Source organism: Phoenix dactylifera, unplaced genomic scaffold (genome assembly GCF_009389715.1).
Source record: "Phoenix dactylifera cultivar Barhee BC4 unplaced genomic scaffold, palm_55x_up_171113_PBpolish2nd_filt_p 000090F, whole genome shotgun sequence".
Taxonomy (NCBI): domain Eukaryota; kingdom Viridiplantae; phylum Streptophyta; class Magnoliopsida; order Arecales; family Arecaceae; genus Phoenix; species Phoenix dactylifera.
The window spans coordinates 1571595-1631163 of record NW_024067679.1 but is presented as its reverse complement, the minus strand read 5'-3'; the positions used below and the strand labels follow the sequence as shown (position 1 = coordinate 1631163).

The 59569-nt window shown below is 42.8% G+C and overlaps 1 protein-coding gene across 1 annotated transcript; it reads left to right on the top strand.

The window, feature by feature from the left end:
- The first annotated feature begins 12090 nt into the window (after positions 1-12090).
- Positions 12091-18901, top strand: LOC120104739 (B3 domain-containing protein Os04g0386900-like). The gene is made up of 4 exons (XM_039116414.1): positions 12091-12434; positions 17458-17557; positions 17805-17986; positions 18474-18901. The coding sequence occupies exons 1-4, from the start codon at positions 12432-12434 to the stop codon at positions 18765-18767; spliced, it is 579 nt and encodes a 192-aa protein (XP_038972342.1). The 5' UTR covers positions 12091-12431; the 3' UTR covers positions 18768-18901.
- The last annotated feature ends 40668 nt before the right edge of the window (positions 18902-59569 follow it).

Below are 59569 nucleotides of genomic sequence, written 5' to 3'. Positions count from 1 at the left end.
CTCGATCTCCATCGACTAATCGAGCTCGGCTCGACTTTCGGCTTGATCGCCAACAGACAAGGCCAAAGAAGGCCGCTGAGTCAACCTGGAGCACTTAACTCCAACTGCATGAGAGGTACACCCTACTTGGCACGTACATTGAGGATGATAGTGTTATTTTGATGATTAACAAGTAATTATCTAGAGTATGTTATAAGTTAAATCGATACTTCATTTATAAGTTTATTACTCTCAGTATATTTTGTATTAATTGATATAGATACATTTCATTGTTCATTTGAATGAATCTAACCTTGAGATGCAGCAAAGTGTGGATTGAGTCGACCCAAAGGATGATTGGGTCGACCCCGGCACATCAAGAAAACATTTGGCACACTTCTGAAAAAATGGCAAAGATGAACAGTGAGTTGGGTCGACCCAAGGAAAGCATGAGTCGACCCAAGGATCAAGATCCTCAAAACAAGACAGAAAAATGGTTCTCTGGATTTACTGAGAGGGTCGACCCAAACAGTAATTGAGTCGACCCAAGCTTGAGTCGACCCAAACCCTGAGAGGGTCGACCCAAAGGCAAGACAGAAAAGAAGACAGAAAAGGTTCTCTGGAAACCCTGTTAGGGTCGACCCAAGAAGAAGTTGAGTCGACCCAAGTGAACTTTGAGTCGACCCAAAGAAAGGTTGGGTCGACCCAAGTGAAGGAAGGCTGAATTATAAAGTTTCTGTGTTTCTGAGAGGGTCGACCCAAGGAATGTTTGAGTCGACCCAAGTGAAAGTTGGGTCGACCCAAGGACAGGTTGAGCCGACCCAAGCACGGGCAGAAGCATAACGGCTAGTTGTGCAGAAGTGCTTTTTGGACTCCCAACGGCTATAAACGGCTAGTTCTTCAATCCAACGGTCAGGAAGGACTATTTGGAGGTTGGAGAAGTATTTAAGAGGGAGTATTCATCAGAGGAAGCAAGCTTGGGAAAATACATCAAGTGCATTCAAGAGAAAACCCTAGCAAGGCAAGCTTCATCCAAGTGCTTCATTCAAGAGTCAAAAGAAAGTGGTTGAGCAGATTCCAAGAGTCATTAAGAGCTCCATCCACCCTTGAAGAGTGAAGCATCCTTGACAAAGAAGAGAGAAGACACATCAAGCGATAACTATTCTCTAAACTCTTCTTTGTAGATTATATTGTTATATTTGCTCATCTAGGAGCTTAAATCTTCTTACTTCTTTTATTAATCACCTTGTTGTAAGGTTTGTTGGTAAGCCCGTAAAACCAACATTGTAGGTTGTTGGTAAGCCCGTAAAACCAACATAGGTTGTTGGTAAGCCCGTAAAACCAACGTAGGTTGTTGGTAACCCGCAAAACCAACATAGGTTGTTGGTAATCCCGTAAAACCAACGTAGGTTGTTGGTCAACCCGTAAGTTGTTGGTGAACCGTAAAACCAATTGTATAGGTTTGTTGGTGAGCCCGTAAAACCAACATAGGTTTTTGGTGAATCCGGAAAACCAAAGTGTAAAGGTTTTTGGATTGTGAGCCCGGAAAACAATCCAACTGTAATCCGCGGGATTATAGTGAATTCCCAAGGGTCGCTTGGGGAGTGGACGTAGGTGCTAAGGAGAGCACCGAACCACTATACTTCTTGTTGTTTGTATTGTGATTTGTTTAATTCCACTAACTCATCATTTAACATAAGTAAGAGTTAAAATTAAGAGAAACCAATTCACCCCCCCCCTCTTGGCTTGTCACCTTGGGCAACAAGTGGTATCAGAGCAAGGTGCTCCAATAGTAATTATTGATCTCACAATCAAGAGTTAAAGATCATGACAACCCAAGTAGGATGTTCTATGAGTGAGGGACAATTAATTGATAGACCTCCACTATTTAATGGTATAAACTGCACACATTGGAAAGCACGCATGCGCATTTTCATTCAAGCACATGACTACGATTTATGGAGTATCATAGTCAATGGGCTACATACAAATGCTAATCATGATAAGAAAATGGCTCAGCAAAATGCAAAAGCCATGAATATTCTATATTGTGCATTGGATGATAGTGAACTTAATAACATATCTTTTTGCATGACTGCTAAGAAAATATGGAGTATGCTTGAAGTTAAATATGAATGCACTAACATTTCTAGTGAATTGACTAGCTCAGAAGAAGAAGAGCAGAAACTGAAATTGAAGATCTATGCTTTGTGGCACATGAAGATGAGGTATGTACTCGAATACAAAGTGATTTCTCATTCAAAAATCAAGTACATACTGAAGCTCAATCTGATTTTACATTTGATGAACTTCATGATGCATTTTCTGATTTATACTTAGAATACAAGAAGCTTAGTTTAAAGAATAAAAAGCTACATTGAAAATGTCAGAAGAAAGAAATTCTACTGCTGAAATGAAAGATAAATTAAATTCTGAGAATGAACACTTAAGATTAAATTCAGAAGAATTGATTCAGAAAAATCAGAATTTAATTGAAGAAAATCAAAACTTAAGTGAAAAGTTAACCAACTAAAATCTTTTATTAACAATTCACTGTAAGTTCAGAAGATTAAAAACGATGTTTGAAAGTCAACATGCTATTTTTGATAAATCAAGACTTGGCTGCACTTCATTACTTAAATCTCTAAATAAAAGGGTTATCAATTCACCAAGCAAACCATCAAATAAGATAACTTATTTCAAAACATGAAAGATTGGGTATAACAATTTGCCTATAGGTCTAATACTATTAAATCAAATGGTAAAGTTATTACTATTAACAAATTTGGGTTCGGCAAAAGAACGCATATGCACTAACCATCAAGGGTCCCAAGCAAGTTTGGTTACCCAAATGAAAATATGAGGGTGTAGATTGTAGGTGTGCCAAGCTACCCATGGAATAAATGAAATTTTCATACAAATGGGGTGCGTTGACACATAATTAAAGATAAGTCTCAATTTTATTCATTAAATCTAGTATAAGGTTTAACATTCTACTTCATGTATTGAAATTATCTTTTTATGAAATTACGTACTCTCTGCATCAAAGTTTTTAAATGCTCATATGTTAAATCTTATCTCAACGATTTTAGCATGAAACTTTCTAGTGCTTGCATCATGATAAGAAAACAATGATGGATATATATATATATATATATATATATAACCTTCTTCTTCAAGTTTACAAAATCTAAATTCCTCTCTCTAGTATAAACACTTGATGCTGATTTCATACCTTCATGTTAAAACTTTATTGAGCAAATACTATGAAATCTTATTTCATTATTTGTGAAGGTATGAGTATAATTTATCATTATATCACTCATTCCTTATGTGATTATTTGAAATATATTATGATTTACTCTATAAGTCGCATGTTATGCATCATATGTTTCAATCATAAATGATTAATGTGTCGTGATCATAATGGGAATTCTACTAAAAAGTTTTATAACAATGGATTGTTTTTCTTTATAAGTAATTCTCAAGACTATTTTAAAAATCTAAGATTAATAAATCCGATCTTTAAAGTGTTTCATTTAGTATAATCATTGTATCCTTGATTGAATGATTAATTCCTTACATAAAATTATCTCAAATTCTACTGATTAATGTTAACACGTCATGTTTAATCTGAGCATAAAAATATTCTAAAAGTATGAATATTAATTCCTTTGAACCATCTCCCATAAGTCAAATGTAAAATCTTAATTAATCTAAAAGAAAATTGCCTATCTCTCTGAAACAAGATTATTTGTATTGAAAGCTGAATCATAACCCGAATTTTGATAGAAACAAACTATTTAAGATAATTTGATTAAAACTAACTGGTATATCTTTATTGATAATTATCTTAAGCAAATAGAATCTAAGCTAAATTGCTTCTGAAAATAAGAAATTGGTTTTGACTTTGATAATCTTCCTATTGCCTCACATGGGTGTCCTTGAACCATATTATTAATAAAATTATCTCTTTAGTTCAAGTGACTTGTGCTTGCTTATTTTAGGCAATCTCTTGAGTAGAGTGACTCAAATTCAATCATTGTCATATCTTATGTCAAGTCATATAGTTATGAAATATGTTGTATGAATATTCTTGTATCTTGGACAACCTAATGACTTGCCTTCAAGAAAGGAAAAAGATTCTACTAATGATGCAGGATCTATAAGCAAGAAATGAGAGATTTCAACTTGAAGGACACCTCCACGTAAGGTACAATAAACATTCATATGCAAACAAAAGAGAGAACTTTCTTCAGCCAAAAGTTTATACATGAGAAGTCTATTAAGTATTTGACTTAAAGAATGCAGAATGAATCGGTAATTTCATATATCTCTCTTATAAATCAGTTGAGCAAAGTCATATTGTGGCATGATTAAAGTCCTTAATTACTAATTTCTTGATATCATGTCTACATATATTTTGACTAACTTATGCTTTTGAAATTTGTTTTCATGGTTTGCCTAAATTGAAATATACTCTTGCGTGTATAATGCATAACCATGAAATACACAAGTGTATGCCTCAAATCTCCAATTCAGAATAACTTGTGATAAGCTATGAATTATTGGGCATAATGAAATACTGTTTATATGATATATATTTATATGCAGCATATTAGATTATTATTTTTTAATTATTCTGCTCTTTCATGTAATTACTTGAAAATAACAAAAAGAGAGAGATATAAAGAAAAAGAAAATGAACATTGTTCGGGAGAAGTAAAAGCTAAGTAAATACTTTAATCTTAAGAAAAAGCAGAGCAAGCATAATATATTCAGCATATTTGTGAGACTTGTGTGAGCATTCTTTTGGAAGGGATAAAATTCGTAATTTATTATATTTAAATAGGGAGAGTTTGGAGTGAATATCTTGTTGTTAAAGAAAACGGTTTAACCTTTCTATTTTGCTCATCATAGGGATGGTGCCAATGGAGAGGCTAGTGGTAGTACCCGGCACTATTTGACCCAACTATTCGGTGTAGGGTATATTAGGGACGGCACAAGAGGGAGGCTAGTGGTAGTACCTCGTGCCCCTTCCAACTCCACCGGATAGGGAGCAAATAGAGTATAAAGCATAGAAAAGTAAAACCAAAAGAAATGAAGATTAGAATATTCACTGAGTGGTCAAAGGAAGAAATTCAAAATGAGGAATGAATGACAAGATAAATGAAAGTATATAAAAAGCTTGTGAAAAGCCAAATGAAGTTTCGATCACTTGAAAACACACCTTAAGGATAAAAGCTTAAACTTAATTTAAAAATGCTTCTATCGTTGCATTTTTTGTAACTTTCATTATATACTTCAATGATTGCATCATTTTGGGGAATAACTCAATATGATTTCTAGATGAAAACTAGGGTTTAAGAAAATAGAATTACTTTGGATACCTTGGTTGTTTGCTCCGATACGCATCTGAAACATATCATTTTTTATCCTATAAGTGCACTGAAATTGGTCTAAATGATGTGTTTTTCAATGATCTTGATTGCAAATAAATGGTTCTAAACACATGATATTATTTTGATATTAAAAAGATTTGTGGTGCTTCATATATACATTGCTGAAAAAAAAAACTATGACTAAGAAATTAATATTTTGAATATACACTCCTACATAATTAAATGCTTCTATCATTAAAAAGAAAAGCTATTTTTAAGAAGAGAGTTAATGATCCTAAAGCTTAGAATATTTCAACTCACTTCAATAATTCTTATAGGAAAGAAAATGTAATTACTTTTGAAAGAAATTTGAGCTTCAAAAGAATTATTTTCTGATTAATATTTCCATACATATTAAAAAAAATAAGAGGAAATATAATTTATTCTTGAAAGATTAAAAAGAGTGATTGCTATAAATTTTGAAAAATTCTAGATCACTCTACATTCTTGATATTATAGAAGAGCAAAAAAAAAAAAGGTTTGAAAGAAAATGCATCTTTGAGGGGGAGCTTTAAATACTCAATCTCTTTATTGAAAATTATCTTCAAACTCTAAACTCTCAAATGGAATGATTAATTAAGGGGGAGAAAGAAAATTTCAGAGTGAGAGATCATATAGAACTTAATCGTATAAATTCGCATTTAAAGATGAGACAAAGAATACTAAATGTAAAGTGGTAGTAAACTTTGTGCTTCATTGAATATCTTTGAAAGTTGGATTTCCATCTGTATTCATCGGTAAATCATTTATTTCTGAAAATTTAATTGAAAAGGATTCCATCTGTCTTAGTTTTGAAAATTTATCTTGGAATCTACTTATGAGTTCTTATTGGCTTGCACTTTGGTGTTTCAATCCTGAGCCAATTCATTTTAATTGATTTTGATGCTATGATCTTTAAAAGAGTAAAAGAAAGTTTTTAAGAGAGCTCTAAAAGAACTTTCAAAGTCTTGAATTTTGTGTATCCTACACTGCATAAATTCATGTTTTGGTATATATGCCCCAATACTTTTATATCATGAAAGAACTTTGAAGTCATTAAGAATTAAGGATTCAACATAATCTTATGTTTTTCGAGTATATAAGTTTTGATCTTTATTTGCTCTTATACTATACTCTGAAAATTAATTAGATTGCTCTCATCTTGCTATATACTTAATATTATATATATATAAAGGTGTTGAATTTTCATTCATGCCTTCTTTGAATATTATTCTTGATACTCCTTGAAATAACTTGAAAAAGATTCCATCTACACTTGATTTGAAAAATATCTTTGGAATCTACATTTAGAGATCTCTTTTGGCTCACATCTTAAATGTCTCATTTCTAAAACCAAACACATAGAAATAAGATATCATTTTATTAGGGATCATGTGCAAAATGGAAACATATGTATTGAGCATATATGTACGGAAAAACAATTAGCTGACATATTCACAAAACCCTTGAGTGAAGGTAGAGTCTGCACGCTAAGGAGGAAATTAGGCATATGTGATCCTTTTTATTGAAGAGATATAAAAGCGAGCAAGCAGTCTCATGATACATTCCTTCCATTTCTAAAATCCATGAAACATGAGTCAAACTTGTCATCTATAGATTTCTTACTCATGTATCATTGTCCCAGAAAGAATTTGTACGGATTGGAAGCAAGAAAAATTTTAGAAGCAAAAAGGAAGAGAAAGAAAAAAATTTCTGAACTTGGGTCGACCCAACCCAGAATAGGGTCGACCCAACGTTGAGTCGACCCAAGAAAATTCTTGAGTCGACCCAACGTCGGGACCCCACTGTTAAAAGGGGGACCCGTGAGCTATCTAGGGCACTGTTTACCCTTTGTCCTCTCAAATCTTCTCCAATCATCTCCAAACAGTAGATTACTTCAATATCTTGGAGAAATGGGACCCAAGAGAGCCGTAGCCAAGCGATCCGGGAGAGTCTCACGATCTTGTTTAGAGCCTAGGATATGTATCTAGTTCTCATATGTATTTTGTGTTGATCATGTATTTTGAACCTTGATTGAGGAACATTGTATTTGCTTTTGTTTTTGGCATGATTGTACTAAAATATTCCTATTTTGATCAATGAAGTTTGAATGGTTGTTATTGTGTCTTTTCCCATGTACCTATTTGATGATAACAAAAAGGGGGAGAAGTAAAGAAAGAGTAATAGGGGAGAAGTAAAGATAGAGTAAATAGAGTAACAAAAAGGGGGAGAAGTAAAGAAAGAGTAATAGGGGAGAAGTAAAGATAGAGTAATAAGAGGAGAAGTAAAGAAAGAAAGAGAAATAATTTGTAAAACAAATTGAAAATCATATAGGAAAGCATATACATCCAAGGGGGAGCAATTTGCAACAATGAAAATGATCAAGTCAAAAATTTATATCAAATTTCAGAATTTGGCACATATAATTTCAGAATTTGGCACGCACCTTTCACACCTCGATACATAATCTGAAACTCATGTTTTATCTCAAATTTTTGGAGTTTCATCTTTAATGAATTATAAATGAAAGGGGGAGTAATTCAAAAAGTCAAATTGGCAACATTTGAATGATATAGGGGGAGACTTCACTCTTATATATGAAAAGCTGAAATTCAGCAAGTTAAGCCCTTTCAAAAACTGATTTTAAAATAAGTATCAAAAGGTTCATACTCTTTATTTTGTAATCATCAAAAAGGGGGAGATTGAGGATGATAGTGTTATTTTGATGATTAACAAGCAATTATCTAGAGTATGTTATAAGTTAAATCAATACTTCATTTATAAGTTTATTACTCTCAGTATATTTTGTATTAATTGATATAGATACATTTCATTGTTCATTTGAATGAATCTAACCTTGAGATGCAGCAAAGTGTGGATTGAGTCGACCCAAAGGATGATTGGGTCGACCCCGGCACATCAAGAAAACATTTGGCACACTTCTGCAAAAATGGCAAAGATGAACAGTGAGTTGGGTCGACCCAAGGAAAGCATGAGTCGACCCAAGGATCAAAATCCTCAAAACAAGACAGAAAAATGGTTCTCTGGATTTACTGAGAGGGTCGACCCAAACAGTAGTTGAGTCGACCCAAGCTTGAGTCGACCCAAACCCTGAGAGGGTCGACCCAAAGGCAAGATAGAAAAGAAGACAGAAAAGGTTCTCTGGAAACCCTGTTAGGGTCGACCCAAGAAGAAGTTGAGTCGACCCAAGTGAACTTTGAGTCGACCCAAAGAAAGTTTGGGTCGACCCAAGTGAAGGAAGGCTGAATTATAAAGTTTCTGTGTTTCTGAGAGGGTCGACCCAAGGAATGTTTGAGTCGACCCAAGTGAAAGTTGGGTCGACCCAAGGACAGGTTGAGCCGACCCAAGCACGGGCAAAAGCATAACGGCTAGTTGTGCAGAAGTGCTTTTTGGACTCCCAACGGCTATAAACGGCTAGTTTCTTCAATCCAACGGTCAGGAAGGACTATTTGGAGGTTGGAGAAGTATTTAAGAGGGAGTATTCATCAGAGGAAGCAAGCTTGGAAAAATACATCAAGTACATTCAAGAGAAAATCCTAGCAAGGCAAGCTTCATCCAAGTGCTTCATTCAAGAGTCAAAAGAAAGTGGTTGAGCAGATTCCAAGAGTCATTAAGAGCTCCATCCACCCTTGAAGAGTGAAGCATCCTTGACAAAGAAGAGAGAAGACACATCAAGCGATAACTATTCTCTAAACTCTTCTTTGTAGATTATATTGTTATATTTGCTCATCTAGGAGCTTAAATCTTCTTACTTCTTTTATTAATCACCTTGTTGTAAGGTTTGTTGGTAAGCCCGTAAAACCAACATTGTAGGTTGTTGGTAAGCCCGTAAAACCAATGTAGGTTGTTGGTAAGCCCGTAAAACCAACGTAGGTTGTTGGTCAACCCGCAAAACCAACATAGGTTGTTGGTAATCCCGTAAAACCAACGTAGGTTGTTGGTCAACCCGTAAAACCAACGTAGGTTGTTGGTGAACTCGTAAAACCAATTGTATAGGTTTGTTGGTGAGCCCGTAAAACCAACATAGGTTTTTGGTGAACCCGAAAAACCAAAGTGTAAAGGTTTTTGGATTGTGAGCCCGGAAAACAATCCAACTGTAATCCGCGGGATTATAGTGAATTCCCAAGGGGTCGCTTGGGGAGTGGACGTAGGTGCTAAGGAGAGCACCGAACCACTATACTTCTTGTTGTTTGTATTGTGATTTGTTTAATTCCACTAACTCATCATTTAACATAAGTAAGAGAGTTAAAATTAAGAGAAACCAATTCACCCCCCCCCTCTTGGCTTGTCACCTTGGGCAACATACATCTCTATACATATTTGGCTATATTACAGGATGATCGACGACTGGACTACTTCCTTCGTCCGAGCCAAAAAGCAGCTCGAACTCGGAAGTCGGGGGGTAGTGTTGGTGGTAAAATGGACCACCCCACAAATGCAATTATAGCACCCAAATTCGTCAGCAAGATCGAGCTCATCCAGGCCGAGCTTATGCAAGCTCATCTAAGTGCTCGGGCTCTTCCGCTCTCGAGCTCATAGGCCGAGCCGAGCACAGCAGGCCGAGACCAGAAGGCCGAGACCAGAGAGTCGAGCACAGAAGGCCGAGACCAGAAGGCCGAGACCAGAAGGCCGAGCACAGCAGGCCGAGACCAGAAAGCGCCGACCAGAGAGGCGCTCGACTAAAAAGCGCCGACCAGAGAGGCAACCCCGCCACAAGACACTCCGCTAAGCAACCAGCTCGGCTCGGCACCCGTGCCGGACCCGTGCCTTAGCCAAATATCCAATCTCCGCCTAACCCTCTAAAGGATCTGACAACTAAATACATGACTCCACTTCAATCTGCCACCATCCCCAAGTCATCAAGGCACAAGATCTCCGCAGGCATTCGTCACACCCTATCATTAATGCATGAGACCCCCTCAGGCCTCCGATGCACTCAGTCATTAAATGAACACGGCTCAAGGTGATCTCCGGATCACTGAACTATCAAAGCACATGGCTCTCCCTGACCACCGGTTCACTCAGCAATCAATGCACTTGCCATCTACGAACCCCAGGCCCACCACAGCCGGCGGTTCAACCACCCCAACGGGTCCGATCAATCGTGACAGCTCCCTGACAGTGACGGTAACCCATTAATTCGCCCAGTCACATCACAGGTAACCCTGCCACTCTCCCTATAAAAGGGGAGCTTCTCCCTCTAAAAAAGGAAGGAGGCTTCTTCCTCCCAAGGGGATTTTTCGGACTTCACATAGAGTCCCTCTCTCTTCTCCAAAATTAAGCCCCCCTCTGACTTAGGCATCGGAGGGCCGGCGCCGGAAAGCCCGGCCACCGGCTTCTTGCAGGTTCCCCCGGAAGGAGCCGCACGCCGACGATCCACCGCCCACAGGCCTCCCCGGAGGACACCGCCAGACGACGAACCGCCGTCCGCCGATTCTCCCACCGTCCCGGCACCGGAGCTCCTCCTCCTCGGTTCGCGGCCGCCCTGGGGTCTAATTTCCAGCAACAGGTTCCATTGACATACCCAATCAAATCACGGACGACAAGGAGCACGTTAAATTGAGCACATCATGATGGATAGTTCATGGCTATGAGTTTTAACGACAGTTGGGATGCAACATTTGTAGAGATAAGAATATTGTTCGGGTTTGAAGAGGGAGGGCTGAACACAATCATAGGATTGGTGACACTTGAAGAGTTTTGTTGAGCTATAGAGAGAAAAAAAGAACTTGGATTGTTGGCTTATTTATGCAAAGGGCTCTGATACTGCATGGAAATTAAAGCGAAAGGAGTTATTGAGTAAAATGTTTGCAGAAAAAGGCTGCACATAATTCATCCATTCATCCATTCCTTGAAACTTTATAGTGCATAGGATTACAAATAAAGAATAGTTCACAAATAAAGTATGCTTTCCTAGATTAAGTAATATTTTTAAATAATTGCACAATATACAAGAATCTTGATTCTCTATGATTCTTGGAAAGTATTACTCTTGCTGATAAGGAATATTTTTAAATTATTACATAATATATAAATACAAAAATCTCTTGGTCATCTTGATTCTCTTTGATTTTTGGGCCGTCTGATTCTTGCCGATAAGAAATATTTTTGAATTGATATTCAAGATTCTTTAGTCATCTTGATTCTTGGACTGCAATTGTAAGAAATAATTCTTGCTAATACTTCCCCATCCTTTTCCTTTCCTTTTAATTTTTGCCATTTGCTTGACTAAAAAATATTTTAAACATCCATCATAAACAACAAGTGATGCAAAATAAAACATAAAACATGGGCTTCCTAGTGAAGCCATCTCAAGTGTTAGGATGGTATAGTCTAGACTCAGTTCGAGGTAGTTCTCAAGATTGAGATCCATGTAATAATAAGTATATTCTAATTTAATAAATATAATAAAATATGTTTTTATATTACTATTAGGCAGATGTCTAATATTTAATAGTAAAAAATATAGAACCCTTCCATAGTTTTTGTTTTGTATTTTTATATATATTAAAAACCTTATGGCATATTTAGCTGGGGATGGTTCGACTCTAGAATAAGAACCCAACGATTTGGTTAGGCAAAGTTTTATTTCCATTCAAATTTTTTGTGGGAATAGAAATATTCTAAATTTTATTCTGATTCTGATTTCGATTATGAACCACTAGGATTTCTATTCTAATCCATTTCAATTTCGATTTCAATTCTCATTCTGGTCGCTTGCCAATGACATTTTACATGCAAACGAGTACGCAAGAATGGATCTAAATGGCTAAATCATATTATTCCAGATTCCCATTTTAGCAAACCAAATATCACCTCGCTATAAAGCAGATGTTCTCGTGGGAATGGTTTTAAGTAAACCCGGTGCGGTCCAAAGCCAGCGGTCAAGAAATTCCTCTCTGCCGAGGGTGCGCTAAAATCTAGCACATTTTTACAGCGCCGAGCTCGGAGGCCCCGGGAGCCACACGCACTCGCAATATTTTGTGGCGCCGTGCTTCTTTCTCGATCCCAATGGTGAGCTCTGCTCCTGATGAATCTCAAACACATTTTCCATCATATTCTCGTTCATTTCTTGCTGTTATTTCATGTTAGGGTTTTTTTTTTTTTTTGAATTGATTTTGTGTTTTAATGGGGAATGGATGATTTGTGGGACAGTGTTTTTTTTTTTTTCTTCTCAAGACATGTTTTCTTAAACCTAATTTTTTGTGGCAATGGCTGGACTGCAAACTTGGATCGGAAAACCTTGAGGATCTTAAGCTAAGATTAATGCCCCAAAGAAGAAGCAAAAGTAGTCAAATTTTTTAAGAATGTATATATGTCTACTTCTTACCCTTGTGCTGCATCTTAGATATGATAGTATCTAGCTTATATCTCACTTCCATGGTATATTTGCTGAGTACTCCAGACATCCTAAGTTGCTATCAAGTTCTTCGCTATGTCCCACTTCTATGGTGTATCTAGCAACATATTCTTGTTTTATCTCTTAAACTGCAGTTATTTCTTGGAGACAAAAGGCTAAACAAAGCAGTTGGTTTTTCTGTCACTATGATTTCCAGCAATATCCATATCAAATTATTCATTCACTTTTAAACTATCAACATCAGGACCAAATTCTCTTTGCTTCATGCCGAAATTGTCATCCGATGGCCCCTTTAGAAGATCAAAGCCGGCTTTGAGCTCAACAGCATAACTTAAGTTGAACATTCGCACATTGTAACTTTTAATTCCAATGGCTTGAGCATGAGGGATGATATTTATGTATTATGTTTCTTTATTATTTGGTAGACACATGGATCTAGTTAATTTTGTTCTTCAGCAATGTTAGCTGAACTTGCTTGGTATTTTTTTTATTTAATATATGTTAAGTATCATCTTCTTTTATTTTATTTTTACCTTGACATAAAAGTATAGTTTTTTCTTTAATTTTCTTTCCTAACAGAAGAATTGAAGCTTCAACGATGTAGTTATGCTCTTCATTTCAATTCGAGTTCGACCAACACTTTGTGTCACATTTTGTCAGCCTCTTGTTATTTCTAGCGAAAAGTGTATTATCAATATGTTAGGAGAGAATGGTAAAGTTGTTCTCACTTTCCCAATTATTCAAATATGTGCCGGACTATGGAACCTAGAAGAAACTCCTGAATGAGTAAGAGTTCAGAAGAACTAACAAATCAGAACATCATACTGTGTGTGGATCTCTCAGTTTGCTCTTGCGGGATTCTGCCTCCTTGAATATATTTCTCTTGATTTCACTTGCACATTAATTTTCTTTCCTTCAGGCTGTGGCTAAAGAATGAGGCTATCATCTTGGAACAGGCCTTGACTTCCTGCCACAGTGACAACTGCATTAGAAAACTGAACATGGATATACATTTTGTACTTGAACTCAAGAGCAATTTAAATTTCTCAACTTCTTATTTCTGTTAAAGAACCATCACTTTTACATTTTTCTGGAACTTTTCAAATATGTGGTACTCAAAAGATACTCTTTCACAAGCCAAACAGAAGTTTTTGAACTCTCTTGTTTGGTACCTTATGTAAATACATGGTATTGAAAACTGTTTCCATTCATGTGGTCAACACAAGTTGTCGACAAAATTGGCATGCTTTAAATTATCTAGCAATGCAACAAAAGATACAACCTCAAAGGGTGCATTCTCAGAATGTTTTGATTGCTTGGAGAGGTCTTGTGAAAATCTTAGCTTCATGTAAATCTGATTAACAGTAAGATGGAACACTTTTTATGTTCAATCATGGTTAATGTGCCAAAGAGTTATTTTATGATGCATAACTTCACCTAAAGGATTAATAGTTGCAAGTCTTGTTACAATAAACAGTATTAATATTGTCACTTGGTTAAAATGGGATCCTCTCTGGCTTTAGTAGGTCTCTTTCTATAAGACCATGCAAAGCCATTGATATTTTCATTGCTACAATACATTTCAATGAATTACTTGTTATGGACATTGTTTATACGATATTCTTGCTGGAAGGTAGCATCTCCCATTATCGGAGCAGTTATTTTCATTCTTATGTGGAATTCTTCAATGACTTATAACCGAGGAAGAAAGAAAAATATGTTCGCTGTTAGAGGTTATTACTTATTCATTGAGCCAATAACTGAAACAAAATTTGCTATTTAGCGCTCAGGTTTGAGACATAATGAGCAAATGTGCAAATGGCGATGGCATGTCGTCTGATTTTGATGTCCTGAATCATAAATCTGGACTCCTGATCGATTTATGGTCCTAAGCCTACAGCTCAATCTCAAACCAAGTCAGGCATGTGTTATGGGATTTATGATTAATTACTAAAGGCCTGATTAAAAATAGTTTAGTTATTTCTGTGCTGGTTGATAAATGTAGACCCAACTCAGTAAAACCACTACAGCTGATTATGTATTATTCAGAAACAAACTTAATTCTGATCAATGCACCGTCAAAGTTGTAGCCCTGGACGTGCATTGATCTGCTGCCTCTATGTTTTACTATTGGGAGAGGGTGAATGTAAAGGGAAATGGGAATAGTTATTTCTTTTAATTGATGTTGGGTGGGAAAAGGGAGGACATGGAGGTTTGTTACAACTTCTAGTTTAATATTTTTATTAGCTTTAAGGTACCTGAATAGTTTTAGAGGCATGCTACATATAAAACTAAAAGCACAAGCTCATGTTTGACATATACAAGTGTAAGGAGAGATTTATTGTGCATAAGGTACACAAAAAAATGTGTACATTCATATGGAAGCATGCATTATGTATCCAGGAATTAGGAATCTAAACCTGACTACTAGGTCGTCTCAATAAAATAAGTGTTTATTGATATTAGAGATATTTATTCATTAAACTTTTGAAAATTTTTATTTCTTAAAGAGCTATTAGATATTAAAGAATATAAATGTATGAATAACCTATTAGTTAATTTAGGGTCTAACTTATATGGAATAATCATTTAAGCTTTATCTTTTTGTTAATATGCAAGGCATTTGGGGACTGTAGCTCACTCTGACTCGTTGGCATGTATGCTGTGCCTCAGAAATCATGCACTTTACAATATCCAACCTTCTATCCTCTTTTCATTTGAACAACTAGAAGTTAAAATTTGGTAAACTTAGGGGATTGGTCCCCTGTTGTAGGTGCTTGAAATGTGTAAATCATATGGTAGGTTACTTATTAGTGAAATGTTCTTTAAATTTCATTGCATCACCTTCTCTTTCCCAGACTTGCCTTCATGCAAACTTGGCACCGGTTAGAGTTGATGTCAAGTTGAGAGCCAGTTATAAGATGCCTCGAACTTTGATGAATCATGCCTTTCTTCACCAAGTAGCTATTTAGATGGATTAAGGCATGTTCAGATTTGGGAGAAGGCTTGTTGGAGTCCTTTCTTTATTTATTTGTAGGGTGAGTGGTTAAGTTTAGGGTTACATGGAAAGCTGCTATTTTCAATGAAAAATAGCTGGTTACAGTTACATGTTTTGACAGAAAATGTATACAATTCATTGATGCAACCATGCATATTGTAACATTCCTCATCTCTGCAGTCTTAGAAACCCCTCTATTTAGGTGGTTCCTCTGTCATACCACTTTCACACTTCAATTTTTAAAGTATATTGAAGGAAAATTGAGAATGCTGCTGTTTCTTATAGGAGCTCTTAGTGACAATTTTATAAATTGCATGAATACCCTGAGGGATAAGTCTCTACATTGCAACTGCAAACTCTTGAGGAAAGATCTTATGGTAGGATACAGACTTGTAACCAGTCAACAGATGCAATTTCCTTGCTGAGAAAGACAATCGATGAAGAATTGCATTGCTTGGATGTTGGAAAAGCATTAATGTTTGTTGTTATGTGCTCTATTCAAAAAAAATATTTAGCAACTCTTCACTGTTCGTATAGATAATTTAAAATTTCTTTGTGACATTTCACCAAATTACCTTAACCTAGCAGTGTGTCTTTTTTTGTTTTGGTTGTTTGGTACCAAGTAGCAAAGTATCTTCTTTTTTTTTTTGCAAATGCATATTCTCCTTGAAATGCAATTAGAACTTGACAGACCATATCCTATCTGGTTCGTACCATGCTAAAGCTGATATGCATTTCTTAAGAGGCCTAAATCATACCATTTCAGAAAATACATACAATACGCTGCCTCACATATATCATGGATTCTACATACAGCAAAAATGTAGGAAATCTGATGGATAGGCATGGAATCAACTTGTTTGAATCATTGACTGAAGACTGCAATTTACATCATATGTCAGAATGTAAGTTTACGGAAATAGATTGTCCAGTAAATCATAACCATGTTGGAAAAATTTGGCAATGACAACGAATATTTGGTTTTTGATTCATCTTGTAATCTTTTACCATCTTTTTGTATCGACATGTGTTTCTTGATTCAAACATTTTGATAAACAATAAGCATTTATTGCAACTAGTGCAAATACTTTGGCAGAAAGCCCCCAGTACAACCCCCCTCCCTCCACAATCCCCCCCAAAAAAGGAAAAAGAACACAATGCTAGCATTTTTTCTTTCTTTTATAACAATGCTAGTATTCTTGATACACCCGGCAAGTAGGATCGAGGGAGATTTAGTTCAAAGAGGAAATAGGCAATTTTTATAATATATGGAGATTGTGTGCATGAAGGGTTTTTTCTGTTTTTTTTTTTTTGGGGGGGGGGGGGTGGGGTTGGGGGAAGGGAGAGAGAGAGAACAGATTTTAAGATCGGTATCTCTGATATTCTACTAGCACAAATATTAAAAAGCTTGAACGTCTGATTTAAATAACAGAAACTTCTGCACATGCTCATGTTACACATATCTATAAATTCATCCCCTTCAAAAAGTTATACTTGAACATAAACATGGACATGGACTTCATATTTACAAATGTACTTTCTAATACTTATTATTAGAGAAACAAAAAGTGATATTAGCGAGTATTTGTTTGAGATTATATGCTGCTACTAATTGTTTTTGCTACAACATTTTCTGAATTTGAATCATTTTAAATTGACCCTTCAACTATTCTTTTCAGACAGACCATTCAGTATGCAGTTCCAATACTCACCGCCGACACTGCAAAACTCCTGTGGCGGCACGCAGTCTCTCCTCCCAAGAATCAACTAATCGTGCCAGTAAACATCCCTATCTTCACTTGATATCTTGTACCAATTTCTGATTTGTTAGTTGTATCTCCAGTGAAACCAACGAAATGATTTTTCGTAAGAAGGAGACCGTTAACTAGAATATAAATATATTTAAGAATTTGAGATGAGCTTATACAATCTTTCTGCTTATTAATTTGGCTGTAGCAGTTTAACTAATCCATTTTTTTAAAGAGTTTTCTTTCCCACATTTATTATATGAAGAATGACAATGCAGATCTATGCCCGCTATCCAAAAGCAGCAAGAATGGAGATAATAAAGTTGGACATTTTGCCCCCTTCTCAAGTCCATCAGATCCTGCTACAATTGATGAAAAGGATGGAACTGTCCCACTTTCAGGAAAGCCCTATTTTGCATGCGTTATGACAAAGTCTCAAGTGCAGGCCCCCTTTCAAATGGTAATTACTTTTGATATTTTACAACCATCATATCAAAATTATTTTAAACCTTTGCCTTTCCAACATTTCTTGTAATATCTTGCTGCAAGTTTTCCAAAACATGATTGAACTTGATATATTTGACACTTGTTTGATATCAGCAATTGGAACCCATACAACGAGTCCCTCCCACCCTCCCCCTTTTATGACTTGAAAAATGGCTATGACAAATGACTTTGAACCAGCTATTAATATCGTCAGGTGCTCTTGTGATTTTTGATTATAAAAATATATCTATAGAACAAATTGAGACAACTTTTATTTCTATATTAATTGATGGGTTTCATATCAAATCAAACCACAAACCAGAAGGACACTGGATCTGACTTGACAGAACCCATATCTTGGAATGGTTCCCAGTTATGTGGCATTCTTTCTAATGGGCTGTTTCTTTAAGGGCCAATTAGACTCAGTACATCTCATCTTATTTCTTGGTTTTCTTGCATAGACGATTCCAAAGAATTTCTGGACGCTACTTCCATCTGCCTGCATTCCTGCAGTCCTCTGTTACCGAAACAAGACCTGGGAGATGAGATACTACGGTGATCGAAACTTGAAAAGATTTGATAGTGGATGGAAACATTTTGCAGTCGACAACAATCTAAAGGTTGGAGATGCTTGCGTTCTTGAACTAATGGACGATAAGAACTTGAAGTTTCAAGTTCGAATTCTCCGAGGAGACATCCCAAGAGAAATTGCTGAAAGTGGCTGCAGTTCTGACACTCCTATCATGATTGAATAGGATCGTTAGCTTGAAAATATGCAAGTCTTGGATATCAGGTGCTACAGTCGTGTGCTTGTAAATAAAACGCATGTGTTTTGGATCTCCTTACTTATAAAAAGATCTTATATTTATGTGCTTCGTTTTATTGCTCATCTTGATCGAAATGTGCGGTAACAATTTGGCCACCTTTCTTTCTATGTGATACCTATACTAGTAAGGGCTCGAGGCATAAATGGATTTCCCATATGGATGAATCATTTTGAGCTCAGCCAATGGAGTTGGTGAACTGTAATACACGCAAGATGCAGCCATAGGTGGATCCTGACTCCTTGTTCTTTTTTTGCCTCTATTATATATAGAGAAGAAACTTTGAAAATTCAGACTTCTGATGATTCAAGACATCGATATCATTGATGGATGGCAGAAGAGGCAGTTTCAGTAATGATTTCAGAGGAGAATTCCATGGCGGATGAAGGGGAGACCTCTGAGACAAAAGGTGGGAGGTTTTCCTGGGTTGATAGAAAAGTCTTCAGAGACAGTAGGACAGAATATTTAGCTGCTGTGAGAGACCTAGACGTGGTTCGAAGTCCAGCGAAAGGAGGCCCAAGGTAGAGTTGGTGCAGTCTTCTGTCTCAGTAGCTGCTGGGATCTTGGGAGAGTCCCCTGTGTCATCCATCCTCATCCCCTGGCACCTTTGGCCTTTCCTTCAGCAGCTCTTTGCCAACCGGCGGTCCATCTGCTGGTAGGACACTTCTGCAACAATTACTCTTCAACAGAGCTTCTAGATGATTGCCCCCATCATTGTGTCCATCTACATTTGATTTGGTTGCTAGCAATTTGCAAGAATGTTGAACCAGTGAGAAGGCTCACAGCAGTTTTGGTCTTGTTGATAGTATTGCCTCCTCCATTGTAGGATTAGATCAAGAATCCTATAACATTGTGATCTTCTGTGAGAATATCTATCCTCTCCTTGAAGGGCGATCCAAAGAAAGCTTGCGGGCGACGCATGTCCGGTTTGCCTACAGCCACATGCCGGTTGCAGTGGAACACGCCTACTCCCTGACAGCATAGATAGCCTGTGGCATGTGACCGTTGGATCGGAATAGTAATAATATCACGCTGGATTGAATAATAATAATAATAATAATAATAATAATGGGTATTCTAAAATAAGGAGGCCGTTGAGATTAGAGCCTATCGAATTTAAGCCCACCCCTGGATGCATCCAAAATGCCTAAGAGGCTAAGAATATATAATAATAATAATAATAATAATAATAATAATAATAATAATAATAAGTGCCGCAAAATGAAAAAGTTATTGATATTAGGGCATACCTGATATTGACTGGCTAACTGGCTGAAGGAAGGTCACAAAAAGGACTGATTAGCTGAAGGAAGGTCAAATAAAGGAAGGAAAAAAATGTACTTAAAGAATGGGAGGGGATAAGTAGAATTTCCTCGCCTCATAAGCCGATATTGCCATTTATTTAAAACATATAGCAATTTTTGTTTGGATGGTTGGGATAAATGGGTTAGAGCCTCTTTGGTAGGCTCCTATCCTTTTTGCTGTGCGGTCTTAATCACCGGATATTCAAAGGAGACAGAAGTCAAAAACAAGATGCTAGGTCCATATGGATAACAAATTAATATACTGTTATATGCAGAAGTACGCTGTATGTGGCAACCCCTTAGGAACCCACGTTGGGAATTGTCGCCGTGCCTTTTTTGGTGGCTCGGATTAGATATACCCCACTTCCTATTTTGTACAGGAGGGTTGCTGCTAGACAAGGGCGGCCCAAGCCTTAGGCAACCTAGACGGTCGCCCAAGGCCCCGGCTCGAGAGAAGGCCCATGCGCAATGGCATCCTAGGCTCCTAGCCTCCAACTCCCGCTCCTAGCTACAGTATCCATAGAGCAGAGGTAAGGCCGTAGGAGCCAACGGCTACCTCGACAAGACATGGGTGCTCCACTCCTCAATCCTGATCCCATATTCCCATCGCCCATCGCCCATCATTCCTCTCTGGCTCTCTTTAAAATCCTCATCGTGCTCCACTCCTCCTCCACTCCTCAATCTCTTCTATTCTGTTCCGTGACTGCGGCTGGGTCATCTCCTCCGCGGCTTCGCGGCCCGTGCCTCCGCCAGTCTGCCTCCCCGCCTCCCCGGGCCCCGGCATCCCGCGACGGTCCCTGCCTCCCCGGCATCCAGGCGGTCCCGCCGCCCGCGACCTCCTCGCCTCCCTCCCAGGCCCTCGGCTCCCATGAGGCCGTGACCCCGTCGGCCCATCCGGCTCAATCCAATGAGCCGGCGAGGTCGTCTCCTCCGCCTGAGCGCCTCCCCGGCCCCCGCCTCCCCGGCATCCCGGCGATCCTGCGAGGCTACGACCTCCTCGCCTCCCTCCCGGGCCCCCAGCCCCCGGCCCCCGGCTCCCGCCTCCCGTGGGCCGTGACCAGTGAAGCAGTGCCGCAGTGACCACCATGGCTCCACCTCCTTGCCAGTCGCCTCCCTCCCCGGCCCGGCTCCCGTGACCCTGTCAGGCCGTCACTCCCGTGACCTCCTCCGCTCCTCGCCCCCGGCCCTGGCTCTCGTGAGGCCGTGACCTCCTCGCCTCCCTCCCCGGCCCTGGCTCTCGTACTCCCGTGACCCCGGCGGGCCCAGCCGTCCCCTCACCGCCTCACGTCTGTCTCACTGTCTGTGAGACTGAGTCTGTCAGTCTGTGATACAGTGACAGTGAGTTAGTGGCACGACATACGGTGTGATTCTTCTAATTTTTCTTTGTTGTTTGATTATATTTTCAACATCCAGCGTTTAATTCCCATTAATTTGGTACAATTTCTATAATTTTGTTACAATTTTTCTCTTCTATTTTTTTCTTTTATAATTTTGTATCTCAAAAAGCTAGACGGATTATTTTTAAATAAATTTTTAAACTATTTTATACTTATTAAAAATTTATTATTATTATTATTATTATTTAAAAAAAGATTTCATTTAGTGAGTTCGTCCTAGGCCTCCAAATGCATTGGGCCGCGCCTCCTACTAGATAACAGCCTTCCACATCCCATGGGCTGCGGGAAGCTCTGCACAAGAAAAGAAAAAGAGTGCAAAAGAAAGCAGTTATGGAGGGGCACTAGGTATGGGAATTTGCTCTCCCCTCAAGTCCCTAGGCAAACCACATCAGCAGGTGGCTTCCACGTAGGAAAAAAATTTCGAGGGTATGAAGAAGAAATTTTGTTAAAAAATAACTTTCTTTTATTTTCTAATACATTATCAGAAAGAACTGACTTTGTTTAGGAAAAAAATATAACTAACACGATCCATAAGCAGAGATTTGCATTATTTTTTTTTGAAGTACTCTATTGCGGAATTAAAATCAAAATCGAAGGTGGATCATGCTTAGCATTTTTTTTTTTGAAAGCTCTTTTTATAGGAAGAAAATGCTTCGGTTAGAAACAGCTTATCCCCCAAAAAAATTGCTATTCTGGATTTGCCGAGAGATTCAAAAAAAGGGAAAGAAAAGTCCCACAAGTCTGCCCCCTCTCTCCCCTCCCCCATCTATTAGCAAGATTGTTTTAAAAAATGGCAAAAAACGGGGATCCAATTGTGGCAGTTGGTTCTGGATGCGGAGATGTAGCAGCCGGCTCTTTACCATTTTTCGCATTTTTTCGGTAACATCCGATGGGTTGCTGCTGGTTGTGGCAGCTGTCCACATCCCGAAAAGCAACAGGTGATGCCCATGGGCCATATTTGGCCCTCACAACAGAGCTCTACAAGCAGTCTGGTTCCAACAAGAACCTCACAACATGCCTAGCTATTAGGGACTCTTGTCTAATCATCAGGGATTGCACTCCCAAACCACCATCACACAGGAGTTTGCAGATAGCTTCCTTGGCAAACAAATGCACATTGCTTGCTCCACCCCGGTCCCCCACAAGAAGTTTCAGAATAGTTGCTCAAGCTTTCCTTTCCATGAGGGCAGCATGAGACATAAGAAAGATTAGGATAGAACTAAGTACAGACTTTACCAGTGTCACCCTGCCAAGCTAGTAAGCACCCAAAGCCTGGTTCATGGTAGCATCGTGGAGGGATCTGGACAAAACATTATCACAGATGATAAACAGATATGGGGGGATAGGATGTAGCCTTGACGCAAGCCCACTACCGAGGCAAAGAAATCCGTTGGTGTGCCTTCAACTAGGGTGGCAAAGGAAGGGGCCCTCACACAGCCTAAGATCCAACTAATCCATATCCTATGAAATTCAGTGCTCTCCAAGGCATGCACCAGAAAGTCCCAACTCATATGGTCGTAGGCTCTTTTCATATCAAGCTTGACCGCCATAAAGCTCCGGTGGCTTCCGACCTTCTGAAGGTTATGCATAAACTCCTAGGCCATAAGGATGTTGTCAGTGATGCTTCGATTCCCCCAACACCCTCTTCTCTAGGCTGATTAGTTGAGATAGAATAGGCTTCATTCTGATCACCATCATCTTTGCAAGGACCTTGGACAGAGTAGTACATAGGCTAATCGGACAGTATTGACTAGGCTCGCATGCATCCTGGCTCTTCGAGACATGGGTGATGAAGGTCTTCCTCCAAGCATCAGGCATCACTCTAGAGGCAAAGAGCTGTTGAATAGCACAACCACCTCATGGTGGATGAATGTCTAGTACCTCAAAAAGAAGAATCTAGACCACAAGGCCTCCTGAATCTCCTTCGCCGATACCTACCCAGTTAGGATGGCATTCTCTGGGTCGATAACCCTCTCATCGGCTGGGGGGGAAAGATAACTACATGTTGCCCCCCAAATGGGTCATCCATCTTGTCACGCCCCGGATTCGGATCCGTGACACGGCCGTGCTATTGCCGACTACTGCCCACAATAGCACGCAGCCTCGTACATGGTCAACAGATAGTCAAAAGCAGTCAAACTTACATATATCAAAATGTAGGTATTACAACATACTGGTTCATATAAGGTACAGAGCTTCTACACAGTTTATGTACACAAATATGTTCATATCACCCAAAATAAGGAAGCCCTGTTACAAAAGAAAAATGCTCCTAGCAGCGGTCATTGGTGGGGATCTAAAAAAAATAAATAAATGCACGGGTAGAGCTACACAACTCAGTAAGTGGTCCTGCATAATCTTATCGGATCAACCACCATACTGATCATATTTAATCAAGGTTCGAGAAGATGACATGTATACTACTCAATAAATCATTATAATAAAATATTCATGCTGAGTAAATGATGACCCAAAGATTGATTCATAGATTGATTTTGATGATCACAAAACCTTGAAGTATAGATACTAATGTTTATGTTGCAAGGAGAAAGATATTTATTTTGCAAGGAACATAGCAAGTTGGAAGAACACAAGAAGGCCTCCAAAGCTCTTAAGTTGGAAGAAAGCTACAATTTATTGGCCCAAAGTTTAAAGTTCAAAGGATTCAAATTGGAGGAGTAAAATCAAAAGAAAAATTCAAAAGAACAGTCTTCGAGTCGACTCCAGTGGAATTCGAGTCGACTCCGGAGAAATATGAGTCGACTCCGGAGAAGTATGAGTCGACTCCTAGGAGTCACAGGCAGAAAAGTCAGAGAGCAGTTTTCGGGTCTGAGATTCGAGTCGACTCCAGTGGAACGCGAGTCGACTCCGATGGTTGGTAGGTCGACTCCAAAGAAAGCAAGAGTCGACTCTCAGCGGAACACAAGGAAAAAGTTAGAGAGCATTTTTGGGACTCTGAGATTCGAGTCGACTCCCGCATTGCACGAGTCGACTCCGAGACTCCGCGACCATCAACAGACAGAAAACCAAGTTACTGCCTCTGAGATTCGAGTCGGCTCCCAGACAGTTCGAGTCGACTCCAAGGCAGCGCGACCCCAAAAATGCAGAGGATCAGTTTTCGGGCTCTGAGAGCCGAGTCGACTCCAAGAGAATCCGAGTCGACTCAAGGAAGAAAATCAGAAAGTATGTCCTCTGGATTCATGGGATGAGCCGACTCCGAAGATGCCAAGTCAGCTCCAGATGTTGGCGAGTCGACTCCGGGTTAAGTCGAGTCGACTCCCAGTCAAGGCATGCACTTTAATTCAAATTTGGAACAGTAGCCGAGTCGTCTCCAGTAAAGCACGAGCCGACTCCTGCAACAGGCGAGTCGACTCTTGATCGCACGAGTCGACTCCGATCCCAACGGTAATATTATCAGGAAGTGCAGACTGTGTCCAACGGCTCTTTTTCTTGTCTCTAACGGCTATATTCTTGTTTCCACGCCATCTAAAGCTATAAAAACAAGAAGAGAGCTAGGGGAGAAGTCATGGAAGTGGGAGAGATCATTTAGGAAAGAGATTCCAAAGAGATTACAAGGAAAATCTCCCATAAGCACAAAAGGGCCATTCAAAGTAAAATAGAGAGAAGAAGAGCATCCAAGTGAATCCCAAAGCTTCCTCTCCATCCGTGTGCTGCCTCGGTGATCCTCTACTTCGTGCCAAATCAGAAGAGGGTCAAGTAAAGAAGAAGCCGAGCTCCTTCATCTTCAAAACTCGTTTGAGGGCTTCTCTTTACTCTATTTGTTTATATTGTCATATTTGCTTGTTTAAGAAGCTTTGATTTGTTTTATTCTTTGTTTTAATATCTTGTAACTTGATTCAATCAAGGGATTGAATCAAGGGGTTAAAGGTTTGTTGGTGAGCCAAAGGGAAAACCAACGGTGTAAGGTTTGTTGGTGAGGCAAAGGGAAAAACCAACAGAGATAGGTTTGTTGGTGAGCCGAGGGTAAAACCAACGTGTAAGGGTTTGATTGTGAGCCCGGAAAAACAATCGGGGTTGGTTCTAGTCGGTGAGCCTGTGAAAACCGACCGAGTTCGTTGTGATCTCGCAAAACAACAAGTTGGGTTGTGAGCTTGTAAAACAACCGACTGTAATCTAAGGGATTATAGTGAAATTCCCAAGAGGTCTTGGGGAGTGGATGTAGGTGCTGGGGTGCACCGAACCACTATACATCCTTGTGTTTGTGATGCCTTATCTCTTGTATTTCATGCCTTCCATTCATGCTTGATTGTGTAATATCTCTAGCTTTGTTTTCTATAGAGTTATAAGTGATTTGCTTAGCTTCCACTCCATTCTTACCATACACATAGATTAAAATTGATCATACAACTATAAGTTAGTTTTAGATCAATTGCACCCTAAAGCCATAGTATAATTGCTCTAGCTTAATCTTCCACTGCTTTACTTGTAATTGCCTAGAGCTTAAGTAATTAACATCTTATTATTCCGCTGCATTCTATTCAAAGTAAAAATTAGGGAACATAATTTTTAGAAAACCCAATTCACCCCCCCTCTTGGGTTGTCACCTTGGGCAACAAGTGGTATCAGAGCAGGTGCTCAAGATTAATTGTTGATCTCACGATCAAGAGCCAAAGATCATGACAACTCAAATAGATAGTTTTCTAGGAGAGGGACAGTTAATTGATAGGCCTCCACTGTTTAATGGCATAGACTACACATATTGGAAAGCACGCATGCGCATTTTTATTCAATCACAAAACTATTATTTATGGAAAATCATAATAAATGACCTTCACACACTCTCTCAAACTATTAGTGAAAAGGACTTAGCACAATTGAATGCTAATGCTATGAACATATTATATTGTGCTATTCATGAAACGAAGTTTAATGAAATTTCTGCATGCTTATCTGCTAAGGAGATCTGGGATACTTTAGAAAATATTTATGATAAATCTCAGATTAGCTCACATGTGCTTCAATTGCGTACTAACAATGAGATTGCAGAATCCTCCACAGTAGCCGAGTCGACTCCCAGTTTGTCCGAGTCGACTCCTAGAGAAGAACAGTCTGAAAGGCAGAGACACAGTCTTGAAGACCCTGTGAACGAGTCGACTCCAAGTAGTTCCGAGTCGACTCCCAAGTTAGCCGAGTCGACTCCGACAAGGCCCGAGTCGACTCCGAGGCAGAATAATTCAAAAGACAGAGAATCATCTTTTAGGCCTCTGAGAACGAGACGTCTCCCGAAGATCTCGAGTCGACTCTCAAGTCAGTCGAGTCGACTCCAAGTAAACTCGAGTCGACTCGAGGAAGAAATAACAGCAAGAAAATTCAAAAGCTTCCTAAAGTCAAAGAAGAAGAGGAAGCAAGAAGAAAGGAAGAAAGAGATAAAAAGCAAGAAAGCTAGAAGCAACAATGAACTACAAGAGGTAACTAACTTATGTTTTATGGCACTAGAAAATAAAGTAAAATCTGAATCTAGTGAATTTCATGAAGAATTTTCTTATGATGAACTTTTAAATGCTTTCCATGATTTGTATGGTGAATGTAGAAAATTAGCTATGAAAAATAAAAATCTTAAAAAGCTAAATTTGCAAATTTCAAAAGAAAGAAATTCTATTGCTGAAATACAAGACAAACTAAATTCTGAAAATAAAAGCTTAAGGTTAAATTCAGAAGAATTGATTCAGAAAAATCATAGCTTAATCAAAACAAACCAAAACTTGAGTAAAGAAGTTGACCAACTGAAATCTCCTATTAACAAGTTCACTGTAAGTTCAGAAAGATTAAAAATGATATTTGAAAGCCAACATGCTGATTTTGATAAATCAAAATTTGGCTTGATTCCTTCACTTAGCAATGAATCCCTAAAGAAAAATGTTTTGAATTTATCAAGCAAACCATTAAATAAGATAACATATTTCGAACATGAAAAGAATGGACATAACAACTTTACCTATCGTTCTAACATAATTAAATCAAGTAGTAAAGTTATTACAATTAAACAAATTTGGGTTCCAAAAGGAACCATATGTCCTAACTCTCAAGGACCCAAGCAAGCTTGGGTACCCAAAATGAAAATATGAGGATGTAGACATAAATGTGCCAAGATACCCATGGAACAAATAGAACCTTCATACAAATGGGTGCTCTAGACACACATCAAAAATGAAACTTAAAATATACTTATGAAAAGTAATTTTAAATGAAATAATAATAATAATGAAATCAGTAATCCTTGCATCTCATCATTATTTTTGCTTTAATATTTGATATGAATTGCTAGTATTGATCAATTTTGTGATATAGAAAATACTTTTGGAAATATAATCAAATCATTTCATTTTATAGTATACTTTACTCACTATTGGATAAGTTGCTAAATGATTAAACAATTTATTAAGAATAACTCTATGAATTCTCTATATGCTTGATTGAGAGTTTTTATCCATGGCATTATTGTTTAAATGATAATGTGTACTTGGTATGCTTTTGAATATATGCACTATGAATACCAAGATTAAAGAAACCATCTTTGGCATATAAAATCAACTCATGCTAGTATGTACTTAATCTCAAAAGACCTTGTCATTGCCTTACTTAGATTATCTTCTAAAAGGTCAAAGCTTGCTATGCATGTTAACTAAGGAAACAAACAAAATCAATTTCTAAATCTAATGATGTTGTTTCCAATACTAAGTTTTCAAAAGCTTACACTGGCTTTGTTCTTGGCACGTAAATTGAAATATTTTCTGCATTGGCACAAACTCACAAAAAGGGTTCAAATGAAAAAGGTTTGCAAAAGTATCATGGGATAGTCTTGAAAACCAATTTTTTATCAAGTTGTGCATAGAAAATAATATTGAATACAATTGTTTCAGCACCAAGGACACCATAAGTAAAATAGGATTAATAGAATTCTTGAAGAAATAAAAAGACAATTGTGTATGATAGTCATCTACTTAAATAATTTTTTAAAAAAAAAGCTATCATCACTGCTTGTCATACATATGATTTCTATTAGATCTATTTTTTTTGATGAAAACTCCTTTTGATCTTCTGAAAAAATGGAAAATGAACCATTGCATATCTTTCACATTTTTCAGTCGTACATGTTATGCTTAATATGCTCTTATGAAAATAATGCCAAATCTGATAGAGATATGTCTACCCTTGGATATCATTCATCAAGCAATGCATATAGAGTATTCAATGAAAAGTTTTTAGGTGCAAAAATATCAAGGTATCTTATTCTTTATGAGACTACTGATTTATTATCAAAATACTAAAATTAAATTATATATGTATATGGTTAATCTTTTACATATAACAATCTAAAAATTTGTTAATAATTATAACCAAATTGAGTTTTTTAGAAATAATGAAGAAAAATTGTTTGCTTAGAAGATGAAATAGATCTTGATTCTTGCATGATTAGAAGTAAAGATCACCATTATTATTTGCTTGCTTTATGAGCTTTATATTCTATCAAATGAGTGTGTAGAATGGACTCCTATATGCTTACTTTATTAAAGAAGATATATGTTAAATAACCACCATATTTAAAAACACTCATTACAAATATGATAAAGCAATATATAATTTGGAACAAGCATCAAAAGCATAATATAAAAGCTTAAGTAACCTTTTTGATATAAAGTAATAGTGATAAATCTACACATCAAAAAGAAGAATTTGTGATATCTTATTTGCTCAAAATATGCATTGATGACATCATTTTTGGTTCTACTAATGAAGAGGTATATGAAGATTTTACTGAGCTCATGTAAGGTGAGTTTGAAATACGTATGATGAATGAATTAACATCTTCTCTCAAACTCCAAATTAAGACAAACAAGAAAGGGGATCTTCATTGACCAAAGTTAGTCCACAAGAAAACTCTTATAGAAGATTGGCATGAAGAAGGTATGTCTATAACCCCATCTTGTAGAATTTGAAAAGGATGAGCAAAGTAGATCTATTATTTTAAAGCTGTAGTGAAGCATGATAGAATAATTATTTTATCATACAGCTAGTAGACCAGATTGTATGCTCATTATGTGCACTTGTGCAAGCCTTCAATCTAAGTTTAATGAATCATATTTTATTGATAACAAATAAATCATAATCTGAATTTTGATAGAAACAACTGTTTAAGATAAGTTGATTAAAACTTAGCTAGCATGTCTTATTAATAATTATCTTAAGCAAATAAAATCTAAACTAAATCGTTTTTGAGAAATTGATTTGACCTTGATAAAACTTCCTATTGCCTCACAGACTTGTCCTTGAACCATCTTGGTTAATGAAACTATCTCTTTAGTTCAAGTGATATGTGCTTGCTTATATTTAGGCAATCTCTGGCGTAAAGTGACTCAATATTCAACTATTGTCATATCTTATATTGAGTCATCTAGTTAAAAAAAAAAATATGTTGGATGAATGTTTTGTATCTTGAAGAAACCAATGACTTTCTTTCAAGAAAGAAAAGGAGTTTGTTAATAATGCAGGATCCTTGAGCAAGAAAATGAGAGATCTCAACTTGAAGGATATCTCCATGTAAGATACAATAAACATTCACTTGCAAACAAGAGAGAGGACCTTCTTCAGCCAAAGGTTCATACATAAGAAATCTAGTAGGTATTTGACTGAAGAATGCAGAATGGATTGGTAATTCTAGATACTTCTTGAGCAAAGTCAACAACTTAAGTCTTATTATGGCATGATTAAGTTCTTTAATTATTAACTTTTGATATCATGGCTCTATACATATTGATTGACTTATGCTCTTAGAAATTGTTTCATGGTTTGCCTAAACTAAATGATTTCTTTGCCTATATCATAACCATAAAATACACAAGTATATGCTTAAAAGTTTGATGTAAAATAACTTGTGAGAAGTTATGAATCCATGAGCATAATAAAAATGTTGTTTGCATGATATACATATATATGATACACAAGATTAATTCTTTATTCTGCTCTTTCATGTAAATTACTTGAGAATAACAAAAAGAGAGAGAGATAAAGAAAAGAAAATGAATATTATTCAAGAGGTGTAGAATCTAAGCAAAGGCAAATACTCCAATCTCAAGGAAAAGTAAAACAAGCATAATATATTTGGCACATTTGGAAGGGATAAAATCCATAATTAATTACACTTAAATAGGGAGAATTCGAAGCAAACATTTTAATCCTTCTATATTGCTCATCATAGGGATGGTGCCAATGAGGAGGCTAGTGGTAGTACCCGGCACTATTTGACCCAACTATTCGGTGTAGGGCATATTAGGGACGGCACAAGAGGGAGGCTAGTGGTAGTACCTCGTGCCCCTTCCCAACTCCACCGGATAGGGAGCAAATAGAATATAAAGCATAAGAAAGTTGAAAATGAAAGACAAAGTAAATGAAAATATATAAGAAGAATCAAGTCTAATTATTAGTCACTTGGAAACACACCATAAGGATGAAGTCAATGCAAGATGATATTTAAATAGGGGGAGTGTATTTGAAAAGAATTGACTTTGATCCTTGACATGCTTGTTATTATTATTTTAATGCATGACTTAACACTTAATATATTTTGCATATAGTATGATGTCTTGATTTATAGGTTCTCAATATTTTGTAATGTTTCATACTTGGACAATTTGATTGAATGCATGAATTGCTACATAACATCTTTTGTTTAGTTTTATTGAAAAGAAATTTCAGATTTGTCATTCACAATCAGTGTTAAAATCTGAAAGCTAAATAAAATTGTAGAAAGGAGAAGAGAAGAATATCTCTATTTAGGGAAAATAAATTGATTTTGATCTATCTTTCTACTCGCCTAACTTTGATACATAATGTCTTAATACTTGTTAAAATATCCTTTATTTTGTATCGAAACTCAAAATTAAACACAAAGATTTTGAAAGTGCTTTAATGGTATTGAAATATGTATTTTTCAATCATAATAATTTAAGATGAGCCACAATGTGAAAGATACATATCTCAAATTATGACTTAAAAGGCCTCTATTGAAAATCTTTATGAAATTCAGAATTTGATTTTGTATAAAAGCTTAAACTCAATATGATTTTTAAATAAATTCTTAATGTAAGAAAAACAGAATTAATTTTGATGCCTTGGTTGATTGCTCCGATACGCATCCGAAACATATCATTTCTTATCTTCAAAGTATACTAATATTGGTTCAAATGATGTGTCTTTCGATGATCTTGATTGCAAACAAAAATTTCTAAATATATGATTTTATTTTGATATTAAAAGGATTTATTGTGTTTCATGTATACATTGCTGAAAAACTATGATTAAGAAATTGAGTTCTATAAATATATATACCTCAATGATCATCTATATGTTTTTCTCCCCTACATTATTAAAAACTTCCATCAATAGAGTGAATGATCTTAAAACTAGAAATATTTCAGCTCACTCAAATGATTCTAAAAGAAAGAAAATGTAAATGCGGTTGAAAGAAACTAAGCTTCAAATGAATCATTTTCTGATTGATATTTCTATACATTTTCTCTAAGATTAAGAGAAAGCATAACTTGTTCGTAAAGGATTAGAAAGAGTAATTACTACAAATTTTGGAATAATACTAGATTACTCTACATTCTCGATATTACAGGATTTCAGTGTTATTCACGTTTATCACTATAATCTGAAATTCAACAATTTAAAATGATTAAAGAAGTATGCATCTTTTGAGGGGGAGCTTTAGATATCTTATCCTAAAGTTACTTCAATTTGAAGCATACCTTGATTTTTATGGATTGATTTTGATGAACCTCCTTATAATGCAATACTTGCTTTAATTATAAGTTTATGCCTTGAGAAGAGTTCTATAAAGGTTGTCTTATCTCATACCTTGAGTCTTATGAAAATAAGCTGAAACTTATGGAAAACATATTTTTGAGATTGACAATTTTATTGAACATTATCTTCAAACTCTAAACTGTTAAATGGAATAATCAATTGAGGGGGAGAAAGAAAATTTCAGAAGGAGAGCTATTATGGAACTTAACCGCAAAAATCTTTATGATACACCTTGAGGCGTGTTATTTGGTTAGTATATCTTATGCATCACTCATGAACCAAATTACAAATCTTGAGAGCCTCTAATTTAATGAAACAGGGGGAGAACAATGTATTAAATTTTCTTGAGTATCTCTTAGAAAATCTATTTTGAATCTCACTAATGAGTCCTAATTGGCTTGCTCTTTGGAACTTCAATTTTGTGCAAATTCATTATTTTATGTATCAAATTATGCTTATTTTCTAAAGGAATAAAAGAAAGTCTTTAAAAGAGCTCAAAGATGTATCAAAAATTGCATAAACTCATATTTTGGTATTTGTGCCCCAATGCTCTTATTATCATATAAGAACTTTGAAGTCATTAAGAATTAATGATCCAACATGATGTTATATATATATATAAATTTTTTGTAAAAAAATTTTCTTATATTCTGAAAATTAGCTCAATTGCTCTCATGTTGCTAAAATACTTAATAGATTGGGCAAAAGGTCTTAAATGAACAAGCTTTCATACTTAGTGAAGAGAGGTTAGATTTCCACTCATATTTTTCCTTGAATATCATTTGTGGTACTTCTTGAATTAACCTAAGGAAGATTCCACCTACACTTGATTAGAAAACTATCTGTGGTATCAAATTAAAAAACCTCGTGAATTCACACTCGATGTGTTCTGCTCTGATCTTTGTACTTAATGTTTCACTATCTTTTTGATGTTGTCAAAAAGGGGGAGAAATATCTAAGTATATGCTATATACTCAGAATGCTTTATTACTTTGAATTGAATATAAATCAGCTTAAAATTTAAATATGTTGATTGTGTTAAGCTGATTAAATCTAAAGCATTATCATGAAGTATGTTTTTAAATATATATGTTTTCTACTTCATGCAACTTAGCTATGTATTACTTCTAGAAATCAATATCTTTTATATTGCATATACTCAAGTTTTGTCATCATCAAAAAGGGGGAGATTGATGACCCAAAGATTGATTCATAGATTGATTTTGATGATCACAAAATCTTGAAGTATAGATACTAATGTTTATGTTGCAAGGAGAAAGATATTTATTTTGCAAGGAACATAGCAAGTTGGAAGAACACAAGAAGGCCTCCAAAGCTCTCAAGTTGGAAGAAAGCTACAATTTATTGGCCCAAAGTTTAAAGTTCAAAGGATTCAAATTGGAGGAGTAAAATCAAAAGAAAAATTCAAAAGAACAGTCTTCGAGTCGACTCCAGTAGAATTCGAGTCGACTCCGGAGAAGTATGAGTCGACTCCGGAGAAGTATGAGTCGACTCCTAGGAGTCACAGGCAGAAAAGTCAGAGAGCAGTTTTCGGGTCTGAGATTCGAGTCGACTCCAGTGGAACGCGAGTCGACTCCGATGGTTGGTAGGTCGACTCCAAAGAAAGCAAGAGTCGACTCTCAGCGGAACACAAGAAAAAAGTCAGAGAGCATTTTTGGGACTCTGAGATTCGAGTCGACTCCCGCATTGCACGAGTTGACTCCGAGACTCCGCGACCATCAACAGACAGAAAACCAAGTTACTGCCTCTGAGTTTCGAGTCGGCTCCCAGACAGTTCGAGTCGACTCCAAGGCAGCGCGACCCCAAAAATGCAGAGGATCAGTTTTCGGGCTCTGAGAGCCGAGTCGACTCCAAGAGAATCCGAGTCGACTCAAGGAAGAAAATCAGAAAGTATGTCCTCTGGATTCATGGGATGAGCCGACTCCGAAGATGCCAAGTCAGCTCCAGATGTTGGCGAGTCGACTCCGGGTTAAGTCGAGTCGACTCCTAGTCAAGGCATGCACTTTAATTCAAATTTGGAACAGTAGCCGAGTCGTCTCCAGTAAAGCACGAGCCGACTCCTGCAACAGGCGAGTCGACTCCTGATCGCACGAGTCGACTCCGATCCCAACGGTAATATTGTCAGGAAGTGCAGACTGTGTCCAACGGCTCTTTTTCTTGTCTCTAACGGCTATATTCTTGTTTCCACGCCATCTAAAGCTATAAAAATAAGAAGAGAGCTAGGGGAGAAGTCATGGAAGTGGGAGAGATCATTTAGGAAAGAGATTCCAAAGAGATTACAAGGGAAATCTCCCATAAGCACAAAAGGGCCATTCAAAGTAAAATAGAGAGAAGAAGAGCATCCAAGTGAATCCCAAAGCTTCCTCTCCATCCGTGTGCTGCCTCGGTGATCCTCTACTTCGTGCCAAATCAGAAGAGGGTCAAGTAAAGAAGAAGCCGAGCTCCTTCATCTTCAAAACTCGTTTGAGGGCTTCTCTTTACTCTATTTGTTTATATTGTCATATTTGCTTGTTTAAGAAGCTTTGATTTGTTTTATTCTTTGTTTTAATATCTTGTAACTTGATTCAATCAAGGGATTGAATCAAGGGGTTAAAGGTTTGTTGGTGAGCCAAAGGGAAAACCAACGGTGTAAGGTTTGTTGGTGAGCCAAAGGGAAAAACCAACGGAGATAGGTTTGTTGGTGAGCCGAGGGTAAAACCAACGTGTAAGGGTTTGATTGTGAGCCCGGAAAAACAATCGGGGTTGGTTCTAGTCGGTGAGCCTGTGAAAACCGACCGAGTTCGTTGTGATCTCGCAAAACAACAAGTTGGGTTGTGAGCTTGTAAAACAACCGACTGTAATCTAAGGGATTATAGTGAAATTCCCAAGAGGTCTTGGGGAGTGGATGTAGGTGCTGGGGTGCACCGAACCACTATACATCCTTGTGTTTGTGATGCCTTATCTCTTGTATTTCATGCCTTCCATTCATGCTTGATTGTGTAATATCTCTAGCTTTGTTTTCTATAGAGTTATAAGTGATTTGCTTAGCTTCCACTCCATTCTTACCATACACATAGATTAAAATTGATCATACAACTATAAGTTAGTTTTAGATCAATTGCACCCTAAAGCCATAGTATAATTGCTCTAGCTTAATCTTCCACTGCTTTACTTGTAATTGCCTAGAGCTTAAGTAATTAACATCTTATTATTCCGCTGCATTCTATTCAAAGTAAAAATTAGGGAACATAATTTTTAGAAAACCCAATTCACCCCCCCTCTTGGGTTGTCACCTTGGGCAACAGTAAATAAATCAGTATCCTACATTATCAAGAAATCTTGTAACATGCATATATATAGAAAATTGTGCCACCGACATGCCGCGATCATACTCTTAGACGCTACTGCGAAGTCATTCTCGGCCACTGGCGGGGCTAGCTCAATTATTAGGCGGCCACTGGCGGGGCTGGCTCAGTCATTCTCGGCCACTGGCAAGGCCGGCTTAGTTGCATTCGATCAGTAGCTCTTAAGAGTTCGTAGACAATGCTTCTTATAGGTGGTACCTCATGGATGCTACGGCGAATTCATTATCGATCACTGGCAGGGCCTGCTCAGTTATTAATCGGCCACTGGCGGGATTGGCTCAGTCATTATCGGCCATTGGCAAGGCCGGCTCAGTTGCATTCGGCCCGTAGCATCGAGAACCCTTAGGTATCCCTTGCAAAATGTGCAAATAACTAGAGGCAATTCATCATCATTCTTTATACTCATGTTAATGAAAATTATGATATGTAATTCCATTCATCTTACATGCATCATGAAATCTACATCAGCATGATATATGCATAATCACTAATTATAAGGCTAACACATGCCACTCATATACATGATTCATAATCCATATCTTAGGATATAATGTAATCTACTTATTTCATAGGCATGATGGAAATCATAAAGCACATATAATCATTACTTGTATACTAAAGCATGCCATATACATTCACCGTTCATAGCTTATAATTTAGGGTACATGACCTGGAGTACAAGTATAACGGGTTAAATTTCATGCATGATCCATAAAAGATTAGGACAGGTTACTTACCGTGGTTCGCTTTCTCCCAAGTTTCTCATGTCCTGGTGACGGGTCCTGAGTCACCTAAAATCACATCATAATAAGCATATTGTGGAGTGATTGATCATAACCCTATTTGATTTTGATGAGCTCAAAGCATCTGAGTATATCTCTTGTTTACTAATGAATTCAATTGAGTGTTTCAGTGAAAATCTTGTCTAAAGTGTTTCTAGACTTGGTTCATAATATTTTGGATAAGTTAAGAAGTCAGTTTGAACCAAAGTCTGAGACTCGAGTCGACTCCGGAGTATTACGAGTCGACTCCAAGCATATCAGAATCACTGGCACGGGCTCGAGTCGACTCCGGATCATTACGAGTCGACTCCGACTGAGAACAGACAGACGAGCAGAAAGCATCAACTCAAAACCTGTCAGCGAGTCGACTCCTGAAGTGCGCGAGTCGACTCCGATGTTTACCGAGTCGACTTCGGAGTAGTATGAGTCGACTCCAAGGAGTTACAGACAGAAAAGTCAGAGAGCGAATTTCGACCCTGAGATTCGAGTCGACTCCTGTGGAACGCGAGTCGACTCCGATGGTTGGTAGGTCGACTCCAAAGAAAGCGAGAGTCGACTCTCAGTGGTTCACAAGGCAAAAGTCAGAGAGCAGTTTTCGGACTCTGAGATTCGAGTCGACTCCCGCAATGCGCGAGTCGACTCCGAGACAGCGCAACCCCAAAAAGACAGAAGACCGAATTATTGTCTCTGAGAGTCGAGTCGACTCCCAGACAGCTCGAGACGACCCCAAGGCAGCGCTACACCAAAAAGGCAGAAGGCCATGTTTCGGAAACTGAGAGCCGAGTCGACTCCAGAACAGTCCGAGTCGACTCCAAGATTGGACGAGTCAAAAGACAGAAGATCGGGAGTTCGGGCTCTGAGCGCCGAGTCGACTCCCAGGATTGTCGAGTCGACTCGAGTGGGCCAGGTTGAAAATTGGCTCCGTGGACTTCATGGGATGAGCCGACTCCGAAAATGCCAAGTCAGCTCCAGAAGTTGGCGAGTCGACTCCGGGTCAAGTCGAGTCGACTCCCAGTCGAAGAGGCCACTTTAATTCAAATCCGGAACAGTTGCCGAGTCGACTCTAGAAAAGCATGAGTCAACTTCCGCTACAGCCGAGTCGACTCCGACCCCCAACGGACATATTGTCAGGTTGTGCAGAGTGTGCAGAACGGGCAGAAAAAGGTGTCTAACGGCTAGTTTCCGTGGGGGATGGCTTAAATAGCCACAGAGGACTGTAGCAAGGTAGGGAAGCACCATTTCATTCAGAGAAATCAAGCATTCATTCTCTGCATACTTGTCTTCAACGAAAAGAAGGAAGAGCGCCATTAACTCCATCCAACTTCCTCTTCCAAGCATTTTAAAGAAGCCTCCTCCTGCATTCAAGTCGACCAGACATTCCAGAGGAGACTCAAAGTTCAAGAAGCCCTACTCTACTCCAACTCAAAAGTGTTTGAGGGCTCTTAACTCCTCTCTAGTTTATATTGTAGCAAATCTACTTTTTAAGAAGCTCAGTTTTTCTGTTTGTTTCTTATTCTTTCCATATTGTCTTTGCTTGGTTCAATCGGGGGATTGAATCAAGGGTGTAGAGGTTGGTTGGTGAGCCGAGTGTAAAACCAACGTGTAAGGGTTCGATTGTGATCCCGGGAAAACAATCGGGGTGGTTCTAGTCGGTGAGCCAGGAAAAACCGACCGAGTTCGTTGTGAGCTCGTAAAACAACAAGTTTGGTTGTGAGCTTGTAAAACAACCGGCTGTAATCCGAGGGGTTATAGTGAATTCCCAAGTGAGACTTGGGGAGTGGACGTAGGAGCAAGGGTTAGCTCCGAACCACTATAAAAGCCTTGTGTTTGTGATTGTGTGTCTCTTTCTTTTACTCTCATTTCATTCACAGCATATAGCAATTAATTAATCATCTTGGTAAAGCATTAATTAGTCATCCACAATGTTTTAATTGCAAAATTATTTTAAAACCCAATTCACCCCCCCCCTCTTGGGTTGTCTATCTGGGCAACAAGTGGTATCAGAGCCTAAACTCTTCTACCCTAAGAGTAAAAGATCAAAATGACAACCCCATTTGGATCTTCCCACATTGAGGGTCAGTCCACCCAAAGACCCCCATTCTTTAATGGATCCGACTACTCATATTGGAAGGCTAGGATGAGAATATTCATCCAAGCCCAAGACTATGAGATGTGGACCATTGTAGTAAATGGACCATACATCCCATCCATCTATGTAGAGGGTGTCACTGTACCTAAACTAGAAAAGGATTGGGATGAACATGACATGAGAAAGGCACAACTCAATTCTAAAGCAATGAATGTGCTTTACTGTGCATTAGATAGGAATGAATTCAATAGAGTCTCTACTTGCAATTCTACAAAAGAGATTTGGGACAGACTTGAAGTGACCCATGAGGGCACGAATCAAGTCAAAGAATCCAAAATAAATATATTAGTTCATAAGTATGAACTATTTAAGATGGATTCTAATGAGACAATCACTAGCATGTTCACTAGGTTTACTGACATTGTCAATGGCCTAAAAAGCCTTGGCAAAAACTATACTAACAGTGATCTTGTCAGGAAAATTCTTCGCTGTCTACCAAGGTCATGGAAAGCCAAGGTGACGGCAATCCAAGAAGCTAAGGACTTGAACAAGCTTCCACTTGAAGAGCTCCTTGGATCCCTAATGACTCACGAGCTAACAATGAAGCAGCACAGCGAAGAAGAGTCCTCCCATAAGAAAAAGGTAATAGCTCTCAAATCTACATCATCTAACAAAGATTTGTCTTGCAGTAGCAGCAGTGAAGAAGAAGATCATGAGGGAGATGATGATGAGGCTCTTCTTGTGCGCAAGTTCAGAAAATTCATCAACCACAAGAAGTCCTATCATCAAAGGAGAGGCCCCTCAAATTCCTATCGCAAGGATAAAGGTAAGAAAAGGGAAAATGAGGGGATTGGGTGTTATGAGTGCAAGAAGCCGGGGCACATCAGAGCTGAGTGTCCCTTACTAAAGAAGGGCAGCAAGTACAAGAAGAAGAAAGCCCTTGTCACCACCTTATCGGACTCCGACGCATCATCTTCATCATCGGATGAGGAACAAGAAGAAAAGGCCAATTTCTGTTTCATGGCCAATGAAAATGAGGTAACATCCAACACGCATCTCGATTTTACCTTTGATGAATTGTATGATGCATTTAATGAATTAATGATTGAATATAAGGCCATAAATCTTAAGAATAAAGAACTAAAAATAGCTAATCAATCTTACCTACATAAATACGATAAGTTAGTTAAGGATAAGGATTGTATCACCAAAGAAAATGCAGAACTTAAAATAAGCAACCAAATCTTGATACAAAAGAATAATACCTTAACTAAAGAAAATGAAAGGCTGAACAAAGAAACATTAGAACCCAAAAATAATAAACATATAAATGAGAGTATCACAAAAGAACTGAATGATTTAAAAGCAGAAAAACAAACACTAACTAAAGAACTTGAAAAATACAAACCCTTGGTTGAAAAATTTACATATAGTTCAGAAAAACTGAATATGATACTTAATAGTCAACGAGCAGTATTCAATAGAGCAGGTTTAGGATATAAACCTAAAAATAAGCAAAAACTTCTGAGTAACTTCTTTGTTAAAGCTGGAGAAAGCAAAACTAAGAAAGTAACCTGCTTTTGTAGTGGAACTGTAGAACATAAAGCAACTGTATGTGACTATAGGAAAGGAAAAACTAAAAGAAAAATTAAAAGGGTATGGGTTCCAAAAGGAACCAATATGACTAACTGTTACGGGGAAACTAAGCCGCCATGCTTCACGTGACCGGCACGCGCGCCCATGAAGACTACGGCTGTCCTTTGATCCAGCAATCCGACCCCGAGTCGGACATCTTCGGCTCCACAGCCCGACCTCGAGTCGGCTGTCCTTTGATCCAGCAATCCGACCCCGAGTCGGACATCTTTGGCTTCGCGGCCCGACCCCGAGTCGGCTGCCCCTTAATCTAGCAATCCGACCCCAAGTCGGATATCCTCAGCACCGCAGCCCGACCCCGGGTCGGCTGCCCCCTGATCCAGCACTCCGACCTCGAGTCGGAGATCTCTTGATAACGACAGGCTGCTTCCCAGAGGCACGCCGAGGCCTCCTGCTCCACTACTCCCTGCAACGGCTGTATCCGATGCTGTTCCACGATCTCCTGTATCAGCCGTACAAAGCGGAACTCCACTACGCCCTGTCATGGCCGTACCCAGCGCTGCTCCACGACGCCCTGTAACGGCCATGTCAGTGGCCACTCCATCGCGCCCCACGATGACGAACCCCCCTGAGAGACCCCCCAGCCAGGTATATATGCGGCTGGGGGGAGAAGGGGGGGGTAAGCAATATCTTCCAGAGCACTCTCTTGCTTGCGATTATCATTTCTCCTCCTCCTCCAATCTCCTCTGACTTGATCGTCGGAGGGCCCCCACTACCCCAGTGGTGGTGCGAGGCTTGCTTGCAGGTTTTCCGGTGGAAGGTGGAGCGTAACCAACACCAACCAAGACAACTCAGACGGAACCCCGTTCACACCGCTGTGTCAATCGTTCTCGGTTTGGACCACCAGCAACAGTTGGCGCTAGAAGGAGGGCCTGATCTCAGAGCGATCGTAATGGCACGGCGAGGTGGTCGTGGAGCTTCCAATGCCTCCGGTCGCGGGGCCTCTCGCGCCTCTGGCCGGGAGGCCACTGCGTCTCCAACACATTCTCAGCAACACTCAACCGTTCCACCCCCGATTCAGATGGTCGAAGCCGCTCAGTTCGACCAGTTAGCCCAGCAGGTCCGCACCCTCGCGGAGGCAGTGCAGAACCTGCAGGGTGTGATGTCTCGGGCGCCGCAGCGGGCCCAGGAGCCGCTGCTCCCTGAGCGCACACCTGTCCTCCTTAACCCGCGCTCCTTCCTCTCCCATGGGGAGGAGCGCCGGCGCGAGGAAGATTCTCGAGCACGGTCCATTCTGCCGGGACCGTCCCATCGAAGCTGCGCGGGGTACAAGAGGCGGGCCCGGGCGCGTTCCCAGACCCCCTAGTCCTCAAGGAACCCGCGCTCCAGTCGGTCCCCCTCTCAGTGCTCCTTGTCTCCCACCCACCGGTCGCGCTCCCTGGACCGGCGGGTGGACGATCTCCACCGACAACTCCAGGTCCTGAAGGGCCACTCTAAAGATCCCTTCGCCGACTTGGAGATCTCCTCCCAACCGGCGCTTGCCTCGAGGATCCTGCGGACCCCAAATCCGCCGGGATTCAAAATGCCGGCGATCGAGCCCTATGACGGGGCGGCGGACCCGCGGGATCACGTGGAGAGTTTCAGGACTCTTATGCTCCTCCATGGAGCATCAGATCCCCTCCTCTGCAAGGCCTTCCCGGCGACCCTCCGTGGCCCAGCCAGGGCGTGGTTCGCCGGCCTGGAGGCTGACTCTATCCAGTCCTTTGACCAGTTCACTCGCCTCTTCATCAGCCATTTCGCCGTCAGTAGCCGGCGGCGATTGGTTTCCGACTCCCTCTTTGATGTCCGGCAAAACGAGGGAGAAAGCCTGCGGGATTACCTTACCCGCTTCAACAAGGCTACATTGGAGGTCCGGAACCTGAGCCAGGAGGTGGCTCTCTCAGCCCTGAAGCGTGGCTTCCGGAAGGGCAGACTCACCTTCTCCCTGGACAAACGCCTGCCGCGGAGCTTCCCGGAGCTGTTGTCTCGGGCGAACCAGTATGCAGACGCCGAGGAGGCAGCCGCCCACCGGAACAAGGAGGCCGCCGAGGCCCCTCTAAAGCTCGGGAAGAAAAGGCGAAAAGAGGCACCCCAGAGGAGGAGCCCGACGCCTCAACATCGGCGCAGAAGCCCGTCACCGGCGAGGAACCACGGCGCCCCACGCCCTCGTTCTCCGCACCGACGCTTCAACCGGTACACCCCACTCCTGGCCCCCCGGGCCCAGATCCTTATGGAGGTCAAGGGGCGGGAGAACCTCCCGGTCCCGAGGCAGATGAAGAAAATCCCTGGGAGGAGGCCCTCTCGAGCGTACTGTGAGTACCACCGAGACCACGGCCACGACACCGAAGACTGCTTCCAGCTTCGGGACGAGATCGAGGCTCTCATCCGCCGAGGGCGTCTCGGTCGATATGTAAACGACCGACGTCCCCCCGCAGACCCGCGCCCGGCCGACCCGGCCCCTCAGGAGCCTCGGGAGCAGAATCGACCCGTCGCGGGCGTGATCCACACCATCACTGGGGGCTGCTCTCGGCCTGTGAGGAACGCAGGGGGCTCGGTGGAAGCATCAGGGGTGGCCGTCGCGAAGAGGCAGCGGGTCGGAAATGTAATCACTTTTTGTGATGAGGATGTAAAGGGGGTTCAGACCCCCCATGATGATGCCATGGTGATCTCCCTCACTATGGCGAACTATGATGTAAGGCGTGTTCTTGTGGATAGTGGAAGCTCAGCTGATATTTTGTTTTACGAGGCCTTCCAAAAGATGAGCTTGTCCCGACAAGTGTTGCACAAAACATCCACCCCCCTCATAGGATTCACTGGAGACGCTATCTCGGCCGAAGGTGTCGTTGAGCTGCCTGTGACTGCGGGCGTTGCACCCGCAGAAGCTACGGTGCGGCTCGGGTTCTTGGTCGTCCGTGTTCCCTCGGCCTACAACGCTATCCTCGGACGACCCGGACTGAACGCCCTTCGCGCGGTAGTCTCGACATACCATTTGCTAATGCGGTTCCCCACGGCGGCCGGGATTGGAGAGGTCCGAGGTGACCAACCGACCGCACGGCAATGTTTCCTAGCAACTCTCAAAGGGAAGAAGCCCGTGGAGGCCCTAAGCGTCGAGTCCCTTGACGCCAGAGACGAGGTGGCTTTGCGGCACGGGGAGCCGGCCGAGGGTGTGATCGAAGTTCCCCTTGAGGAGGGTCGCCCGGACCGTACGGTCCGGGTCGGTGCCAACCTCGACTCGGAAGCTCGGCTCAGGTTAGTGGAATTCCTCCGAGCCAATGCTGATGTATTTGCCTGGTCGGCGGCCGATGTACCCGGGATCGACCCGGAGGTCATTTCTCACGCCCTCAACGTCGACCCGACCCACCGACCAGTAAAGCAGAAGAAGAGACACTGTGCCCCGGATCGGATCCGAGTGGTCGACCAGGAGGTAGACAAGCTCTTGGAAGCAGGATTCATAAGGGAGGTCAGCTACCCCGAATGGCTGGCAAACGTCGTACTTGTCCGGAAGGCAAGCGGGAAGTGGAGGATGTGCGTCGACTACACCGACCTGAACAAGGCGTGCCCCAAGGATAGCTTTCCGCTTCCACGGATAGACCAACTGGTCGACGCGACTTTCGGATATCAGCTGCTGTCTTTCATGGACGCCTTCTCCGGCTACAACCAAATAATGATGGCTCCGCAGGACGAGGAGAAAACTGCCTTTATAACAGACCGGGGGCTGTACTGTTACAAGGTAATGCCCTTTGGTCTGAAGAATGCTGGCGCCACTTACCAGCGCCTCGTCAACAAAATCTTCAAAGGGCAAATCGGCCGGAACATGGAGGTGTACGTGGACGATATGCTGGTGAAGAGCCGCCATGCCGACCAGCACATCGCGGATCTGGAGGAGACTTTTGCCACCCTGCGGAAGTTTCGCATGAAGCTGAACCCAGCGAAGTGCGCCTTTGGCGCTTCGGCCGGGAGGTTCCTCGGTTTCATTGTCAACCAGCGGGGGATCGAAGCCAACCCTGATAAAATCAAGGCCATCCAAGATATGTCCCCTCCGACCAAAGTGAAGGAGGTTCAGGAGCTCGCTGGAAGGGTCGCCGCGCTCGGACGATTTGTGGCAAAATCGGCCGAACGCTGCCAACCGTTCTTCAAGGTGTTGAAGCGTCCGAAAGACTTCCTTTGGACGGCCGAATGTCAAGTGGCATTCGACCAACTCAAGGAGTACTTGGCGTCTCCTCCCCTGCTGTCCAAGCCGCAAGAGGGGGAGATGCTCTACCTCTATCTGGCGGTCTCCCCAACCGCAGTCAGCGCAGTACTGGTTCGGGAAGAGGCAAAGCTCCAGAAGCCTGTGTACTACATCAGCCGGGTCCTACGGGATGCCGAGACGCGGTATGCGAAGGCGGAAAAGATCGCCTTCGCGCTGCTCACTGCGGCCAGGAGGCTTCGCCCCTATTTCCAGGCTCATCCTGTCACCCTCTTGACCGATCAACCACTGCGGCAGATCCTCAGCAATCCTGAGAATGCGGGACGGCTGGTGAAGTGGGCAGTAGAACTTGGTGAGTTCGACATCCGCTACCAGCCCCGACCCGCCATCAAGGCCCAAGTGCTCGCGGACTTCCTCGCTGAGTGCACTGTGCAGGAGGCGGAACCTAGGCCGCCGGAAACACCCAGCCTCGACCTCCCAATCTGGACGCTTCACATTGATGGGTCGTCGAACCCCGAAGGTGGAGGGGCCGGGCTGGTCCTTACCAGTCCCGATGGAGTGATAGCCGAGTATGCCTTGAGGTTCGGATTTCCAGTGACCAACAACGAGGCGGAATACGAGGCCCTAGTCACAGGACTCAAACTCACCAAGGAGCTCGGCATCCGGCGTTTGAAGGTCTTCACCGACTCCCAGCTGGTGGTCGGGCAGGTCCGAGGGGAGTTCGAGGCTCGGAGCCCGACCATGCAGAGCTATGTCTGGAAGGTGCAAGCACTCATTCCCGACCTCGGCAGTGTTGACATTCAGCAGGTCCCGAGAAGCGAAAATGCCAGGGCCGACAGACTGTCCCGCTTGGTGGGCGCAGACGCGCACAACTTGTCGAGGGCGATCTACCTGGAGACCCTGGATGCCCCGAGCATCGGCGAGGCCGGAGCGGTGATGGCGATTGATCCGGAGCCATCTTGGATGGACCCGCTCGTCGCCTACCTCGCCGAAGGAATCCTTCCAGAGGACGAAGATCAAGCTCGGCGACTCGTCATGAAGTCCGCCCACTACGTACTCTATGAAGGGAGGCTGTATCGGACCTCGTTCACCGCCCCCCTCTTAAGGTGCCTCCGCCCCTCGGAAGCGGCCTACGCCCTCAGCGAAGTCCACGAAGGCATCTGCGGATCGCACCTGGGGGCTAGGTCCTTGGCGCATAAGATCATGAGGCAAGGCTATTATTGGCCTACCTTGTTGGAGGACTCAAAGGATCATGTGCGGAAATGTGACGCCTGCCAGCGCCACGCCAACGTCCAGAGAGTCCCTTCTGTCCCCTTGGCACCAATCACTGCACCCTGGCCCTTCGCCCAGTGGGGAATGGATATCCTCGGACCATTCCCCGTCGCTTCAGCTCAGCGGAAATTTTTGATTGTTGCAATCGACTACTTCACCAAGTGGGTGGAGGCAGAGCCGCTGGCCACTATCACGGAGGTGCAAGCCCAGAAGTTCGTGAAGAAGAACATCATTGTCCGATTTGGGGTACCTCGGGTCCTCATCTCGGATAATGGGCGACAGTTCGACAACAAGCATTTCCGTGACTTCTGCGAGGAGTTCGGGATCGAGCATCGGTTCACATCTGTGTCGCATCCCCAAACCAACGGCGAGGCCGAGGTCACAAATCGGACAATCCTCCAAGGAATCAAAGCGCGAATCGGTCGGACGGGGCAAGCTTGGGTCGAAGAACTCGAGAATGTCCTTTGGGCGTATCGGACCACGCATCGGACCCCTACCGGGGAGACGCCTTTCAGCCTAACCTATGGCACGGAAGCCGTTGTCCCCGTGGAGCTCGGACTCCCCTCACCTCGGGTGGCCGCGCACCGACTCGAGGCCAATTCGGAACAACTCCGAGGGAACCTGGATCTCTTGGAAGAAGCGAGGGAAATGGCGCAGGTTCGGATGGCGATGTATCAGCGGAGGGTGGCCCGATATTACAACTCCAAGGTCCGACCGAAGCTTTTCAGAATCGGAGATCTGGTGCTAAGGCGAGCTAAAGCATCTCGACCTGCGGAAGGTGGGAAGCTAGCGCCAAATTGGGAAGGCCCATATAAGGTTCGCTGGGTAAACCGACCTGGCTCCTACCAGTTGGAGGCCCTAGATGGTCGAGAAATTCTAAGGAGCTGGAATTCCGCTAACCTGCGGATGTATTACCAGTAGAACGACGATGCCAGAAAGACAGTTCAAAAATGTATAACGCTTTGCATTTCAATAATTTCTGGTTACAACGGCGTGCTCGTGTGATTATAAGGAATTCCCAGGGGGGAATTAGGGTGTAAAGAAAGTAAAGAAGAGGTGGAGACTCCGAGGAGCTGAAGATCTGGGATCCCGAAACCTCCATCTGAAGCGGTTGCAATCCCGTCGGAAGTGGGTGCTTCCAACCGGAGGCGCCATCGGCGTCTCACGAAAGAGACGAAGAGCCGGCGCGGATGAAGAAGAAGTGGACGAAGGAGAAGTCCACACTGCCTCCAACCGGAGGCGCCGTCCACGCCCCACGAAGAGGATGAGGAGCCGCCGCCGACGAAGCTCCCGCTGCCTCCAGAGGAACGCCACCTCCAAGGGATATTCCGGTCCTCTCCAGTGTTAGGGGAGAGAAGGAATACGAGGGGGAAGAGCATATGGAGGCGCGGTCCCGGATCAGGCGTCTGGTGCAGAGCTCAATCGGGAGGCTGAACTTCAAGGAGGGGAGATGTGATCCCGGATGAAACGCCTAGAGCGGAGTTCCGCCGGGGAGACCCTCCTTGCTGATCCCAGATGAAACGGCTAGTTGGCTGAAGTCGCGAGGGGCGCGCCTCCCGTTCCTTCGGCAGGAGTCTCTCAGCCATGCGCCAGAGAGAAGGTCCACGATCCATGGCAACTTGAACAGCTCCGGCTTGGCAGGCTCCATCGCACCTGCACCTATATTTATAGCCAAACTGCGGCCCCCCGGTCGTTCCGATACGGGTGGCTCCAATAAATGCGGGCGCATTGAATCCGGAGCCGATCCGGCTCTCAAGGCGTATCTTCCCGCGATTTCCTAAGCGTCATTCTCCTTAATCGCATTTTTTGTGCAGGACACTCCGGGTGCCCTGTACCCCTAGGTCCACGTATCTCCGCCCACGCTCAGGCCGCATCCGCCTCGAAGAACGCGCGCATCGCGGCCGCTTAACTGACACTCCTCGCAAGCAGCAACTGGCGATCCGATTTCCCAGGTAACCCCTCAATTAGCATTTAATGCCCATCTGGTGTTCCCCAGGCGACGCTTGGAGAGGAAGAGAAACACGATCGCAGCTGGCCACGGAGAAATCCCGTCGGGCGGCAAGCGACAGGCGCACGACCAGCGAGCGGAATTTCCCGAGGCTCGGCCCTCGGATGCCAGGCTAACCCGATGATCATCCCGGGAGCAGACTAGCCTGAAGCCCCGACCGGTCGCCTCGGCTTGCGCCAGCCTTGGCCGACCAACGAGCGGAATCTTCCGAGGCACGGCCCTCGGATGCCAGGCTAACCCGATGATCATCCCGGGAGCAGACTAGCCTGAAGCCCCGACCGGTCGCCTCGGCTTGCGCCAGCCTTGGCCGACCAACGAGCGGAATCTCCCGAGGCACGGCCCTCGGATGCCAGGCTAACCCGATGATCATCCCGGGAGCAGACTAGCCTGAAGCCCCGACCGGTCGCCTCGGCTTGCGCCAGCCTTGGCCGACCAACGAGCGGAATCTCCCGAGGCACGGCCCTCGGATGCCAGGCTAACCCGATGATCATCCCGGGAGCAGACTAGCCTGAAGCCCCGACCGGTCGCCTCGGCTTGCGCCAGCCTTGGCCGACCAACGAGCGGAATTTCCTGAGGCCTGACAACCCTCAGATGCCAGGCTAACCCGATGATCACCCCGGGAGCAGACTAGCCTGAAGCCCCGACCGGTCGCCTCGGCTTGCGCCAGCCTTGGCCGACCAACGAGCGGAATTTCCTGAGGCCTGACAACCCTCAGATGCCAGGCTAACCCGATGATCATCCCGGGAGCAGACTAGCCTGAAGCCCCGACCGGTCGCCTCGGCTTCCGCCAGCCTTGGCCGACCGACGAGCGGAATTTCCTGAGGCCTGACAACCCTCAGATGCCAGGCTAACCCGATGATCATCCCGGGAGCAGACTAGCCTGAAGCCCCGACCGGTCTCCTCGGCTTGCGCCAGCCTTGGCCGACCAACGAGCGGAATTTCCTGAGGCCTGACAACCCTCAGATGCCAGGCTAACCCGATGATCATCCCGGGAGCAGACTAGCCTGAAGCCCCGACCGGTCGCCTCGGCTTGCGCCAGCCTTGGCCGACCAACGAGCGGAATTTCCCGAGGCCCGGCCCTCGGATGCCAGGCTAACCCGATGACCATCCCGGGAGCAGACTAGCCTGAAGCCCCCACCGGTCGCCTCGGCTTGCGCCAGCCTTGGCCGACCAACGAGCGGAATTTCCCGAGGCCCGGCCCTCGGATGCCAGGCTAACCCGATGATCATCCCGGGAGCAGACTAGCCTGAAGCCCCGACCGGTCACCTTGGCTTGCGCTAGCCTTGGCCGACCAACGAGCGGAATCTCCCGAGGCTCGGCCCTCGGATGCCTGGCTAACCCGATGACCATCCCGGGACCAGACTAGCCTGAAGCCCCGACCGGTCGCCTCGGCTTGCGCCAGCCTTGGCCGACCGACGAGCGGAATTTTCTGAGGCCTAACCCTCGGATGCCTGGCTTAGTGCCGGAAGAATTTCCTGAGGCCTAACCCTCGGATGCCTGGCTTAGCGCCGGAAGAATTTCCTGAGGCCTAACCCTCGGATGCCTGGCTTAGCGCCGGAAGAATTTCCTGAGGCCTAACCCTCGGATGCCTGGCTTAGTGCCGGAAGAATTTCCTGAGGCCTAACCCTCGGATGCCTGGCTTAGCGCCGGAAGAATTTCCTGAGGCCTAACCCTCGGATGCCTGGCTTAGTGCCGGAAGAATTTCCTGAGGCCTAACCCTCGGATGCCTGGCTTAGTGTCGGAAGAATTTTCTGAGGCCTAACCCTCGGATGCCTGGCTTAGCGCCGGAAGAATTTCCTGAGGCCTAACCCTCGGATGCCTGGCTTAGCGCCGGAAGAATTTCCTGAGGCCTAACCCTCGGATGCCTGGCTTAGCGCCGGAAGAATTTTCTGAGGCCTAACCCTCGGATGCCTGGCTTAGGGCCGGAAGAACTTCGAGAGTCAGGAGTCGGCAAGACGCCGCCAAGAGTTAAAAAGAAAAAAGAGGAGGACGAAAGCGAGATGAAGAAACATTCGACTTGTATTAATTTTCATTGCTTCAGGGCCAAGGCCCATACAATTTGGCAAAATGCCGACATACAAAAAAGAGGACAACGAAAGGTACAAGAGGTCAGCTTGGAGAAACCCCCGGGTCGGGAGCGTCGGGCTCGTCCGCAGGGGGTAGGGAGGCGGTAGGAGAATCAGCAGGCGATGGCGCCGGAGAGGAGTCGAGAAGGGAAATCCCACTCAGGCTGTAGAACTCCCAAAAAACATTCAGAGTGGCGGGAATCTCGTGCATGCGGCAGAGAACCTGGAAGACCGTCAGGGCACGCCACGAGTTCGGCACCAGCTGCGTCGGCGCAACTCTTAAACCCCGGAGTACCTGCACGACTAAGTCCGAAGGGGGAAAGCGGAACCCGGCCTGGAGAATGCCCTCATTGATGGCGATCTTCCCTGGAGGAGGATGGGACATCCTCTCCTCAGGCCCCGGGAGCGTAACGTTGCAGGCCTCGGGAAGGTGGTACCGAGCCACGAGTTTGTCTAAGTCCTCGGCGACCAGCTCCGACTTAATGCGGTCTGCTCTCACTTGGCCCATTCCTAATGGCCAATACCTACGGTCAGGACGGGGACAAGAAGGGGGGAAAGACCGGAACGACTGGGGTACACTAGTACAAAAGGAGAAAGTACGAAGAGCCCTAAGTAGAAGAATGGGGTAACTCACCGGAAGAGAAGGAAGAACGGCTCCGAGAGCGTCAAAGGAGAAGCAAGCGAACAGTCCGACGGCAACAACGGCAGCGCAAAGGGGAAACTCGAAAATGTCTGTAAAGAGGAAGACGGACGGGGGAGGGCCCCCGGTTAAATAGGCGGAAAGGCGGGTGATGCCTCGATGACGCCAGAGGACGCCTGGCCGCCGAAGGGTCGCTCGCGCCCCAAAGGCAAATCGACGCCATTAAGGAAGGATGTCCGCCGAAATCCTCAGACTGCCAGGTCAGCAACAACCGCCATACGCCATAAAGAAGGCGGGAAGCTCGAAGCGCGCGCGCCTCTCCGAGGGATGGCGGCAATCTTGAAGCATCACTCCCTTCACCCGTTCCCCTTCTGGTTCCAGGCTCGGAAGTGGGGGGCTACTGTTACGGGGGAACTAAGCCGCCATGCTCCACGTGACCGGCACGCGCGCCCATGAAGACTACGGCTGTCCTTTGATCCAGCAATCCGACCCCGAGTCGGACATCTTCGGCTCCACAGCCCGACCTCGAGTCGGACATCTTCGGCTTCGCGGCCCGACCCCGAGTCGGCTGCCCCTTAATCTAGCAATCCGACCCCAAGTCGGATATCCTCAGCACCGCAGCCCGACCCCGGGTCGGCTGCCCCCTGATCCAGCACTCCGACCCCGAGTCGGAGATCTCTTGATAACGACAGGCTGCTTCCCAGAGGCACGCCGAGGCCTCCTGCTCCACTACTCCCTGCAACGGCTGTATCCGATGCTGTTCCACGATCTCCTGTATCAGCCGTACAAAGCGAAACTCTACTACGCCCTGTCATGGCCGTACCCAGCGCTGCTCCACGACGCCCTGTAACGGCCATGTCAGTGGCCACTCCATCGCGCCCCACGATGACGAACCCCCCTGAGAGACCCCCCAGCCAGGTATATATGCGGCTGGGGGGAGAAGGGGGGGTAAGCAATATCTTCCAGAGCACTCTCTTGCTTGCGATTATCATTTCTCCTCCTCCTCCAATCTCCTCTGACTTGATCGTCGGAGGGCCCCCACTACCCCAGTGGTGGTGCGAGGCTTGCTTGCAGGTTTCCCGGTGGAAGGTGGAGCGTAACCAACACCAACCAAGACAACTCAGACGGAACCCCGTTCACACCGCTGTGTCAATCGTTCTCGGTTTGGACCACCAGCAACACTAACCATGAAGGACCCAAGAAAACTTGGGTACCTAAGATTATATGATCTGCTTGTGTAGGAGTGTCTTGCAGCTAAGGTCAACAAAAATTGCTGGTACTTGGATAGTGGCTGCTCAAGACACATGACGGGTGACAAGGATCAATTCTTCACCCTTGAAGCTAAGAAGGGAGGTGCTGTGACTTTTGGAGACAATAACCAAGGTCACATCATTGGTATAGGTAAAGTTCAAATTACCCCTTCTACTTTTATTGATAATGTTCGATATGTTGATGGTCTTAAGCATAATTTATTAAGCATTAGTCAATTATGTGATAGAGGTTATAATGTTATGTTTAAACCATCACTATGCATCATAACAAACCCAAATGATAATAGTTTAGTTTTTAAAGGAATAAGACGTGGAAATGTGTATGTTGTAGACCTTGAGGATCTTGCCAAACACAATCCATGTTTAGTTGTTAATGAAACTAAGGACAATGATGCTAGTTGGTTATGGCACCGTAAGTTAGGTCATGCAAGCATGGACTCAATATCTAAACTAGTTAAAAGAGATTCGGTGATAGGTTTGCCAAAATTAAAGTTTGAAAAGAATAAAATATGTGAAGCATGTCAATTTGGCAAACAATCAAAGAACTCCTTTAAATCTATAAATAGTGTCTCAACCTCTAGACCTCTAGAACTACTACACATGGACCTATTCGGACCAACTAGAACCACAAGCCTAGGTGGAAATAAATATGGTCTAGTTATTGTAGATGATTATTCTAGATACACTTGGGTCATGTTCTTAGCTCATAAGGATCAAGCTTTTTCAGTTTTCAAGAAATTTCATAAAGAAGTAACCAATGCTAGAGATACTTCAGTAATAGCTATTAGAAGTGACCATGGTATCGAATTCGAAAATCATTTATTTGATGAGTTTTGTAGTAAAAAGGGGATAATACACAATTTTTCTGCACCTTGGACACCACAACAAAATGGAGTTGTGGAGAGGAAAAATAGAACTCTAGAGGAAATGGCTAGAACCATGTTATGTGAAAGTAACCTCCCTAAGTACTTTTGGGGAGAAGCCATTAATACTTCTTGTCATATATTAAATAGAGTTTTATTGAGACCTATTATAAAGAAAACACCTTATGAACTTTGGAAAAACAGAAAACCAAAGGTAAACTATTTTCATATCTTTGGATGTAGGTGTTTTGTTCATAATAATGGGAAAGATAATCTAGAAAAATTTGATTCTAAATCTGATGAGGGCATATTCTTAGGGTACTCTACAACTAGTAAAGCATATAGAGTCTTTAATAAAAGAACCCTAGTTCTAGAAGAATCCATACATGTTGTCTTCGATGATTCTAGTGATATTTCTTCTAGTAAGAGAGTTAATTTTGATGATGATACGGAAATTCTTGAAGAAAAGATTGACGAGATGACATTACAAGATAATAATCAAAAATTAATTGGAGATGCATCATCAAGCCAAGAGATTATAGTAGATCATGGGCTAACTAAGGCGTGGAGGTTTGCTCACGGGCATCCTAAGGAATTAATTCTAGATGATCCATCTCAACCCGTTAGAACAAGAGCATCCCTTAGGAACTTAAACACTCATCTAGCTTTCGTTTCACATTTTGAGCCCAAACACATAGAAGAAGCTGAAAAGGATGTAAATTGGATAAATGCAATGCAAGAAGAATTAAACCAATTTACTAGAAACAAGGTATGGAATCTAGTCGAAAGACCTTCAGAATATCCAATTATAGGTACCAAATGGATTTATAAAAATAAACTTGATGAAAATGAAATTGTCATAAGGAATAAGGCTAGACTAGTAGCAAAGGGCTATAATCAAGAAGAAGGTATAGATTTTGATGAAACCTTTGCTCCTGTAGCTAGACTTGAGGCTATTAGATTATTATTAGCATATGCATGCTCTAAGGACTTCAAACTATTTCAAATGGATGTAAAAAGTGTATTTTTAAATGGGTATATTAATGAGGAGGTATATGTAGAACAACCTCCTGGTTTTGAAAATCATCAATACCCTAATCATGTATATAAATTGAACAAAGCACTTTATGGTTTGAAACAAGCACCTAGAGCATGGTATGAGAGGCTTAGCAAATTCCTATTAGAACATGAGTTCTCTAGGGGTAATGTAGATACAACACTATTTCTGAAAAAACAAAACAAAGATATGTTATTAGTGCAGATTTACGTTGATGATATTATTTTCGGTGCTACTAACAATCGCCTCTGCGAAGAATTTGCTGATTTGATGCTGAGTGAATTTGAGATGAGCATGATGGGAGAGCTGAACTACTTCCTCGGGCTTCAAATCAAACAGTCTGAAGGAGGCATCTTCATCAATCAAGCCAAATATATCAAGGAGATGCTTAAAAAGTTTGATATGGAGGGGAACAAGTCAATCAGCACCCCCATGAGCTCATCATGCAAATTAGACCAAGATGAATCAGGTAAATCTGTAGATCAGAATCTATATAGAGGTATGATAGGATCTTTATTGTATCTTACTGCAAGTAGACCTGATATCATGTTTAGTGTTTGCATGTGTGCTAGATATCAGTCTAATCCTAAGGAATCACATCTAATTGCAGTTAAGAGAATCTTTAAATACCTAATAGGAACTAAGAATATAGGTTTATGGTATTCTAAAGAATCTAGCCTAAAATTAATAGGATACATAGATTCAGACTTTGGTGGATGTAAACTTGATAGAAAAAGTACCAGCGGGTCTTGTCAATTTCTAGGAGAAAACTTAATCTCATGGTTTAGCAAGAAACAAAACTCGGTTGCATTATCTACTGCTGAAGCTGAATATGTTGCAGCCGGGAGTTGTTGTGCTCAAATCTTATGGATCAAACAACAATTAGAAGATTATGGCATTAAACAAGATAAAATACCCATTAATTGTGATAATACAAGTGCCATTAATCTAACTAAGAATCCAATTCAGCATTCAAGAACTAAACATATTGAGATAAGACATCACTTCATAAGAGATCATGTACTGAATGGTGATGTGACACTACATTTTGTTTGTACTGATGATCAATTAGCTGACATTTTTACAAAACCCCTAAGTGAAGAGAGATTTAGTGTGCTTAGGAGGGGATTAGGAGTGATTGATCCATGCTAGTGGTGTTTTCCACTAGTTCATTGATTTTGATGATTAGATCGTGGTTAATTTAGAGTCTCTTTACAATGATCATCAAATCAGATCATAACTTAGTGATTTTCCTCATTCGGCACGAACATAGCATGATTTTTAGGTGCGTGCCAGAGTTCGAGACGACTCGAGTAAGTTTCAGAGTCGGCTCGTAAGGGGGAGTCGACTCGCACATTTACGGGAGGCGACTCGAAAACAATGGCAGCAGAGGGGGAGTCGACTCGCATACAGTAAGGAGTCGACTTGAGGACAACAGGCGCCTAAGGAGAGTCGACTCGCGCATATTTTGGAGTCGACTCGAGGTCGAGTCGACTCGCGACTCAGTGGAGTCGACTCGCAGTCGGGATCCGACTTTTTAACCCTAACTCCATCGTTTAGAAAACACTTATTTTCACCGCCGCCACTGTTCAAAACCCTAGAGCCGACTCCTAGAACGTCTCCGGCCGCCCCTAGGTCCTTTTCCCGTTGATCCTTCATCGTCCATTAGGATTTCATACCATTCTAGGTCAACCATGCCTCGCAAAGCCACTGTCCCAAGCCGGAAGAGGCCCCATTCCGCGACCGGTGCCGAGCGGCATTCCAAGGCTCGGAACGACCCCGTGAGGCCACAACCTCCGGCTCGTTCCCCGCCGAGGGCCGTTCCCTCGAGGCCGTGTGCCGGGAAGGCGGTCTCCACCGGGAGATACGTCGATTTCGACTATCTCTCCTGGGAGGGCTTCATTATAGGAGATAGACTTAGGGCCCAGGGTTTAGAGTACTTTTGTTCCCTAGACCTCCCCACATACCCTGGCCTAATTAGAGAGTTCTATGGTACTGTCCATAGGGGGAATGGGGGAATAGAGGGAACCGTAGCCGGTGTCCCATTGTTTATTTCCGAGGATTTCATAGCCCAAATCCTCCACCTTCCACAGTTAGGGGTGGCTCCCACACACCCCGAAGATAGGACTGAGGCCCTTACGGCCATTCTAGGGCATCCACCCCAGTCCCCTTTAGATGAGGTGTCCGCCAGCTCACTTTCAGTTGAGATGCGGCTCCTCTTGAGCATCATTTCTCGGTCTTTGTTCCCAAAGACCGGACGGTTTGATTTTGTGTCTGAGAGGGACCTAGCCCTCATGTACTACATTCTTCAGGATACCCCCATAAACTTTCCCAAGATGATATATAGATACCTATGTGAGCCACTAGATAGACCTAGGCTCACCCTCCCCTATGGCATGATGTTCACCCTTATCTTTAGGGAGGCCGAGATCCCTATGTTGTCGGCGCCCCACGCCGGAACCCACTCACACCAGCGCCGCCACCGACGTCGGACAAGCAAGAGAGATACAAACGGATAAGCACTCTCTCGCTCCCTCGACTCCGGACTCAAGGATCACCTCTTCGCTCCGCCTACGAAGGGCAAAAGATTACCCCGTGGTATCAGTAGGGTAAAACACTTGAGCACCGCAACGGATTATCAAAGATCAAAGGAAGAAGAAGGAAGAAAATAGCAAAGCAAACACAAAGATGTAACGAGGTTCGGCTACAAATAGCCTACGTCCTCCACCGCTCCAAATCTCAATAAGGATGAACTGATTACAGAGATAGCACACACCCGAACGATCACAAGCGATCGATCTACAAGAGATTCACACAGAATTCCCTTTGCACAAGAAGTAGGATCCCAATCCTCTTCTTCTCTAGAACCCTAGCCTCACAAACAAGAGTATCTCTCAAATATACGGCCAATCACTTTAACCCTAGGACTCTCATGAGTCCTATATATAGTCTCAAGACCTTCAGATGATCATAGCCGTCGAAACGCCAACAAAACACCAAAAGAAACTCATCCGTATGATTTCCCGCGAGCCCGAGTCGACTCGGCTGAAGTCCGAGTCGACTCTGGCACGTCTGAACAACTTCCAGTTTAACTGGCACGATCTCGAGTCGACTCCACTGTATCTCGAGTCGACTCGACGATGCTCCGAGTCGACTCGACTGTAGTTCGAGTCGACTCTGACAGTCCAGACAGAAACATGTTTTTTTGCGGCTTTCTCCTCTCGGGTCGACTCGACAGACCTCGAGTCGACTCGACTGTTCCCGAGTCGACTCGACTGTAGCTCGAGTCGACTCCGACAGTCCACCAGACGAAACTATTCAGAATTGATTCTCCTTCAATTCTCTTCATCACTAAAGGTCTCCACATACCCCAACAATCTCCCACTTGGAGACCTTGGGTATATTCTCTTGTTACTTGGTTCTCCTCTGTGCTCCCACTGAAACTGGATCATCCTAGTGAAATCGGTACGATGCCTCCTCAACGTCTTCAAGCATGAAGACCAGCAGAAGCTGAACAGCTCCTCAGCTTCTCCACCGTGACGACCTTCGTCAACATATCTGCAGGATTCTGACTTGTATGAATTTTCTCCAACTTGACGAGTCCCTGCTCGAGCAATGACCTCACGAAGTGGTACCGTATGTCAATATGCTTCGTCCTTGAATGAAAAGCTGAATTCTTCGCCAGATGAATTGCACTTTGACTGTCTGAATATAACATGCAATCCTTCTGTTCCTTCCCAAGCTCTTTCATCAAGCCTTGAAGCCATATTAGTTCCTTGCACGCCTCTGTGGCTGCCACATACTCCGCCTCCGTAGTCGACAATGCAACAACTGGTTGCAACCTGGAAATCCAACTGACGGCTCCACTGCCCAAGGTGAACAAGTACCCTGTCGTGCTTCTCCTGCCGTCCAAGTCCCCTGCCATGTCTGAGTCCACATAGCCCTGTAACCGGATCTCAGAACCTCCATAGCACAATGACATGTGCTCAGTGCCTTTCAGATACCTCAGTATCCATTTGACCGCGCGCCAATGCTCCAAGCCTGGGCAGCTCATGAAGCGACTCACAACTCCCACTGCTTGAGCAATGTCTGGTCTCGTACACACCATAGCGTACATCAAGCTCCCCACTGCCGATGCATACGGGATTTTTGACATATTGAGCTCCTCCACCCGCGTCTTCGGACTTTGCCCGTTTGAGAGCTTAAAATGGGCACCCAGTGGTGTGCCAACAGGTTTGGCACCCTCCATGCAGAATCTCCTGAGTACTCGGCTGATGTACTCCGCCTGAGATAGTCTGAGGATATGTTTAGACCTATCTCTGCTGATCCGCATCCCAAGGATCTGTTTTGCTGCTCCTAGATCCTTCATTGCAAATTTTCTTGACAGCTTCAGCTTCAATTTTGCAATCTCATGCATGCTAGCTCCTGCAACTAACATGTCATCAACATACAATAGCAAGATAATGTAAGATGTACCGAAGTCCCGGAAGTAGCAACAGTGATCCTCCTGACATCTCCTGTATCCTATCTCAAGCATGTAACTATCGAACTTGAGATACCATTGTCTGGGTGCCTGTTTCAAACCATAGAGGCTTTTCTTTAGTTTGCAGACTAAGTCACCCGTGCCAGCTGCAATGTATCCCTCCGGCTGCTGCATATATATCTCCTCATCGAGATCTCCGTGGAGAAAGGCCGTCTTCACATCAAGCTGCTCTAAGTGAAGATCCTCTACTGCCACCATGCTCAGCACCGCTCGAATAGTACTCATCTTGACTACAGGAGAAAAGATCTCTGTGAAGTCGATACCTGCTCTCTGCTGAAATCCTTTTACAACCAGTCTGGCCTTGTATCGCTTCTTCCCGCCTTGCTCTTCCTTCAGCCTGTAAACCCATTTGTTTGACAGTGCTTTCTTCCCCTTGGGCAGATCCACCAAATCCCACGTTTGATTCTGTTCCAATGACTTCATCTCATCATCCATGGCCAACTCCCACTCCTTCCTGGTATCAACCTCCAATGCCTCCGTGAAGCATTTAGGTTCGCCATTATCTGTGAGCAGCAAATAACTAAGAGTCCCATCATACCTTTGAGGAGGCTTCCCATGAGTACTACGAGTGGATCTTCTTAGTTGTGGAGGGGGTGCCATTGCTTCAGGTTCTTGCTCTGACTGAGTCTTCTGACCAGAATTTGTAGACTCCTCTTCAGGATCCACAAAACACGGCTCAACAGGTTTTGTTTCTGATTCAGTGCTCTGCTGCATTTTCTCATTGAATACCACATCATTACTACATCTTCTTGTGTTCGGGATCCCAAAGCCGGTACCCAAACTGTTGACCTCCGTATCCAACGAAAATACACTTCTTTGATTTGGCGTCTAGTTTGCTTCTTTGACTGGAATCAACATGGACATAACTGGTACAACCGAATACTCGTAAGTGCGCCAAATCAATCTTCTTCGCTGTCCATGCTTCCTCAGGAATCCCAAATTCAAGTTTCTTTGATGGCCCTCTGTTGATCAAGTAGGCAGCAGTGTTAACTGCTTCCGCCCAAAACTGCTGTGGCAATCCAGCATGTATCCTCATACTCCTGGCACGCTCATTAATTGTTCTGTTCATCCTTTCAGCAACTCCATTTTGTTGTGGTGTTCCTGGAACTGTCCTTTGCCTGACGATCCCAGCATCTGCACAGTAGTCCTCAAACTCCCTGCTACAATACTCACCACCGTTGTCCGATCTCAGGCATTTCAACCTCTTTCCTGTCTCGAGTTCTACCATCGCCTGCCATCTCCTGAAGACCCCAAATACCTCTGACTTGTGCTTCAAGAAGAACACCCAAAGCTTCCTGGTAGCATCATCAATAAAAGTAACATAGTACTGAGATCCACCAATGGAAGAAACTGGTGCAGGCCCCCACACGTCCGTGTGCACGAGATCTAGCTTTTCTTGCTTCCGAGGTTTACCTTCTTTATTGAATG

Excerpts from the sequence above, each read along its gene's own strand:
- LOC120104739 (XM_039116414.1), top strand. Across the intron at positions 17,558-17,804 it reads AGAATCAACTAATCGTGCCA|ATCTATGCCCGCTATCCAAA; the intron begins GTAAACATCCCT and ends ATGACAATGCAG. Across the intron at positions 17,987-18,473 it reads TGCAGGCCCCCTTTCAAATG|ACGATTCCAAAGAATTTCTG; the intron begins GTAATTACTTTT and ends TTTCTTGCATAG.